Source organism: Poecile atricapillus, chromosome 1 (genome assembly GCF_030490865.1).
Source record: "Poecile atricapillus isolate bPoeAtr1 chromosome 1, bPoeAtr1.hap1, whole genome shotgun sequence".
Lineage (NCBI taxonomy): Eukaryota > Metazoa > Chordata > Aves > Passeriformes > Paridae > Poecile > Poecile atricapillus.
Window position 1 is genome coordinate 45,643,251 of NC_081249.1, and position 72,089 is coordinate 45,715,339.

The following is a 72,089-nucleotide window of genomic DNA, read 5'->3' on the forward strand; positions in this document are numbered from 1 at the left end:
GTGCCACATGAGAATTGTATGAACTCTTGATTGTTTGCTACTGCAATGGAACTAGAAATATCAACTAAGGCTCAACAGGCACAGTAATCAAAGGACAAGGAAAGCAGAGAATATTATGTAGATTTATATAATATGATTGCATTATTTTTTTCTGTGTTTTAGGCTGAATATCCTAAATTTTTAATAGGAAAGCAAAAACTCTGGAACAAGTGCATTAATAAAAGATTTCAGATAAAGCTATTAGCAAAGTTGATTTGAAATAACTTTTTGTATCAACAAATAAAAAGGAATAAATAGCTTTGAAATGCATTAAAATGGAAGATATACAATTTGATTGAATATTCCTTAAAGTCAACAATTTTATCACATTGCATAATTAAGACTTTTGTAGAATCAAAGAATCATTAAATGGTTTGGGTTGGAAGGAGACCTTAATAATAACTTAGCTCCCTGTGGGCAGGGACACCTTCAATTAAATTAGGCTGTTCAGAGCCCCATCCAGCCTGGCCTTGAACACTCCCAGGGATGGGGCACTCACAGGTTCTCTGGGCAACCTGCTCCAATGCCCCACCACCAAGAATTCTCTCCTAATATCTAACCTAAACTCACTCTATTTCAGTTTGAACCCATTCCCCCTTGTACTGCCACTACATGCTCTTGTAAATAGTCCACTTGTCACCGCTGTCCATCAGGACTCTCAGCCACTGACCACTACTCTCTGGATGTGACCATCCAAATAATTCCTAATCCACCTAACAGTCCACCCATCAAATCCACCACTCTCCAGTTTGGAGAGAAGGATGTTGTGGAGGACTGTGTCAAAGGTTTACAGAAGTCTGGATGAAAGACATTTGTAGCTTTAACTACTGCATGTAGTTACTCCATCATAGAGCGCCACTAGGTTGGACAAACAGGGTTTTCCCTTCATGATTCTGTGCTGGCTGCCGCAAATTACTTTCCAATTTTCCATGTGCCTTAGCATAGTTTCTAGGAGGATCTATACAAGGATGCTGATAGAAGAAAACAATGATTCTAAACAGAAAGGAAAAAAGGATTAATTAAAGATTTTAACATGTACATAAAGGCAATATTTCACTGTGAATTTTAGGCCAAAGATCAGCACAATTCATTATTCTTGGATTTCAGTATAACAGAACTAATTGTTTTGCCTGTTTTTCATTCACATGGCTTTTTAAAACTAATATTTCTTTTTATAGATCAACTGATCTATACAGATGGGAAGCTCTGTAAGAATCAAGAATAGGTCAAGAATTTTTGTGCTGTGGAAGATTTTACCCCCTCCAGATTTCATGCACATTTCTTCAACATTTTTGTAACAGCATGGGATCATAGATCTCAGTTATTGTGATGCAGCAGATGTGTGAAAACAAGAACAAGAAAGGACTTAATACACAAAGGAGGACCAGAAAATAAAATAAATGTTGTACATCTGTTTGTCGATGTTCACAGAACCATAAAACAGCCCATACTGGAAGGCATTTTGAAAGAATGCCTGGTCCAAACTTCCACAGTAGAGATGAGATTAAAAAAACCCAGATGGGATTATCTACCTCCACCATGTCCAGTTATCTCAGCAGCTACAAACACCTAGCGTTAATGTACTTAGATGCCAGAAGGGATCATGGTACATGCTACAATGCCTTTTGTATGAAGAGAAAAAATTGTCCCTATGCATATGGAAGTCAAACTTTAAATTTTTATTTTTTTTCTTTTCCATCAGTGCAGCAGAGTAGTAAATAGCATATTCTCAGTTGGGTACAAGAAATAGGGCACCTTGCTTATGTGGTTGATTAATCTTAATCTGCCAATCTGTAGCTAAATATTGCCAATGCAGTATCTAAATAACACTTCTGTCATGGATTGGTGGATTATTGTGTCATCAGGTCTTGTTCCCTGCTGTTGAATCATGAATTTCAGTGAGAACCTCTTGCTTTCTAAATATCTCAGAGAGGTCTAGGTGCAACTTGGTCTACTTAGTCTCAGATGTGGTCAACAGTTTATGTCTAAAGGGTAATAAAATAAATATTTTACCTACTTATTGACCTACTTTTCGGAAGTCATATCCATTTTCCACTGAAGAAAAAGTCTTTGTAGGAGCAGAAGTGTCTCAATTGATTCACAAATACATTTCTTTCTTCAATGAACTGCAGGATCTTTTTGTTACTTTTGCATTTGGAATGGTTTTATGACCAAGGAGAATTTCTAAATATGGGAATATTATAAATGGCAGACACAAAAAATACTGGCATATATGACACAAGACATTTAAGCTATTACGTTCACTGCTGCATTTTCAATTTCTCTCTTCAAGGGAAATCCTTCTTGTTTTACTGCTTGAAACTCCAGTTGTAGAGCTCCATCCTATTTATGATGACAAATAATTTTGCTCAGGAAAACACATTAACTAAATTAATACTTTTGAATGCATATTTTTAATACTATCTAAATGCTTTTATAATTTTCTTAATCAAATAGGTGATAGCTAATTTGATCTGCCCATAGGTATCATGTAGTAATGTATAATGTAATGAATCTTGGAAAAACTTCTGTTCACTGGATATTTGCTGCCATCTGCAGCCAAAATGTGAAAAATTATTTTCTAGAAATAAAGTTCTGACATTTAATATTCAGTGTCCTCCACACCCTGAGATCTTGTGTCTTATGATCTTGTTAATTGAAAGATACAAGTGGCTACAACTAGAATAAATTACTAGGAAATCTGTTGAGCATTTAATATTCATTTTGAGTAACTTTTTTTCTACTGGAATTTTTTTTAAGTAAATATTGCATAGATTCTTATAGCTTTTCATTTGATTGCAAAACTTTTTTTTTTTTAACATAACGACATTTTATCTAAAAAGGTTTCTGTGACAGAAATTAGTGCATTTTGAAGTGTAAGCTTTGAATTTGTCTGAGCCTGCAAATTTTTGTAGTACAGGTTTCTCACAGCTTCCCATTGCAAAAAACCTGCCTTGCTGCTTTGCACAGTTTTCCTGGACAAGGACTATTGCGTTTCTTTTTTTCTCCTATGGCTCTTAAAACCACAACCAGCTTGTAACTCTGAACAGCTGGTTTCAAATAATCTATTGATATCTTATTTCTAATTCATCAATAAATGCTTAGCTGTTGCATCTTTTATCTAAAATTCTTCTTAAAAATAAATTTTTATTTGTAGGGAAACAACAGAATTTTTCCTGCTAGAAAATGAACAGGAATTTTATACAATTTTTATTCATAGTATTTGAAGTAAGTAATGGAAGTTCTTAAAAAAAAAAAAATCACATAATACTCCAAAGGGGATGATTTGGAACAAAATTGTGTACAGGATCTGTAAATAAAAATTACAGAGGGATGTAAAGGTAGGCAAATGATCAGCTGTATGCACATCTGGTTCCATTCAAACACATTTAAATAATTATACAAAGCTCTTTTTTTCTCTTAGGTTGTTCTACGGAGCTCAGTACTTTGCTGCAGTGTGTCACTGTAGATCTTCCCAGCATGGACAGAAGTAAAGAGCAAATAGTTTTAATATTTTGATCACGTTTCGTTTGTAAATTACTACAGAGGCATTCATTTTTGCCCAAAAAAAAGCAAAAAAAAAAACAAAAAACCCAATGAGGCAAATATCTAATGAAAACATAAATCAGAGAAACTTTTAATTATTCAGTCATTGTCACAAAACTTCATATAGTATTTCATCTGTTCTTCAATATATTTTTCAGATTATATGCACTCTATTTCACTTTCAGAAATAGCCATTATTTGTGAAGATGAGTTTTTAGGTTGCATTGATTGAAATTCTCCATCTTATATTGAGCCTTTCATAATAACAGAATAAATGGTTTATATCAATACAACAAATCATGAGGGTCACATTTATAATCCATGTTATTTTATTCCTTTTTTTTCCTTCTGTTTTTTCCCATGAGAGGATAAGGGTCATGGAATGGTTTGTTTTGGAAAGCAGCTTTAGAGGTCATCTAGTTCCAAATCCCCTGCTGTAAGCAGGGACACCTTCCACTAAACCAGTTTCCTGTTATCAAAGTTCCATCAATCTGTTCTTGAGCACCTCCAGAGATGGGACTTCTGTCCAAAGCTTCTCTGGGAAACATGTCCCAGTGTCTCACCACCCTAATTGTAAAAAAAATTTCTTCCTTATGTTCCTCTTATAGTCTCTTAATTATTGAAAGGGTGCAGTAATGTCTGAAAAGCAAGGGTGGAGATGGAAGCAAGAATATATATATATATATATATATTTTAATTTTAGCATAATTTCGAGGCAATTCTGTGTTAAGTTGATGCAAGTGAGAAATAATTCTACTGAAGTCAGTAAGATTATTTTTTCATAAAGTTGGCATGCAGTTAAGGGTCTCACACCATGTCTTTAAGAGGATTTCATATCTAAATCATTTCAGTTTATTTACTCAGAAAAATCCTCTGGTGACAGAGTCATCTTTGGAACCAGACTTGAGAAAATGCAAAGATGACTAAAATTTCTGTATTTAATCCTTCTACCCTCCCCCTTTCTCTTCCCAAACCATACCCCTGAAAAAAAAAAAAAAAACCCAAACAAAAACAAACAAAAAATCAAACCAAAACAAAAAACCCACCCAATGAAAGGAAGGTTTTCCAGACTGGGATCTTTGTGATTGTTTTGAATTGCTGCACAACTGAGCTGAACAGTTTAATAATTCAGTTGGGTTTTCATCTCTCAGAAACATGTGATGCTACTTATTATGCCAAAATGTATTTTTAAAGTTGAAATTATATTTGGATGTGCAGTGAGCTCCTTTCAATTAACTCAGCTGCAGTGTGTGCCTTGCCTTCTGTCATCTGCATTACAATAGTAGTGACTTCCTTGCCTCTGTGGGCAGTCTGCCAGAAAGACAGAGTAACCCCAGTGTCTCCCTGTGCTTTCACTGCCACTTCAATGGACTATTGCTGTCAGCAGTAAAAATACAATAAATCGAGGCTCTTTCTTCAGCAGAAATCCTAAAACAGAATTAAGGCATACTTCAATATTTTACAGGAGACCGAAACCATCTGTTAAGGTCCAGCTGGATGGCTCTTGGTCTAATAGAGGGGAAATGGATCTTGTGACTATCTATTTAGGTGGTTTCTTCAGCTGTCTTTCCCATTGTTAATCTTTCAGTAAACACATTCTGTGTCACTGAGCGGTCAGAGCAATTTCCTCCCTCAGGTCAGACCTCAGGGATTATGCTTTAAATTTATTTAATTAATTTCCAGCTTGCTGAGTCCTGTTAAGCTTTACACAGGGGGAAGGAAAATGGGGAAGGAAAAGAGGAGGAATATATGAATGGAGAAAGCATTTCCATTTTAGAAGGCAAATTTAGGAATCAGATGCCATACCCGCTAAGGGGGAAACAGAAGTTTTAGGAGATATGGAGAATTAATCTTTCCAAGATATTCTGTGAGCCCAAAAGATGGACTGTCTATTCACTAAGCTGTAAAGAGGTGTTTTACAGTATCCATAAATCTTGAACACAGGCTTCATTAAGGTTCATCATCCCACTTTTGTTTTTATTTTTTTTTTTTTTTTTTTTCACATCAGAAGCGTTGCCAAAGGTAGCAGGAAATATCTGTCCACCTTCAGGTCAATGGATTTGATATCCTGGTAGGCATTTATCTTCTCATAAATTCTCAGGGAATTAAGGACTGAACCACATTCTGCTTTGTACTAAGAGACTTAGTATGTATGAACACTCCAGTCTTTTCCAGCTTCCAACTGCACATCCTCTGACTTTAGTTTTCACTTTAAAATATCACAGCAACTGCAGTTGTTGAACAGCACCCTGAACTGTGTGGAAGAGTGCATATGAAGGCAGGCTGAGAGAGCTGGATTTGTTCAGCCTGGAGACGAAGGCTCTGGGGAATCCTGATTGGGGCCTTTTGGCGCACAAAGGAGGCTTATGAACAAGCTCCTGAGACACTTTCTACCAAGGCCTGTAGTGACCGGACAGGGCACAGTGGTTTGAAACTGAAAGAGGATAGATTTAGACTGGAGGTAAAGACATCTTTTAGGGTGGTGAGACATTAGAACAGGTTGTCCAAAGAGGTGGAAGGTGTTCCATTCCTGGAAGTTGGAAAGGGCCCTGAAAAATCTGGTTGAGTGGAAGATGTGTCTGTCCATGTACTAGATGATGTTTAAGGTCCCTTCCAAATCAAACTGTTCTGTGATTCTAGCATGCAGAATGCATTTAGAGAAGAGTTAGAGGCAGAAACAGAGAAGTAGAAACAAACTTTTTTCTTTTATTTTTTCTTGAAAAGACCCCAAAGCATGCAGCCCCTATACTTTGTATAACTTTTCTTGCTGATACATTTTAATCAAAACTTTAAAAAGGTATGTTAATAGAATGCATTAGTAACTAATTTTTCACATTTGGAAGAAAATATAAAATTGAGGATCAATCTTTCTTTAAAGAAAGGATATGAAAACTGACAGAATTGAAGTAAGACATAGAACAATATTTATACCACTTATTGTAACATAACGCAATGCAACAATATTGTACTTAGTATATCATTAACTCTTATTTCAGGTGACACAAAAGTGTAGTCTAATCATTTGAGTTTTTATACTTTGAATGAGCAAACTCTTCATTTTGAGAAAAATTGCAGTTTAAAAAGACAAATTGTTTGCAATTTCATCAAATTTTCAAGTTTTAATATTTTTTTTTTACTTTCAGTAAATCGTCTAAGACAGAAAAAATAAAAATAGTTTGCAATTTTTTTTCCTATTTAAATTCTATTCTATTTTGTTCTATTGGAACAGAACAGCATAGCTTTTGAAAAATCTACAGGTAAATGTAATGTCTCAGACAAAACATTTTGTGCAAAACAAACGATACAAAAGACAATGTTAAAATGGTCATCTCAAGGAGCACTTAGGAGGATGGGTAAGTAATGCCTCACTCAATCATTCTGTGTCCTTCTAAGAAAGATAATAATGTCATAGACTCCAAGGGATTTTGTGTCCTCACACTCACATCACCTAGACTCTATATACTCTTTCAGTATTTGGGAGGTTGTTTTGGCTTGAGGGGATGATGAGGATGAAGATGATGATGATGATTTGAAAGTTTTTGTTTGGTTGTTATTTGTTTTTCTTTGTTTTTTGGTTTTTTTAAATTTTTCTGTTTATACCTTGTTAATTTAGTGGACACAAAATGCCAAATCCACACAAACTTTCTGTAGGCAGGTTAATTAAGTTAAATCTAATTTAATCAATCTAATTAAAATCCAGTTTAAGACCAGGTCTACTTATTTTAGTTGGGATGGACCTAATGTATCCTATTGGAATTAAAAGCAGAATTCAGCTACTACATATTTAGAATTTCATAATCACGACACAAAAATCAGTAAATCTGTGACTTAAATTTGAATTTGAAATTTGCTAGTAGAAACTAACTCACAGAACTAGCAGACTATCTTATTTTAAAAATCCGTGTTTTATTAGTGCTATTTAAATACTTAGCAATTAGTTGTATATGTAAGGAAGATATTTTAAAGGATTGTGGTAAGTCTCTAGATAAAACTATCAGGCCAAAATTTGTGTATTATAGGGGACAGTTCCTGTCCAAGAAAGTTAAATAAATCAAAGGAATTTATACATTTAGTGAGAAGAATTACAGAACCCAAACAGTTTACAGACAGTCAGGTGAAAAATGAAAAATGGATATGAGTGACTTGACTTTAGGGCTAGTGCTCTAACCTGCTCTACTTGCCTTAGAGATATTTCAAAATCACTCAGCTTGTGTCCATTACATCCCAGGAGTAGTTTGAAAAGTTAATGTCAAAGACTACTTCATAAAAAAGAAGTTTGATTAAATGTAATGCTTTTTTCAAGTGACTGTTATGAAATTAAATTCCCCATTATCTCTTCTAATGACTTTTAATATTTCATGTGGATTAACTGGATAATGAAATCACTAAATGATTAGTTTATGTTTCTTAAATTATATGTCAAAGATTACAGAAAAAAAATGACATTGTCTCTGAACTCTATTGGAGGGCAAAATAGTTTTAGAATAATGTATGTTCTAAATGAAGACTAAAAGAAATCATTTTCCTGCCAGTATATTTCTTCCAGTTACAACCAATTCTATTCTTCTCTTTAAAGCATTTTTTGGGAATAAGAATATGGTTGTTTTAATATTCATATTTTCAGAGGATCTTTCTGTGATCATATTTCCATTTTTTTTTCATGCTACATGACATTGCTTTCTCATCAATACACTCAAAATTAAACAGTATTTAAAACTAAGTAAATTTCTAACAAAATATTGATTCAGTGAGGAATTAATAATAATAGTAATAAACTAATAAATTAATGTTCATATTTTAATATGAAATCAGTGATTTTATTGGCTCTGAATAGAAAAGAACTTAAACACCAATCTATGTGGAGTCGCAGCTTGCTCTGTTTAACTGGTCAGAATAAAACATGCTCATCCTTGACTTTTTCCATATCAGTTAAAGTTCTTGTTAAACTTTTAACTGTGTTCAGAGATTGTTTATTGTGTCCCATGGTACAATACAAGTCTCAGAAATCCCTGAACTTATTCCTGCAACAGATCCAGTTGTGACTTTTTAAGTTTTTGTCCACAAACACATGATAAATACACTATCTGATTTCAAAAATAATTTCAATTCTGCTAAAATTCTAGTTATAATAAATGATAACTTGTGGGAGCCAAGGATTTGCTTTGAATCCCTGAGTTGATAAATTCTTCGGGCTGAAAGCTCAGGATGTGCAATGCAACACAGATTCATTAAAACCATCAGAAGTAAGTAAATTTACGTAGACTTGGGACCTATCCCTTCATATTTAATCTACTTTCCATACTGTTTTTTCTGATTGCTCTCTATGTTCAGCTTTAGGGGTATCTGGCAGTCACAATGGGATGTTTATCAAATATTTAATTAAAATGTGAAGTCACAGCTATATTTTATTTCAAAATATTTCCTAATGTTTTAAACCAATTTGTCCAGTATTGAAATTTTAAACACTAGTGGGCCCAGCTTCTTGACATATATCAATTACTATCATTCTGTGAAAGTGAGTTTTATTCCTTCCAAGCCCACTCCTGAATCTTGAACAAATAATTTCTAACAGTTCTTCCTACAGTCGTCGATTCTTTATAAATGTTTTTATTGTTTCCAGATGACTTCAGAGGCAAAATCCATCTTTTGTGAGAATTTTCGAAATTGCTATTTTGTAATCGGTGGTGCTTTGCTCATTTTGTCTCCACCAAGGAAAAAAATTTAGAGACAATTATGATTGTTCTAATTGGGCCTGAGAATAGAACTGAAGAGTCTATATCATTTCAGCAAAACTCTGGAGGCAGAGCTGTTCTAATACAAACAAAAAAGCACACTAATAAAAAATCCTGTTAGTGCATTACTCCATAATGAGAAAATTTTGTGTATTTGAATACAAAACTGGTAAAATGATTCAACACTATGTTTCAATGTTACCACAGGCTTTTATTGTGTGTAAGTTTAACCTGAAGAAGGAATTTTTTTTTTTTTTACTGGAAGAAAATCTCAGATAAAATCAGGTCTTTGAGAGCAGTTAGAAAGCCACTAATTAATAGCAAAGAAGAATACATGATAATTATTAGTTAAACTTTCAATACACAGTCTGGCATTCTTGGATGAAGTTTAAATAGATTGTCTAGTCTTGGTGATGATGAAGTTCAATAAAATAACAGATTAAATCAATAGAAATAAAATGAAGTGATGCTTGCTGTGGTTTAATTGAGAGATGAGCTAAGCCCCACACAGCCACTTAACTTGTTGCCACGTGGGAAAAAGGGGATGATAAAGACAATTTAATAAGTGCAAGAAAAAGATGAAGGAGAAGAAATTAAAAAAAAAAAATTAAAAAAAAAAATCTAATGCAAATAAAGTAGTTCACCACTAGCAAACTCCTCCCTAGCCACTTCCTGAGCAATGGTAACCATAGGAAAGCTCTCCCCCAGCTTTTACTTCTGAGCACATCGTATGGTGTATCTCTTTGGTCAGCTGGGATCGTCTGTCCTGTCTGTGTCCCTTCCCACCGTCTTCTGCACTCCCAGTCTGCTGCTCTTTGGTGGGAGGGACAGCAGCATGAAAAACAAGAAAGGCCTTGAGGTTGTAGAAATATTGCTCTGCAGCTCCAAAATATTGGTGTCTTATCAAAACTGTTCTGATTGAAACAGATTCAGTTTAGGAAAACTTTTTTTTTTTTTTTTTTCAAAAGGCACTTTTAGAAGATATTTATTCATTTATTTTTTCTCTCATGGTTATTCTAGTCTGTGCCCAGAGTCAGAATATCAAACAATCTGAAATATCTTAGTTTCTGTGTGGATATATTAATCTCTGGTTGATGTTTCTTTTTCGATCTAGGAAATACTCAATGGTTTATACAAATTAAAACACCATTAGCAGGATATGAGTGAGGACTTTTTTCAAGGCGAAGCTGTCTAGTTGATGAATTCACCTGACCTGGGAACACACTGCTCTAAATCCTTAATTTAACTTGCGGATTAACGCTGAGTTCTATCAGACATGCATTTTCACCGATACTTGAGGCAGATTATTTTTCTTCCTAATGAGTGCATTTCATCAACATTGTGCTACAGGATTCAACAACTATTTGAATTGAATATAATTAATTTTTTTAAAATGAAAATAACTGATAAAAGAAGTTGTGAGAGAGCACTTCAGGAACAGAAATCCTGAAATTTTGAAAGCACTCTCCTGAGTGTCAATTAGGTCAACTTTTTTATAATTTTTTTTCAGTTGATTATTGTTTGAAAACAAATTCTTAATTTCCTTGTAACTGACCTTCATTGAATAAAGCAAAATACCAAAATAATGAGATGAGTTCATCTAGACCAAGAAGGTTTTATTCCATGTAATCTTTACTAAAAACTGCAACAAAAAAAGAGGCTTCAAAGTGTCTCTGTTGTCCAGGGGTAAACCTCTAAAACTTTTCAGCAGCCACATTTATTAGTTGAGTCTGGTACAGCCTAAGGAAATATTGTATGCGATCACTATGTACACTACCAGTAATTCACATGGATCAAAAAGAAATATTCCTGAAATATGCAGGTAAGATTGTCACATGGGGGAGAAAGGATTCTTTCATTCAAATCTTTTTCACAATAAAAATATTTTCATTTTTGGTTTTTGTTCTGTGGAGGGTTTTTGTGGGGGTTTTTGAGGGTTTTTTAGCTTCTATATCTCCACATAGTTCTCCTAAATCATTAATCAGTCTGTAATACCTGCAGCATATGTACCAACTGTGTCTGACTCTGAACAAAGTCATTGATTCTTAGGAACTAGCAATCTGTTTTCAGGTTCTTTTGTTTTTCCTTTGTGTTCTATAGTGTTTTATCAGGTTATTTGCTTAGATATTTGTGAAACTTTTCCTGCCATATTGGTATTGTCAGCATGATAGAAAGCCTGAAATCTGCTATTCATGAATTCTTTCCAGATATTGTATACTTTCCCATACCCCAGCAAGAGATAACTCTTACTCATATAAGATATTTGTTTAGTGATTCAGCTGAACTTTTAGGAGGGACATTACAAACAACAAAATACTGTCGCATACAGAATAATATGTGTTGACAAATAGGATGTGAAACAAGCATGCTATTCATTTTATGTTTGATAATAAAACCTTACTTTTTCATTCTACAGAGTAAAATTAGTTAGTTAATAATTCTTTTCCTAATCTGTGAAACGTTACAAAAAATAAGAATGAGTTTTCTAAATCTGAATATTTTTCTCCCACAGAATCTACTGAAAAGAATCTGTTACCATGATTTCTTGTCACTGACAGTCATGTAAAATTTAATTTTCTGGTTTTTTTGGAGAGGGGAAACAACAATATATTTCTCCTATTTGATAATCCTATATCTAACCTTTCCAGCTTAACAAAGAGGCATAATAAACTCAAAAAAAATATTAAAAATTCATTTAGTCACAGAGTTTACAAGAGGGTTAGTTTTCAGATAAGGTCAAATACAAATGAACTGATGAGTAGGAAATCGTACACAGCTGTTATGGTTAATTTCTTTCCTTCACAGGGAATCAAATGTTGTTTGGCAGTCAACAGTGAACTTACAGTTCATTTGAAAATTTTTTTCTGGCACAAAGGTGGTGAAGCATGTGCAGCTGTTTCCCACCAAAAGAGCTACAGTTCCTTTCCTTCAACACAGCACAAGGAGAGCATCCTGAAACAGACTTACACCATTAACATTTATGTGTTGATAAAAGGCTGGGTTTGAAAGGCTGAAACCAGTGGTATATCCTAGATTCCACAGACAGAAAGATTTCCACCCTCTCCTTTTTACCAAGACAAAAGGTATGTTTAAAAAAGCAGAAAGATCACTAACAGAATATGCTTTCTTCCTTTTTGCTGATATATTTACAAACCTCTAATCCAATAATCTCATTAATCCTTAAAAACAGGTAAAGACTATTGAAGCTGTGAGTTTCAAACTTATAGTCTGTATTTTTCACATCACTGTTACTTCAGTAAGTGAAAGTAGATACTAAGGACGTATTGTTTTGACTTCTTGGGAAAGCTGATGATTTTCAGAATAATATCCCTTAAAAAACTGTGTTTATGAACCTATCTAGTAAGACATCATATTTTTTTCAAAAAGTGCTATAATCTCTTTTCAAAGAAGCAGTTCCACATGTTCTGATTAACTTTGGAAATCTAACTCCTCTTTTGCACCTAAGGCAATATCATTATTAAATAAACACACCATAGTCCTTGTAGTTATGTACACAGAGAAATTTTATCTGTGTATTTTATCTTCTGAAGCGAACTAGCTATGGAAAAAATGGTTGTTAAAACTTTCTTCAGAAAAGAAAACAATCATTAGTCATCTTTTGTATCCTGTATATGATAAAATTGGCTGTTCCCACAAAAATAATTTACAAGGAAACAAAAAAAAAAAAAAGAAGGAATGAGAAAGAATAATATGATTTAGGTGTGTTTTGATAAATTTCGTTCTTACTGCCTATTTTAACATATTTCAGCAAGAATATATTTCACTTAGAGGTAATATCAATCATGTACGGAAAGGTAAAAAGGAGAGAAATGTGCTGAAGAATGCTGATGAACATTTTTTTCTCACAGAAGAAAGCATGAACTCACCCTGCACCAATCACCTCTTTTAATATTTTAAAATAGGAAGTAGCAGTGAGTCTTACCATTCTAGAAAATGAAAATGAAAACAGGGCTTCCAGCTGCTAGCGGCTTTGGCTTTTTGTGGCTCTTTCTTTGAGTTTTAATTTAAGCATGAAAGTGACAGTCACCAATTACCCAGGACAAAAGAAATAGCAATTATATAATGGTGTTTTTATTATTTAAGGGAAAGCTGGCAGAACAATAATAGCAACTGATTACATGGTTTTCATTATTAAGTTTCTCTTTCCTTAGATTTTATGACTAGTTTTGAAATCTCTGTGTGTGTGTGCACATGATATAATTTTAAAAACATATACTTTCTCTATAGGTCACTGTTACTTTCTTTAAAAGGCTACTGTATATTTTAAATAAATTTCTGCCACTTCTGAGTAATTTAATACATTTTCATTAAAGTAATATTTACTTATACACACATTCATACTTCACATTACAGTTTAAAACAAAGTATTATGAGATGTGCTGGTGAGAATAGCTATTTATAAATAAAACACATCTCCTGTAACTTACAAGGTTTATAAAATAAAATGAAAAGGTTTATAATATAAAATGAAAAAATGGTTATTGTTGAAAGGGGACCTTAAAAATCATCTAATTCCAACCCCTCTGCCATGGGCAGGGAACTTTCTACTAGACTATGTTGCTTAGAGCCCCGTCCAAACTTGTTTTGAAGGCCTCCAGGAATGGGGAAACCACACTTTTTTCAGCAACCTGTTCTAGTACCTCACCAACCTCACAGTAAAGAATTTCTTCCTAATATCTAACCTAAGCCTATCCTCCTTCATCTTAAGGCCATTATCCTGGTCCTATCACTACATGTCCTTGCAAAAAGTCCCTCTCCAGCCCTCTTGAAGGTGCCCTTTAGGAATTCGAAGGCTGCTGTGTGGTTTCCCTGAAGGTTTGTCTTCCCCCTGCTGAACAGACTCATCCTGTTTTCCTAGAAGAGGGGTTCCAGCCCTGTGGTCAGCTTAGTGACTCTCCCCTGGACTCGATCCAACAGGTGCACCTCTGTCTCGTGTCAGGGCCCCCGGAGCTGGATGCAGCACTCCAGGTGGTTTCACACCTCGCTTGATGCAGCCCAGACTGCAGCTGGCCTTTTGGGCTGCAAGCACACATCGCTGAGCCCTGCTGAACTTCTGTTCACAAACACTCCCAAGTCTTTCTTCCTAGGGCTAGTATCCATACACAACCTGTACTTCTTCTTGGGATTGCCCCAGTCCAGGTGCAGAATCTGAACGCTGCCATCAGGGCTCATACTGCCTCACAGAGTTTGTTAACTCAGGCATCCTTGTGGTTGAACGTAGTCACATGCCACAACCTTAAATATCCTTTACATGCCCTCAGTTTTGTGCTGCAAAATCACTACTGCAACAGTTCTGATTTTATTTAATATACTTTAGGTTTAAAACAGCCCCAAAATACATGAGATTATTTAAATAACACGTATTTTCTCATTGCATCTCAATGTTTACAAAAAGTACATATTGCAGAAACAGGAATAAGTCAAACTGATTTAGTGCCCCAGTAAGCAGATCTTGGTCTGCAGGAACTTCATGCTTATGGAAAAACAGTGAAATAGGAAGACATAGATAGTGTTAGCATTCTCTTTTTCCCATCTCTCTTTTTTTCTTTTATTTTGTTGTTCTCTATATCTTTTTTTTTTTTTAAAAAAAAAAAAGGAATGTAGTTGTTTGAAGTGCTTCCATCATCACTGGGGGTAAGAAGTTAGAAACTGTGACTTGGGTAAGAAGTAAGAAGCAATATGAATTTAAATTTCAAGTGTAAATATGGGGTATGTAACCCCATAAAGAATGTTATTTTACTCTCTGGAATAATTCACCTCTAAAAATAGAAATCTCATGTATCTTCCTTCTCACACTCTTCCATATTTGCCAGAGAAAGTAAAGTAGCAGAGATTAATGAGGAGAAAGAGAGCAGAGGCAGCATAGAAAAAGGCATTGGCACAAACACATAACCTTGCAAAGTACAAGGGGGAAGAAGACAAAATTGTAGTGTCAATGCCATTCATAATGACCCTTGGCTTTGCAAGCAGCCTCGCAGACGCTCTGCTAGCACATGCATGCAAGCATATTAAGGTGAATGTGTTTTGTGAACATGGTGAAAACCCCAAGGCATGTAGAAGCCCACATATTTTAGGAATGACCTTCCTCTGTACCTGCAGGCTGCTGACTGGACAAACTGAATGTGCTCTCAAGGGCAGTCAAACACAGACAGATAAAATGTCTCTCGCTGTATTGCTACAGCTGAGTGAGTTTATAAAGCACGTCCTTGCTCAGGGTCATATCTACTAGAATAGATATGATAGAATAATAGAATAGATCTATAGTAGATCTACTAGAATCTACTAGTAATAATTTACGCTATCTAAAAGTATAGTTTAAATGATTAGGCAGGCTGGTCTCTAATGAAAGGATTAACATTGCATTTCAGACTGTTTTACACTGGACCATTTTATCATAGCTTCTGACTACATCTTCACAACACTAAAATAAACTGAAGTTAAAATGATCTCTTTATGCTTGAAAATTATCTCTTTTCTGGTTGAAAATTTTCCAAGAAAAATAAAAGGCTTGAAGCTTTGATTAGGAACTGAAAAAGTACAGTCAGGTGTGAATTTCAGATGGCTTTGAAAATCTGAATAACGTACTACTTTTCAATGTTTTGGAAACTTTAAAAGAAGTTTTCCACTTCCCATTCTCTGATGTACTTTTTGGATCTGTTCTAGCCCTTAACATATTCAGTAAAGCCTTGAGCAAATCTTGTGGTTTCAAATAGAATCAGTATGAGTAGGAGAATCTCTGGTGCTAGATCACAGATGGGCAGAAACATACTAAAAAAAAAAGTTAAAACTTTTAAGAAAAGAAATATTATAAAAAAACAACACAAATTTTGTGTTTCAGTAATAAAAAAAAAATTCATAAAGGGACATAGTATGCAAAGCAACAAAGTTAAGTCTAAGTTTATTTTCTTTATGTTCCAATACCATTAATTATTTAAACATTTTGTATTTTGCTTAAATACAAATGTTTGGGTTTTTTTATAATAGTATTTAATTTTTATTGTTGAAAATTTGTGCATTTATCAGTCTTTTTTATCACTGGTTAATTTTCAATATATACTCATGTCATTCCAAATTAACAACAAATACATTCTATTGATTTACATTTGGGAAATCATGGGAATAAAATTTTGTAGAAGTAACAGCAATGGAACCAGTCAGATATTACACCTCTGGAGGATAATAATTTGGGAATCAATTTAGAATTCAGTATCATTGGAAGGATGCATGTATGTGAGTCTGTGTCATACAGAAGTCCTGTCTATTCTTTTGTAGTCTCTGCAGAACTATTTTGTGAGTGTTGATGGAAACACATAGCAGCATCATTTTCACTCAGTCATAGAATGGAGTCACTTTAATATTTATATGAACTAGTTAGAACTTATGCTGATAATTTTCTTTTGAGTTCATTGAGAGAGTGTGTGATTTCACAGCAATTTAAAGGCAAGGACATCAGGGAGTATTGCTTGAGCTGATGATGCATGGCACCATCTGAGATGCAGTATTATAATACAATCTGATATTTGCCGCATCTCCTGGCTATAAATTGGTTCAGTAGATCCTTCAAAAGATCCCTCACTTCTTTGAAATCTGTTTGAAGTGCCATCTCCTCTTTTTACATCTACCTGGCATCTGTAACAGAGTTTTATAAGCACCAGCCTCAGCCATTGCCTTATTCAGGGTAAAGACAATAGGAAAGTAGATGGCTTTGTGCCGTTTAAATTTTCTCTGGTGGTGATGACATCAGTTAATTTAAACTGTCTTTATCTATTATATATATGAGTGCATATGAGTCCATGCATAACTAAAAAGCTAACCAAGAGATTTTGAAAGAAAAATCTGATTGTAATCTACACATCAAAAAATGATTGGAAATAATATCCAAATGGAGGACAGAGAGAAAGTGGAGATCTGCCAACTACAGCTATTTGTGGAAACATGATGAAAGAGAATTTTAATATAAAACATTTCTTTCCATAGACTACAGTATCTTACTTGAAGCATTTTCCCAGAAGTCATTAGAAGATTGAAAGCAGAGTTCAGAAAATCTCTGACTGGGTTCAGGGTGCTGCTGTGCATCATGATTTTTCTTCAATACACAGATTTGAGGCAGTGAACAATGCCACAGGTCCTGGACTGCCTAACACAGGCTGCACAGCTTGTGGGTCTCAGGCTTCTTCTGTGGTTTTTTTCATACCGAGAACCCAGAAACAATCTTCTTAGTATAATTTTAGATTACCTAATACAGAGTCAGTCAGGGAGCATAACACTCTAGAGAAGAAATGTAGTTCTAGTCCAAGAGAACACTTACTTAAATAAAGGTAGTTGACATAATCATCAAAACATTTTACAAGATATAGTCTTTCTAGAATAAGGTGTAGTCTGAGGTAAAACTTTGGTTAAGAAGACTGCCTCCTTTCATTCTGTCTCTGTAGAGCACATCAGCTCTTCAGTATCAGTTTTCAAATCTGTAATCCAAAGCAGGCAAACATATTTGGATGTTCAGGGTTTGTCTCCACATCGGAGTGAATGGAAATAGAAATTTGGTTATTTAGTTGTCAGTTCTATAGGCTCAATTTAGATACAAGTAGTACTTTTCAAATGCATGTTAAAACGTAAGATCTGTGTTTAATTGCTATTAAAATACTCAGACTTTGCTCAGGCCAATATTCAGATTATAGAGAGAAAGGTGTCATAGTTATATTTCTTCTTAGATGATTCTTAATGCAAAATTTTTGTTGTATTCATATGTTATGGCTAATATCAAGCACGTGAATTTACTTAGGAGTAATATGTTACACTATGTATATAAACTGCAATAACTCATTAATATATGAAGCCACTGAAATCATCAAAGTTAAATTAGGAACAGATTTTTTCATATTTACTATTAGAATAGTATATTCAGAATACAAAAGGAATTGCACAAAATATTCTAAGTTTTCTGGGAAAATAGAAAAAAAAGAAGTAACATGAATCCAAAAAACATGTGCAACTCAAATACAATGTATTGTGTTACATATAATAATTCAGTAATTCAGTTAAATCATAAAATATGATTTTAAATAATCACAATACTGTATTATAAAGACAATCAACCAACTGAAACATAACAATTTTTTTTTTATAAATGTCAGTCATTAGTATTTGGCCTAGTTTATTTAAACATTAGATGGGCCTCTAAAATAGGTCATTCGGCATTCAAGTATAAGTCTATCTAATCAGGGCAATTAAATGTGTATTATTAGGGTTTATTCAGTTCTTTTAATCATTACACAATTTATAAGTTAGTTTCTTTTATCTGTAACTTGGATCCTTGAACACAGAGCACTTGAGGGATCGAGCATCATTTTCATTAACTGTACTTTCTTTGAAGTAAAATCTTCCGTCTTTTGCAATATAATTCCATGTTAATTTAAACACTGTTCTGCTTTCCTGCAATGAGCTTTATTTTTACAGCACTTGACTGTCACTGTGAGGTACAGACCAAACAGGCCCTGAAGACATGAATTGGCACAGGTGTAGTTGGCACAGCAAGGGCTGACTGGTTTTAATTTTTTTTTTTTTTTTTTTTTTTTTCTGCTTTAGCTTGCTTTATGAAGAAGTGCTGCTGGTACCTGCTCGTGTTATAAAATGATTCATTCTTTTCCTAGGCTAGAGCTCCCCCTGGTGGTCAATAGGACAACATGTAAGATTGTAATTAACCTCATTTAAAAAAGAATTGCAAGTATACTTAATGATATTTTCATAATACAAAGTAATAATAAAAAAATAACCCCAACCCTAAGTAATGTGTACCTTGATTTTACTATAAGCTAATAAGCATACTTTAATTTTTTCAAGATGGAAATACACTGTTCCTTAATGCAAATGCTGATAAAACTTAATTCTCACTGATTTATCTCACTGATTTTCAAACCGTACAGCAAAATAATCTTATTTGTGTTTGACAGGTATAGCGCAGATGACACAGAAACTGAAAACATTTCACACAGTGATAAAGAGAAGTGATTTTGACTTCATTCTGGGATTCTTAAAGCTTTTGGGTAGGGAAGAAAAGTAAAAGAAAATTATTTATGTTTTATATCTAATGTGCAGTTAATTTATTAAAAGTCTATGTTTTTTGTGTCAGATAGCTAAAGAGTATGTCAATGTTTCCCCATCTAATGAAATCTGCACTTGATAAAATTTTCAGATTATGATATTTATAAGTATAAACAAATAAAGTAATATTTACTTCTCTGTTTTACAAAAAAAGTTTGCTCACTGTGAAATTATCAATGGGAAAATATTCTTTCTCATTAAATTCAATGGTTTTTGGTATCAATTAACTCCTTCCAGCTCATCATAAACTTTCATGACAGAAAGTTGGAACAAAATAATCACACCCTTAATAGCATGTCCCCTGATACTCTCCAGTAACTTCCAAGTCTGGTTATCTTCTAAATGAAGATACATAGACAAATCACGTTCATAGTTCTTTATTTGTATTTATAAATTGTCAGTGGGCACAAACTGAAACACGGGGGGAAAATCTTTCTTGTTCTGTGGGTGACCAAGCTTTTGTACACATTGCCCAGAGAAGGTGTGGAGTTTCTGTCTTTGAAGATTTTCAAAAGCCTTCTGGACTTAATCCTGAGCAAGTAAGATTTAAAGAAATCTACTTCTGCAGGATTATTGGACCAGATGTTCTCCAGAGGTGTCTCCCAAACCAACAATTCTGTGATTATGTGTTTCTGTGATTTTGCTTAAAGGAGAATCTGTAAAAACCTGCATTTATGAGGATAAAAGATATCCTAAACTGTGAATCCCTGTTGCTTCTATTGCTGATCTTAATTTTTCTTCATATTATATTTCATGGTCAGGCAAAATTTGACTGTTACTTTCTTTTGGACATTTACTGGGTTTTTTAATGAGATTTTCATTGCAGTTTTTAGAAAACTAGAGTTTGGAAAAGTCAGGTAAAAATATTTTCTATAAATTCTCTCAATCATGTTTATTCTATATAAGATTATTCAAAATTCCTGACCAATGGGTGTTAAGAGTTTTAGTATGAGTCAGTGGAGAATTTTAAAATGGATAACTCAGAAAGAAAACAAACAAACCCCCAAGTAAATCTGTTTAATGGCCAAACTTTAGCATAACTGTGTATTTTTTCACCCATCTACTGAAATTCCTACAGCCCCTAAATTTACTATTACTTGGTCTGTTAAAATGTTTTTGATTAGATGTACTGCTATCTAATGCACTATCTTTTCCTGTTGAAAAGGAAAACATATAAGCTTTATTTAATGTTTTAATAATTACAGTACTTTTATGAGGCTTTGTAATCATGTAAGATTTCTTCTACCTAACTTTAGTCACCTAAAAATCATATACATGTGACCTATCCTTATTGTCAATGGGGGAAAACAGGCTGGTTTTGAAGCAGATTGAATGAACCAGTCCTGTGCATCTACCTAAGAAGAAGGTGAATAGTCTTAGGGAGACACCTGTTTATCTCTGAACGAGAGCACAAAACTCCATCCAGATCAGTGAGACTATGACTGTCCTCTGGCCCTGAGACTGAGTGACAGAGAGAGCCACCTCCAAAAAGACTTTAGGGAACAATGTTTTGCACGTTCTCACTCCTGAACTGTTCTGAGATAGTCTTTGGAAAAGGCCGAGTTACCTTAGAATGAAGCCGTACCAGGGACTGTGACATGAACAGTAGAAATAGTTATTTGTGCCCAGGAAAGTATTGTGGCACTAATAATTTACTGAAATGGGTGTAGTAATGAGTTTTTACTTTCAACTCAGATACTTTTCATGCAGCTCCACTAACTTTCACACAGAACTGCTACTTCTGATGTGATAACACAGTGTTTCTGAGTGACAAATTTCCTCTCTTATAAATGTATTAGCCTCCTGATAAACTCAACTTATATGATAAATCCAAAAAAGTCATTAAAAATTGAAAGGCACTGGGTTTTGCTAGAAAACCTCGATGGAACTTTATGGCACAGAATTACAGGGGAGCCTAAATGTCTCAAATGGCCTTCGTTTAAAATACCACCTTTATAATTCTTGCCTGAGGACCATATAATCCTGAGCACTCTTGAAGTGAGATGTCAGTAAAGATTTGCTCTCTTCTCCACACATAGTTATTACACTAGAGAATTAAAAGGTAAAACAATAAAAGGATACATCTTAGGTATCAGCTGAGGGATAAAAGATCACCAGGGTTTATGTGTGAATTGGAAAAATCATTGAAATTACAAACTAGTAAACCAGCAGGATTATATATGCACTAACAGTATCTCAAAAGGAGATTGTATTTTTCTAATATATTAGAATTTTTTATCATATCTTTTATATTCAGTTCAGAATAAAGGAGTAGATAAAAGAGAAATGAATGGTATAAGGCTTTCAAAAGACTATTGATAGAGTAATTCAGGAAAAAGATCCCTTAAAGCTAGATCATGTAGCGAAAGGCTAATAATAGAGATTGTAATCTAGCTGAAATATGGGAAAGAGGAAAAAACAAGTTAATTTTCTGTACATCAAAATGCTAATCCAGAATGAAGAATATTGCAATTATTTTTACATTACTTAATTATTAAAAAGTTTTCTCATCGTAGGCATTTCCATAAGTATTTCTGCAAACTATGTAGTTTAAATAAAAAATCAAGATACAGATGTTTGAAAAATAGCCATTGCATTTTTTCATTAATATTTTCATGTAGGTTGTTCATCATCTTCCCTTAGTTTCTGACTAATATCAGTTTTTCCATGTGAGAATAAGGAAAAGAAAACCAGATTCACGGAGAGTTAAATTAGAATGCTAGCAACTAGATTATAAATAGATTTTACCAGAAGTTTAAGTTATCTTTTACTTCATGTGAAAATAAATAAGAAAGATATATAAAAAATCATAAATCATATAGGGAATACAGATACCTGTTTTATTTCATAGCCTATAAAAAATTAAAGCAATATTTACTATATTACAATAGAAATTAATTCATTACTGGCAAAAGGGACATTGTTCATTTGCGCAGCTACTGGAGCACAGAAATCAGAGGCATAAATTATTAACTATAGAAGATAATATGGAATAGTTGATATTTCATAAATATTTATTTACTGTTTTTATTTCTCTAAGTCATGTAATACTCGTTTTATAACTTTTATTTCTGGGCCAAACCAATGAAATCTCTCATATTTCAGAGTCAAAAAACCACTACAGATGCACACTGAATCTTAGCTGTCTTGTGAGTGATTTTGTACTAATTTTTGTCACAAGGAGATAATTCTCTTCATGGCATGCCTTGAGCTTCTTCTGCTTCTCTATAAAATTTTAGACTTTATTATTTTATTTTTTTTTCCCCTGGAGATTGGATTAGTGCATGTTTCACATGTTGCTAGACTCATGTTTTAAGCCATTTGGTATTGAAAAAGAGTGTAGCAACAGTCATACTGCAAAATGGTTCATTTTTTCACTCTGAAAAGGGCCAAATGGAAGGTTATAAACCAAATCCACCCACAGGACTTTGTTCTTTGCTTCACAATCTTTCCTGCTGTGCCATTACCTGAGGTCAAATCTGAAGCAGAACAGACATAACCAGGAATCTGGAAGGCCCAGTGCCTCTGTGTAGTTCAGTCTGTGAGTGTGTGCATGTTCATGCCTCAGAAAGAACCACCAGACACAGAGAGTTGTGAAGCACCACAAAAATATGTTTCACTAAAATTTAAAATTACTGTTTGGTTTCTTGTTTGGTTTGGTTTTTGGCTTTTGTTTTGTTTTTTTTTTTTTTTTTTTTTTTCCTTTTTGCATTTAGAGAAAGCCTAAAGGGATTACTTAGCACTAAGGTAAGGAACTTACTATCAAGTCTCCCCCTCTCCTCTTTGACCTCTGTTTCTCAGTTTCTGCTAGCATGGTCTCTTGGGATTGTGTGGTTTTGTTTTGTTTCTATTGTGGTTGCAGAAATCTGAGCTTTGTTGTCTCCAGTATCTGAGATGTTCTTCCTTACAGTCCTCATGGCCAGGCAATTTGTTGTCTCCCCTCTGTCCTCCAATGCTCACACAACCTTGTCTTGAGAAACAGACTGTCCCCGCACAGTAACTCTCTTCATTTTCTTGGTTTTATGCCCTGAAGTCTTCTCATCGTTTCCTCTGGAGCATCCTCCCTTGCATTGCAAGGTGAGGCATAATCCTCCAGATCATAGACTCAATAAATCACAAAACATTATCAAACAGGCTGGATGGGACCTTTAAAAATCTTCTGGTCCAAAAATTTTATGGAAAAGGGAAATTAAATGAGATTATCTAGAACAAAGACCAGTCTTGTCTTGAAAACCTCCAGGGATAAGCACCCCATCATGTCCTTGAGGAGATAGCTGTAGTAACAGATTTTCCTCACGGTGTGGTTTTGGGTTTTTTTCCCATCATTATGAACCTCTGCTAGCATAACTTGCATCCATTGCTTCATAACCTTCTTATGTGGCTCCTTAAAGGAGAGAAATTGTTCTCTCCATAGCCACTCGTAAAGTACTGGAAAACTGTGATGAGATATCCCTGAGCTTTCTCTCCTGCAGTGTCAAAAGAACTTGTTTCTCTGATCTTTCCACATAGGGCATGTTCTTAAGCCCTTTGACCACCCTTGTGGACTTCTTTTGAATGCTGCCTGTATCTCGGTTAAATTTTGGGGGCCAGAAACAGACACAGTACTCCAAGTATGGCCTTACAAGTGCATAGTGGGATGATCATGTCTCTATCTCTGTTAGTAATAATGTCATGGATGCAGCTGAGGATCTAAATTTGTTCTTTTGTTTTTGCTGCAGATGTTCACTATTGACTCATGGTCTGCTTGTTGTCCACCAGCACTCCCAAGTCCCTTCCCATAAGGATGCTCTATGGCCACACAGATCCTATCCTGTACTGGTCTCTGTGATTATCATCCAGGGGCAGGAGATGGCACTTCATTAAACTTCACACTGTTTTTGCTAACCCACCTTTTCATCAAGTCCAGGTCTCTCTGTGAGATGACTCTCGCTTCTGACATGTCCACCTCACGACTCAGTTTGTTTGCATCAGCAGATCAGATGAGAGTACTTTCAGTCCCATTCTCCAGATAATTTTTGGAGAAGTTGAACAGTGTCAGGCCCAGTATCAGCCCTTTGGGCATCTCCCCTGTAAAAGCCATAGATTGGCACCCTTTCTCTGTGGTCTGTTAACCAATACTCTGTCTATCTCACAGACCAGCTATCCAACTCTGGCCAGTTTGTTTAGGAGGAGGTGGTGGGCACCAGTGTCCAGTTCCTGAGACCAGCTAAACAGAATGCACTCCTTGCCCCATACCCACAGAAAACCCTACTTTGTTGTAGAGGGTAATCAGGTTGGTCAGGCTGCCAGATGTTTCCATGGGGCACATTGCTTGCTAAGAGGGAGTCACTGGGCACATGTCTAGCTGCATTTGTTCAAACTCTTGAGCTTCTCATTGTAAGGGTGTACACTGGTAGCATCCTGGACATCACTAAGATATGAAAAGTCCAGTCAGTCCAGTCCAGGATCTATCTCCATTTAACAGACTAGAAAAATTGGAAAATAGAGCAGAAACAAGCTCCACAGAATGGGATCCAGGGCACACTGTGAGTGAGCCCCAGAAAAGAAGCTAGCTGACATGCTTTTCTGTAAAACACTGAACAGTAATGAACTTTCTTTCACAATACAGCTGTGAAAATTGAGGTCATTAGCTGCATGAATAGGCACTGAGTTTATAAGATAGAAGTAGGCTGACATACTTTCCAGCAGAAAGGTTTGTGGAAGAGTACCAAACATGATCATGAACCAACAGTACTTAAAAGTTTGTAGAATTGGTTCTGGAGAAAAGAAAAAGTGAAGAAGAAGGCTTTATGATAGAAAATATTTTGTTTTGATCTGTTTCAGTTTTGGTTTTGCTAGTTTGGGTTTTGGGTTTTTTTGCTTCCCCCCCCCCCACCCCCCACCCCCAGTTGTTCCCAACAAAGATTTTTATCAAAATGCCAATGAATGTATTATGGCTATTTTATTGACAGAGGCTTTGAAGGCTGAAAAGAGAGGCAGTTATGTCAGAGACCATTAGACAAAACTAGAAGAGGTGGCAAGGTGAGTGCACCTTAAGGTTTTCAATTTTATTTTTTTTTTTCAGAGAAACAATTAAGGATGAAATTTTAAGTATCAATTTTTTATTCTTAAAAAAACCCAAACCAGCCAAACAAACAAAAAACAACAACAAAAACCCCACATAAAATATAATCCTTCTCAAAAAAATAAATAAATAAAAAATAATCCTATCACAGTTTAGAAAAACATTGTGACAGGCGAACATCATTTCAACACCATTTACCCAGATTATACTTTCTATCTGAAGTTTATTACACCCGTCTTTCCAAACCGGCACAGCTGTATTTTTAGACAGCTCCTTAATCCTTCAAAGGAGCTGTCACTCCGTCATTACCTTGTCACCTCTGGTGAGAGCGATGCGCTCCCGCTGCCAGGCTTTGCTCGGGATGAAGCCGGAGCGCAGCGCGGCCGGTGCGGGGCTGCCTGCCTTCCCCTGGGCGGCACTGCTGGACCGGCTCTGCAGCCCGGGGGACACCGGGCACGGCCGTGCCCTGACACTGCTGGGCGGCCACAAGGACACCGCTGGCAGCACGTTTAGAGACGGGCATCCCCCCGGGCCGAACGTGGGAAACAGCTCTGCGTGCCTAGAGAGGAGATCGTGCAGGACCAATAGGAACGTGTTGGTAGGAATGTGGCTTAAATAAACTGCAAAGACTGGAGGATTTGATTCAGCTGCAGCAATGATGATACAAGCACAACAGGCTTAAATACTGTTTTGACAGTTTTCATGATACTCTTAATGGTGTTGCCTGTAGAACTTATTCTGTGTCTAGACTGAGCAGAGTTGCAGTATTTAAAGTAGAAGGACTGAGTTTCAGGAGTAGCAATCATAATACAGAGTCTCTAATGTCTTAGACAATGATATTCTTTGGAAGAGGAACAGACATCTATGGCATTCACAAAATAAAGCCCATGCAAAGACTATATAGACATCAGAAAATATTTACAGAGAAAGTGTGAGTGCCACTTTTTCAGTACTCTGGATTTTCTCTTGTCAGAAACAGAAAGAGCTCTGTGGCCAGCAAAGCATTTAGAGTGGTGAAGACTTTCAGTGTTGACTTCCAAAAACAATGGGCTTTGGCTGCTTCTGATGATTTTAATGAAGCCTGCTGTTCCTCCATAAGTTCCATGAAGCATTTTCGTACACTGTTGGCCCAAAAGGCTCAAAAGATGTAGTACATTAACACATAATCCAGATTAAAAAAACAAGCAGGCGAACAACAACTCACACACACACACACACAGTGTAAAGTACACTTCGGGTAAAATGAATAATCTATTTGCTTTGGTTGGGAACAATCAACATAGCATTTCTGATGTGATATGAGGATAGATGTCACCATTAACTATATTTTCCTTCAAAGCAATCCTAATATTTTTTGCTGCAGTTGCTCCTCTTTTGTACATTATTCTCTTGAAATACAATTGTATGTCATAGCAGAACTGTGAAAGAGGAGTGATGTTTGATTGAGAACATATTTTTAAAAAAGCATGCCACTGTGGCCAAAAGATCAGGTGCTAAAGTACATGCCAGTATCAGCTCCTCAGGAAATATTCCAGGCTGGCAGCTGTGCCCTGCCCTTCTGTTTCAAACTCCCATGTATTCTGGTAACATGTTGTAAATCCATTATCTATTTTGCAGAAGATATTTTAAAAAATTATACCTTCATTAACTCGCAACCTGAGTTCATTATAGCTAACAATTGATACAAGGAAGTCTAGATTTAAAAAAATAAATAAATAAAATTAAAAATGTTGATTTTCTTAGTACTTAAACTTATGCTCCCACCAGTTATTTCTTATGTGACATCTAGCCTACTGAATATTTTTAGAGGATGAGGAGTAATTGGACTAAAATCATTGTAATTCAGGCCAAAATATGAATAATTGTACTGCAGCTGACAAGATTTACATCATTTACAATGACTTCTCTTGCTGCTCTTAAACAGGTTGTGATCTAAAATAAAACCCCTAATTAAATTAAAATATAGATATAAATTTTTTAAAAAATTAAAAAAACCCTCTACAGTTTACTTGTAAAAACAGTACTTTTAATTTACCCATTATTTGTCACACCCACTACTACCTAGGGAGGGGAATTAGGCTGCTCTTTTTACTTTTGGTTTATATATTGTCTCGTGTCATGCATGCTCCTAATACTATCTCTAGCTTCTATAAAATATAGCACTACAAAATATTTGCATCTGCTTCCATAAGAAACATACTCTTGGCAATGACAGGATTCTGTAAGGAGGGGCTGACAATATATTCTGTAAAAAATCCACATATTAGGGGAAAAAAAGTGTAGTCCTACTTTTGTAAATGCCTTATTTCCTTAGGAAGAAACAAAGGATGGATGGCACATTAAGGATTTAAAAGAAAGGCTGTAAAGAGAGTAAGGGAAAATGCTTTTATCAGGAGCTTAGAATCTCATAATAAGTGACAGTTGTTGCCAGAAACAAACTAATTAATGATGGTCTGATGAGAGAAAGTGTCCCCTGGAGAAGAAACAAAACAGAGCAGTGACAGAATTAAAGAGAAAAAACTAAGGGTAAGAAGAAGAAAATGTTATGGTATTAAAGCTCTGTATTTAAGTAAAAACAAAACTCTAGTTCATTAAACAGTAATGCTTATGCATCTTGCAATAACTTCTACTGCTTCCACACTACCTGTCACATTCTGGGGAGAAGAACTGTACCTTTGGGAAACATGAAGTTATGTGCTTCTGTGTGGCAATAATTAGTGAATTTTGGCTTTGTTTGTAAAAATAGGAGGAAAAATGTTCATAGGAAATCAAAACTCAGATATAGCAGATAAAATTATTAACATAATTGTTGTGATTACTTGAACTGAGCAGAGTTTATGGAACTGCAGAATCAGTTGGGGAAAGATTTCTGGAATCATCAAGTCCAATCTTTGACCAAACACCACCCTGTCAACTAGACCATGGCACTGAGTGCTGCATCCACTCTTTTCTTAAACATCTCATCTTAAATAGCCCCAGGGACAGTGACTACACCCTGGGAAGCCCATTGCAATATCTAATCACCCTTTGTGAAGAAATTCTTCCTAAAGTCCAACCTAAACCTCCCCTGGTGCAGCTTGAGACTGTGTCCTCTTATCCTGTTGCTGGTTGCCTGGAGGAAAAGACCAACCCCCTACCTGGCTACAACCATTGTCCCTATTTATGGATCATTTACGTACATAAATGGTCCAGTAGACTATTTTTTTTCTGAGATGCTGCAGAGAAATGCCTAATGTTTTCCAGCTCTCCCTCCATATCCTTGGACATGAGCCTTGGAAGCAGATTTCTATTTTTCCTGTGTCCTGCTCACCCAAAATTCGCTATAGGTGTTTTGCAATCCTGCTCCACCATTTTATTATGCTTTGAAATATGTCACTCCTCACTGGCATGCCCTATCTACACTGACAGCATGGGGAAAGTTCTTAAATGTGAAGTCATTGAGTGGACTCAGGTTCAGACCTTTCACATGTCAGTCTTTTTCTGCTCTTTCTGTAAGCTTTAACTCTGACTCCAGAGCACACAGGAGCAGAGTTGTAGACATTATTTTTTTTCAGTGAGGTCACCTGTTGTGAAATGTTGCTGCATAGAGCAGGAATGTGTTCTGTCCTCCTCAGAATTCAGGAGAGAGACATGAGGCATGTCCTACAGCCCTTATCCCTCATGGCCCAGGCACTAAATGCCCTTTCTTTCTGCAAGGTCCAGAAGGACCAAAGTGATTATTGTGCAAGGGAAGATGATTTTCCTTTTTTCAGGAAACAAAGCACATGGTAAAATCTGACATATTTTACTCATGATTTGAAGATCTTAACTTTAGAGGTGGTTTTTCTTTATTATTTTATTTATTTGTTTTTGGTTTGGTTTTTTCCGTTTTTTTCCAGGAAAGCAAAAGCAAACAGTAATCTTTCAAAGACCTGGAAAAGAAAAACAGGTTCTTTTCTATGTGGTAATTTGGTTTCTACTGAAGAAATTTACTGGAGAGACCATGTCCCTTGGTCTAGTTTCCAACACACAGAAAATGGTCACTTGTCAGGGGTCTGGGCTTCTCTTGAATGGGGTGCAACTGGAAGAGTTTGATGGTAGATGAATACAGGAAACCTTTCCACTTTTTCTGGCTTTCCAGAAACACTCCAAAGATTAATGTTGCCTGTGACAACAGCAGCCAGTGTTAAGTTACCATCAGACTGAACAAATCATAGGCATTTACATTTGGTGGTGCAGGCGAAGGTCTGCCTACCTGTGCCTTCAGGCATCTGGCTTGAAAAATGTAGACTGAGAAGTCAATCTTTAAGGAAAAGTAGCTCAGATAACAGCACTGTGTTTATGCCCTCCATCATCCCTATAAAACTGAAGCCTTAAAAGGTTTTTTAAACCCCTAATCATCAGCACAGACTGTCTCTTTTAGACTATCGGTTGTCAAAATCAGCAGCTCTGTCTCAAGAATCTAATCTGTTGTGGAAAGGAAAATTAAAGACTCCAATGAATTAATAAATGGTTATCCAGTCTAACTCCTAACCTGCTAGGTTTGGCACCTAAACCAGTGAGTGATGTTAGATAAAGCAACAAAGGTCTCTGAGTAAGCAAACTTAACTGTTCTGCAGAAATTTAGCTCAAATGCCTCTGCAGCATTCTGCAATATCAACATATGTCAAAACTAGTGATTTTTTACAGAAGTCTGTAAGAAAAGAACAAAAGAACAACTGTCTCTTCAAGAAGTTTCCTCTTAAACAACAGTATATTGCTATCCCTTATAATATCAGAAAGAATGTGAAGATATTTCATTTCTAGATTTCTAAATGCTGAGAATTCATCTTAGACAACACAGCCAAAGAATTTGCTTGATTTTAGGCTATGGCATTTGTCTTTCTTTTATTTAGCCTTTAAGTTTTTTCCCTTTTCTCCATGCCACACAGTTGGTAAGATATTTATAAGGATAAGCAGTAAAACTGATCAACTCATAATTATACAGTACATATATATATATGTATATATATATATGTGTGTGTGTGTATATATATATATATCATTATGGGTGCACACAGTTATGTGCATGCAATTTGTACTTTGAATATTTTGTTAGAAGGAAAAACAGGGTTAAGGAAGAAACCTGCCTAGTTGTCTTTTGATGACTGTTGGGGTTGGGAGAAATTACACTCCACTATGATTAAAACAACATGCTCAACTGTGAGAATTTTTTGTATTAAACGTTAGAACGGGGACTTCACTAGCGGCTTGCAGGTTTCTGTGAAGAAAAAAAATATTTTAATACCAGGGAGGGGATCTTGAGTCACCTTTAGAAGTAAAACAGAAGAATTTTCCCAGGGAGAAAAAAGATCCCATCTGGAATTTATTACAATACACGAAGCAAATAAAGTTGTTTAAAAAAAAAAGATGAGCAGGGAAAAGGAAGTAACAGTCAGAAAACTTTTAATACCAAATCTATGTCATCCTGCAGGCACAAATTGCTGTTTTTAAAGGTTTAATATGGTACAATCTCATAATTTACAAAAATTTACAAATGGGGATTAAGGCTCTGAATAATTCATCAACCTATTTCTGACAAATATGGTACTTAGTGAAGTGTTCTCTCATGTTGGCTTCACCAATGAATGTAGAAACCAGAGAAAATTATTACAATGATGCACCCTTTTTAAAAAAACATCTAAACAAGCAGATAAATGTGGGTTTACAGAATTCAGTTAAAAATTAAAAACATTCTGATGCATGCACCTGACACTAATTCATCTACTTCATCTGCAGTTTACATAACATGCTAACCCTTCTAATTAGAAATTACAGTTTTCCTGACATGCCTTCATTGTAGCTTTCACATCTGTCATGGTTTAGGAACGGTGCTGATCAATTCAGCTCTCCCACTGAAGCTCTCCAAATCATGGGCTGCTCAGTTGCTCCCCCTTCCCCTACAGGTGGCTGGAGAGAAGAATTGGATGCACAAAAGATAAAACTCATGGGGTGAGAAAAGAACAATTTACTGGAAACAGTGATGAGATGAGAACGCAATGAGTAGCATCAACAACATTAATAACAAAGTGCACAAGCTAGTCAAACAGTTCACATGTGGTTGTTCTGAACCAGCATTACCTTACCAGAAGGAGCCCCTTCACCCTGTTCCCAGCAAAGCTGTGGTTTGGTACAGAAAAATCTTTGTGTCCTGAGCATAGCCCATCCTGGCTGCTACAAAAATTAACCCAGTCCTACCTGGAACCAAGACAACATCTCAACATTCAAATGCTTACCATTCCCTCTTTCTCTGAGGTGCAGTAGGAAAACATTTACTGCCCAAGAAACAGCCAGCAATCTTTGCTATTTCCTGACATTCCATTTGGATTTTTTTGTTTTTGTTTAAAGGCACAGGAAGGCTGAGTTGCTGTTCCTAAATATTTTGTTAATTCGAAGCTGACAAACAGATCCAAGCAGATTACTACATACTTACTCAATCCCTTATATAATAACATTTCAGATTTTCATTTTTCCAGCAGTATTTATCTCTTTTGCTATTCAACAGCAAAATAAATAAATCTCTGTAGAATGATAATCCACAAGGAATTTGCTATGTGAAAATGTGACAAAGTATCACTGTAGTTAAAAAAAATGTGTCTGCAAATGTCAGTGGTGTGTAAATATTTAGATTAACTCCAGAGAGGTTCATGTCCCTTCTCGGAACTTAAGAACAAATGCTAGTTTCTGGATGTGAACATAAATACTTTTAAGCTAATCTTCAAAATTACTAAATTCAGTAATTTTACATTCTTTAAATTCACCTTACCAAAAAAAGAAGTAGTAGTCTTTAATATTTTTTTTTGTTTATTTTCTTTTTTTCATTTAAGTAGAAACCCATGATTGATTGTTGAAGTTTCTATATAATTGGAATTAGGAAAAATATCGTATAATCTTGTTACCACTTACACCGAGCTTGTTTCCCCATGATACCTCAGTGCAATACCTCATTGTGAAACAGGAAGATTAAATGTAGAGCAGGAAGGGGGAGGGATTTTTTTAATTGTCTCTGAAATAGCCAGAAGAACCATCAATGCTGAGAATGACTATTCTTTGAAGGAAATATGACTTTAATTATGAATATAATTATTTTACTTGCTCCATAAGAATAAAACCAAAAGCAAAATTTCATTTAATCAAGTCAGTCTTTTAAAAGTGAGGATCCAGAAATACTTTGAATCACTTCTCCGGTTTTGAGAATCATGAGTCATGCATAACAACAGAATATTTTCTTCTTTTTCTCCTTACCTCACAAAACAATAGAGATTTAGAGGACTACTTAAAACATTGTGTTTTTTTCCAGATGTGATCAGATTAGTTATTTCTCTAAACTGTTTTTCTGGTGTATTGGAGTCATGCAGATTTTGGTTGTGAGGGAAGGAGAAACATGAAAGGCACTTTATCACTATTTCCCCATCCAAAGTAGCATTTAACTTAAAGCATTAAAGATTTTTCTCCTCTTTATTTCTCTGGTAGTTTGCCTATTGATTTCATAGAAGTGAAATTTAAGTTACTAACATAGGTGCTTTCAGTGTGTTTCAGTAATACATTTTGTCAGTTTTATTATCTCCTGTATCTTGTATTGTCACTTTAAATCCAAGTAATCTGTATCAAAAGTGACATAAAACTTTGCTATATGAAGTCTGCCATTTTGAATTTGTCATATAAACTGGTAATTCAGCTGGAACTGCTGCAGGGAAATTAAGCACATTTTGTGACCTTTGCTTTTTACCTTGGCCACTGCCCTGCATGCCAGCCCCACATCCCAATACCCTGTCCAGCTAGAGCAGTTTCTCTTCTTTTGGGAGAAACTAAAATACCACAAGGAGCCTTTCTCTGGGTATATTCAGTGCTACTGCTGAGCCTCTGTTTTGTTCAGGCAAAGATGGAATGGCCACAGCTATCCTGTTTTGTCTGCATATGGATAGTTCTACATTTTACCCTAACAGAAATATATCCCATCAGAAAATAACCTCCAAGGAATGTCACGTAGACACTGCAGCTAGATAGACTAAGCGAATTTTTATTTTGTATATTTATATATATATAAAGTACTTTGCAAACTTTGATGGGTACTTAAGGGAAAGATACCTACCTGAAAAGTATCTCTGTATGGATGAGAAGGTAATATCTTCACTTTTTCTATGTGTCTTACGAAAAGTAAAAAGATAAATGTACTGTAGACTTGCAGGATTCAAGGATGCAATAGGATAATCTAGGACCACTTTACAAACCAATACTACAAAACTCAGAAAAATACCTGAACATACATATTTTTTTATAGCTCTAAATTTTGGTACCTTATATTTTTTAAACTTATGGGGTTTTTTTCTTATTTTTAGAAATAAGGATCTTAATTACCTTGGAAAAGTATGTCTTTCTTGTGGTTTGGTTATTACAGTCTTTCTGAGAGAGTAAGCAAGGGTTAATACAATGTCAATTCACTTTTGCTTTGTCCTGAATGTTTCAGGGGCAAGGAAGTAAACTGCACTCAAAGTAACAATGGGGATTTTAATTTCTTTGAACTATTCTGCAGTGATCATGTGTCATGAAAACATATCCTATTCTGAACTATGAAGGAGAAGGCTGAAATAGAGAGATACAGTCTTTAGTCTAGAAAGCAAAGGACAAGGAAGTAGATGAAGGCAGAGTCTCTGGAAAGGAGATGCTGAAGCTCAATTTCACTCCCTCCTGTTCCCCCCTTAAATTTATGCATTTGGCTATGCACTGAAGTGAAGAGTCATTTTCACAAGAGATTGAGAGATGTTCCCATCTGCACTGGTTCTTAATCTGAATGTAGCATTTTTAGTTTGTTATTTGAAAGAAATGGACACGATTTCATTAATTTTCATTTACAGAGCAAACACAAAATTGAAGCATTCCCACTGGTTAACAGTATTCAGTCTGTGTTTAAGATGACATTTCTAACACACACTAGATGAGTTTAGTCTTGCTGAGAAATAAATTAAAAAATTCCATTTAAGGACTGATATATACACTGTAGGAATAGAACAAGAACAGTGAAATAAAATAATAGATTGAAAAACAGCAGAAATCTATCCTTAGAATAATCAGTAGTTCTTGCATCCTAGGTCCGTACTGTGTTCTCTTTTATTTCAGTACCATTTTATTTGTATTAAGTTATTATTCATTACGTTGCCCAAAGCAACAGAAACCGTATTTCATTGGTAGTACACAGTGAGGAAGAGAATCCCTTCTATAATCTCCAGCAAGGGATAATACAAAGGGGAATCAAAAAAGTGTACTCCAAGATATAGATTTTTAAAAAAAAGAGACTTCCTCATTATCCCATTTCTTTATCTCTTCCCGTCCCCTTCCCCTTAAGCTTTTTATTCGGTTTGGACTTTTTTTGTGAATACAGAGAAAGTCTGAAGTGAAAAAAATCCATGCTATTTCAAAACATTTGTTGACTTAAGTACTTAGAAGTCACCAAGACTTCTGTGGCACAGATAAATCCTTATTGCTGAGGCACTGTTTAGGGACTGATGCATTTTATTCAGAAGGCTCAGTCAGAACCTGCTCCTCTGACAATGTATGTATTAGGGGCAAATCCATATACAAGAGAAATTTATATATTCTAAACCAATATATGGCTACAATTTTAACAGAATTGATGAGAATTATCTGCTACTTTACAGTTGGGTTTCTCTTGCTTTTCACTTAAAAAAAAAATCCTTCTTTAAGAAGAAGCAGGGAAAGAAAACCTTAGTACATTGTGAAAAGATATTCTAAAATAAAGCTTGGAAAAATATAATAGCTATTACAGGTACCTAATAGCCTGAAATCTTCTCTATGATCTGCAAACACATTACACTATCATTTTAAGGTGTTTACTGTTTTTCACTGAGATCTGTGGGAATTTTACTAAACACTTTTAACAGTTTAGCATTGCAACAGTGTTTTAAAAATGCTTACAGAAAAAGCTTTTTTTTAAAATTACATTAATATTTCTCTCTGAGGACAGCGTAAAATAAAATGAAAGTCCAGGTATTTTACAGCAACCTGGCAGATTTTTGGTTCCCCGTACAAAGGACTGGTATAATCCAATGGCCCTTTACTGGCACTACCACGAATGACAATGGAAATTACATTTTTAAGAGATTATTGAATCTCTTAAAAATTATTGAAGAGATTTGTGAATGTTTATTACATTTTATGTGGTACTGGCTTTTTTGTTTACTTTTGTGTTTAATATCTGTGATGACAATATCAGAAATACTGTGATAGAGATCAGGTTCAGGTGGGAATCCCCAGGTACCTCCCCCAGGGCATGGAGTTTCACACTGCATGATGTAAGGATGTGGATCACAGGATGCTTCAGGAATCTTTGATGATTTAAGACTTTACAGCTGCCTCTCATGTCATGGCAGTTGAGACAATTATGGCCCATGAGAAGAGGTGAATAGGCTATGGCAAATGCCGCAGTGTTTTCCCGGAGGGGAGTTTTCCCGCTGAGACATTTGTGCAAGGATTTAGGAATGATAAAAAACATTACCTCATCTCCCAGCATATGCCTCTTTCCTTATCTTATTCAGCACCAAGCTGCAGCTTGAGGTGGTAGCACCACCTCCACAGCATCTGAACCTGGAGCAGAGCACATCATCAGCTTGCTTTTTGATTGTTTTGAGCCATCAGCATCATCAGCATTCCAGTCTCACAGGTCTCTCATCAGTCCTCCCTATACTTCCATAGCTTGCTCTGGGACCAAAACTGGCATCACTACAATAGTAATGAAAGGAGGTGAAGAGTTTACTATTGTTTATCACTGTAACAAAAAGGCTTAGGTTTATATTAATCTCTTGCTCCTAGAACAAGCAGCATGATAGCAAGAACTGGTGATTTGTGTGGCTCTGAATTGGTCTGTTTGCCTTGTTGATCTTTTTGAATTGAAGTTTTACAGAACTCCGCTGTTTGCCTTGTAAAAACTTGCAGAGATCTATCACCTTTATGTATTACTGTCTATTTTTGGATAATTATAATTGTGTGACCAAGTCACAGAAAATATATTGCAGAAGCAAAGGCTTTAATAATCTGAATGCTAAGGAGGTTTTGAAATACAGTGACAAACATTCTAAACTTAAAGTTTTGAATATTTTGCTTTCACTTCATTTTAACATCTACATTGTCATGATAATATGGGTTGGCTTGAAAACAAAAATTCCATTTCCAAAAAAAAATAAAAATTATCGCATTAAAAATTTTGGAATTGTGCTACAAGCAAAATACACTTTGTAAAACAAAATCATGGACTGTTAAAAGAACAAAAGTTTCAGCACTTAGCTGGCATATGGAAGATAATGAATTCTGTCTCTTTTTTTGCATGACTAGGAATAGGCATTTTAGACTGAATGAGGAGGAGTTCCAAGAGCTTTTTGACTTCCTTAACCTAAACCCTAAGCAGATTCTTTCCTCCCAGTTTTGCGGTTTCTCTACTTTCTCAAGGTGCTTCTATCCCAGGTGCTTCTGGCCAGCCTGCTAAGAAAGTAAATCTGGTGGATGGGTTCCTAAAGCAAGAGAGACACTGACGCAGAAACTGCGGTGCCTGCACTGAGCTGCAGGTGCAAACTCCTGCATTTGCATTGGCCTTGTCCTTGCCGTGTGCTATAGCTCAAACCATAACGATACAGATGGTGGCTGCCCCTGATTCAGCATCACTCCCATGAAGCTGGAATTGACAGCACAAAACTTACCCAGCTGGTGTGAAACACAACTTGCCTCTGAATCAGAAAGGTTTTCCTTGACTTTTGGATTCCTTCCTATCCTAGGTGTGGATATTAATGGATAAACTGCTCTCCAGTCAAATTATTGGTTCTCTCTGGGAAGCTTCTATGAAATACAAAAGAGAAATGACATTTCATGATGAAATCATGAAAATATTTGTCTTCTGTTATCAAACACTGGGCTGAAGGATCAAAAAAAAAAAAAAGGCTTTTTTTTTATGCTATATTTTTTAAATTTACTTAAAGCATGCAAAACAAGGCTGTGCCTGTGCATTATTTTTGACATTTTTTTTTTTTTAAGAAGCCTTTATATTATATGTGACAATTGCAAAATTTGTTCCTTTTTCTTGATTTGTATTTCATTGGTTTGTGATCAAAAAGAAATAACTTCTATACAAATGAAATACAAAACTTAAAGATTGTACTTTCACTAGGGGGCAGAAAATGCCTGAGCTTTTCAGCTACAGAATCGTATTTGAGTTTATTTGACATAAAGTTTCTAAAACAGCTGTACTCTGAGCTGTCTAACCTCTGAATCATCATACACTAAGCAAATCAATAATATTCTATGGTAGTCACTCTTCAAGGAGAGAACACTGTGATGGAAATGCCTTCACTAAGACAGTCATGTACTGAAGCTGTACACCAGTGAGTAATAATGCTTTCCAAGGAAGTCACCATGAAAAAATGAATCATTTCTCTTCTGCTCTACCAAGAGTGAGACAAAAAAGGGAGAGAGAGAAGGAGAAAGATGAAAATTCAAACCTTCACCTTCAAAAATGACTTTAAAATGTTATTTGCATTTTAATATGTGTTATCAAATCTTCAAACTTATTTGCATTTATAGATAAATAGTTTTGATGCAGTTCTACACTTCATGAACATTACTGGCAAAATTTACATACACTTTTATTATTTCTGAAATAGCTGTTTCCATTAAAACCTTTCACAAAGTTTATATTAGCTAAAATATTTATAACCCTCTGTATCAATCAGAAAAAGTATCAATATTTGCATATTAATTTCACTGCATGATAAAATGAAATACTGTGTATATGAAGATAGTAATATTATACAACAATCTAATGAAATACACAAAACCCAAGATGCTACGTAGTGAATTTTTTTTCTGGATTATAGCATCTTTTATAATTTTACTGAAACCTTTCCTTGTACTGGAGGCTTTCATTTTTAAACCTGGAAAACACAGAAAAATAAATCATGCAGTGTTTTAATTTATGTTTACATGCCTCGATTTCCAACTGAAATGGTAAATCAGCTGAGAATCTTCAAAGCCAGCAACTCTTAGTAAATTCATTTGTGTCTTGTGGAATCAGAATAACCCCATGCAGAATGATCTTCACTTTGGAATCATTGTGGGTTTTCTGTGACATCTTGTTGAAATGCATTGATCTGCTTAAAAAATTCATGAGGCACACATATTCATTTCTTGGTCCAGAACTTCAAAAAATATTTGAAAAGTCCCTAAATAACTGTATATGAATCAGTACAAATAGTGCACACAGTCCCAGGCTACAGAGCTGAAGGAAAAACTATTCTTTTGACTACAAAATTTAAAATTTTTCCCTGTAGCTCTTCTTGAGGAAATAAGCAAATCCCATCTACTAGCACAAGCCCCTACACAAACCTTTAAATAAGCATTTGTTTAGCCTTGCAGAGAGCTTCATAGTGGGAAAGTAAATTATAATTTTGCTCAACTTGGCATGTCTGTCAGTCTTCAATGGCAAATTAACTGCTACATGAATAAATTAAAGAATCCATGGAATTTGCAACAAGTGAGAATACAATTGAATTCTTATATGTGTCACAGTCAGGTCTGAAAATGAGGCCTGTAGTACATGTAATAGCTGTTCATTGAAGCCCCCAAAATGAGAAATGACACATTAATCCTTCTGACTTTAAAAGTATATGATGTAAATCATTTCACATAACTTATATCTCCAAGATTTAGATGTCTGTATTTAATTTAGTCAACATAGCTCCCTTTTGAGGCAACAGAGCTGTGCTGATTTGCAAGTGACAAGTATATTATTATCTTTGATCAATTTTGATATTTCAGTTAACTAAGAATTTGCATATGAATTTCTATATGAAGTAGGATGAGCTATAACTTATGTAAACACCTATCACCAATCAGTTCCAAGTTGTAGTCTAAGTCACTCTGCCTGGAGAAGAGCAAAGAACAATTACTATCTGCGTCTTCAGGGAGAGGTTCATTTGATACATCCTGTAGTATGCAACTAAGATTAGATGAGTTGCCCTCAGGAAGTGTCTATTTCGCTCTGTAAAAGGTAATTTGATTTGGTTTTGATTATCTGACTTAAATGCTATGTTAAATTGATATCACCTACTGATTCTGTAGTTACTTGTGTGAAAAAGCAGTGGTGCAATGACAATAATGTCTTGAAGGTCCTTCTAAGTGTAGCTTTGTCAATAATCCTTGTAATATCCAGACACATATTTGCTTTAGAAAGCAAACAGATGGCTTGAAAAATGTAATTAAGTAAAAAATTCTCATCTGGTCCTGTCTAAAGCAAACTATGCAGAAAATCAACAACTTGCTTCTTGGAACACACAAACTAAGCATTGTTGTTTGTTTTTTTTTAGTTTTTTTTTTTCCTTCTGTGCTTTGTTTCATGAGACCAATAATCATTGCTATATTTCCCATGCCCTGAATAAATATTTTACCTCACTTTTTATAGATTTCTGTAACACTGCTTCTATTAACTGCCTGTTATCAGCCAATCTCACCAGTATTCCTCCATTTTATTTTATTTTTATGTGATGTCAAGCTGCTGCCATTGTGTTAGTCAACATGAGCCTTTGTACTGGGTATTGCTTTGTGACAATAAATTTTATTCATAGCAGCCATATGCATCTCTGGCTCAGATTTGTGACTACATCAGTGTTGATAAGAGATCAGTCTTTTAGTTATTGCTGAACACTGCACAACATCAAAGACTTCCTCACTCTACCTGCCAAGAAGGAGGCCAGGGGTGGGCAAGTTACTGGGAGGGAAGATGGCCAAAAGAGCTGACCCAGCTGACCAAAGGGATATTCTCTACTGTATAGTGTCATGCTCAGCAATAAAAATGTGGAAGGGCTGGCCCAGAGCATTTCCCAGTCAGGCTTTATTCCAAGACTGGCCTAGCAATGGTCTGTTCATAAAAGGTGGTGACAGACTGATTTTGTTTCACCTCTTTGGGGTTTTTTTTGCTGGTTTTTTGGGGTGTTTTTCCCCTTCTTCCATTTATTAAATCGAATTTATCTTGACCTACAAGAGTTTTTTTTGTTTTCATTGTTCCCATTCTGTCCAGCATCCTCTTAAGAGGAATGTGACAAAATGAGCAGCTGGTGGGCACTTAATTGCTAGCTAGGGTCAACCCACCTCAGCATTTCTAGAGAATAAAAAAAAAAAAATCAGGAAGGATAAACATTGCATGAAAGGAATTTGCATCTCCTTTTCCTCATGTATTTCTCTCTCTCTTTCTGCCTCTCAGTCCACCCCTCCCCCCAAAATGTTTTCCACTTTTAGTAATTGTCCTGAAGAAAATTGTTCAATAGTTTATCAACTTTTATCAACAGCAAATAAACAAAATAACAAAGCTTGGTATAAAATTTATGGATAGAAGCAGTTGCCTTGTTAATTTTAGTGTTCTAGTTTCAACACTGCATAAAAGTCTACTTAAAATGTTCAGTTTCAAAGCTTGTACATTTCACTCTATTCAGCAGCAATTTAATCAATTTAGAGATAATAACAATAAGAAAATAATATGCTGCCTCTTTTCTGGTATCGATAAAGTCCTCAAAATTTGTACTAGAAAAAAAGTAACTCGCTCCTCAAAGTGAATTGTTTGCTTCACTGTTTTAAGTCAGCACCTTCTTCTTTAAATAATTATGATAAATATACATTTCTAGAAGCTCTGCTACATCATTTCAAACTAAAATATGATAGTGAAAAAAAAAATTGATCTCTATTGTGCATTTTTTCTGTGCACATTTGTATAAAAATATAGTTCAATCATATGTAATAGTATGCATGTATATTTTGGCAGGAACCTACCTTTGAGGTGAATCTTCCTCTAATGTACAACCTCTCAAATTCAAAAAGTCGTTAAACTCAGTATATTATGGAAGGGTTGAATTAAAGCTGTGGCATTTCTTTCTCTTTAGAAAAACTGAATGTGATAGGAAAGCATAAAACATAAACCAAAATAACAATAAAAACTATAATAAATAATAATAGCAATAGTAATAAAAACATCATCATCATCATCTAGAGGAATTTAACTGTTAAAAACTTTAAATTACATTGTCAGTTTAATACTATAATTACAATTTAGCAACTACACAGTAAAATTTTGGTTTAATTTTATCTTTTGACAGGTCATATTTCAACTTATAATTACAGCTCTACTCAGATAAGTTTAGTTCATTTATAAAATATCAGAGTGAGATTTTTATTTGAGCAATATATTCAAGCATGCTGTAATAAAAGCCTCAAATACCTGTTGTTTTCAGGTGCCATGAGTTGAGGTGTATCTAAGATGAGCACTCTGGCTTGGCAACAATTATTTTCTTTTTTTCCTGGCAGTTTCCACTATTCAATGAAATATAATAAATAAATGAGGTTCTCTGTGCTAGTCTTTAGCTTTCCACCATTCTTTATCTCTTATCAGAGATCACTGACTTGTGGTCTCAACAAGTATCTAAGATCTGGTTTTCCATTTGCTAAGGCCTACTCTCCTTCTTCAGTCTATGCATTAATCCAACCAATTTAGAACCATGCAAACCCATTTGCCCTTGGGTAAAACTTTTAGAGATGGCAACTATACATGCTCTTCTATCAGCTCCTGTTTTGTTCTAAATCTGACGTTAAAAACTACTTTCACAGAAGGTTGAGAAAATTGTGCAGTTAAAGAAGAGATGGCCTAAATTAATTTATATTTTGCCTCTCTCTAGAATAGTCATGGCATCTCCTGAAAATAAGGACAAAAATGGTCAGAAATTTATGTGTTTAAATTGAGATAATCAGTGCCTAAATATCTACTTATAAAGCAGGCTAAAACAAGACTAGCTCAGCAATTAAGGTTGAAAATTCAACAGACATTATCTAATTATCAACTGAAATTATCTTCCCATTGAATAGACAGAAAGCCCTAAGAAAATTCAGTATTTGTGCTAGTAAAATTTTAATGTCTTCAATTTTAGCGAAAGCAACTCTAAACTCTGATAATGAGCTAAATAAATCTCAAATTTTTAACAACTGGAGCAGAGAAATAATAGGATTAGCATTAAAGGCTTTATAGCCAACATACTGAGCAATTTTATACTTCATTTCACTTATTACTCTACCTCCTACAATATTCTTTACTTTTTTGCCCTAAAAAGGGCCATAGCTGCGACACAGAACAGGCCAGGTATTTACACCAGAAAATGTAATTTTCTCACAGAGGACTCCCATGTTTATCCTCCACTGTCACCAGTTCACTGAGCAGATTTGAGAGACAAATGACACTGTTTTGTTTGTATGTGTGTTAATTTGGTTGCATGTGTATTTTTTCCCTGCAGTATGAATAAAACCACTGACTGCATTTGAGAATGAAGCCATCAGGTCATTGAAAACCCTTACAAATGCAATTCTCAGCAGTGGATGGTATTACATATACATCAAATATAATGTTCTATGTTCAATTAACAGATCAAACAGTACTCAAAATAGCAAGCTAAGTGTCTCAATAGATAATCAGAGCAGTCAGCATTGCTTCTTGAGTCAACAGAATTTTTTTTTTATCCAGAAGGGTAATTCTTTGTGCAGATGATGAGAGAGAGCCTCTGCAGGGAGTCAGAAAGCTGCCAGAAACCTCAGCAGATATGAAGATCCCTGTTTTGGCATCCTTTCATAAAGATAACCTTTTTATGCAGATAGAAAACTGCACATATTGAAAAAAATTAATCTGCAGAGCAATTTTTCTTTCTTACACGGAACAAAGAACGGTTTGTTAGTTTTTTTTATATATCCTACTTAACAAACAACTTGAAAAATATTCAGACAATGCAGTGGTAAGATATATTATAAGAACTTTTTGTTTCTAGGAAATAAAAATGTCTTGAATACTTTCTTGAACATTTCTAAATTTTTAGACGATATCTTTTTCTCTGTGTTTATACAAAAAACTTTTGATATCTATTTTACACCATAAAGCTGGGAGTTTATGATAATGAAATGATAATAAGAAAGACACTTAGACTTTGTAAAATCTCACTTCAAATGGTATTTATTAGAGCTATCATTATAAAGGAAGAGAGAATAATATAGCAAATCACTTACCTGTTTCAGTGGTGAGAACCTTGAGAAGTGCATCACTGAACATCTCCAATCCACAGGCAGCACACCACGAAGATCCCATTTGTGGAAGGGTTACTTCCTTTTGGTTCTTCAAGCTGTCACAGAATTTTCTTCCAAGAAAATGGTGCTATTTATCATTTTTACTATCAAACAGAAGGGATGTTTGCATGAGAACTTCTTGCTGCATTACGAGGTAAAGGCAAGGCCACAGAGGTAACATAGCTGTGCTGCCTGCAACTCCTCTGTTACTGGCCAGTTTTATTCTGCAGACCAGGCATTAGCTCAGTACAGCAAGGTCCTGAAGGCCAGGCTGTACATCCAGCTCAGCACAGCAAAGGACAGCACACGCCTGTTATGTGGGTCATGAACCCTCAGATGTAAAACAATCTTCCAGTGAGGACCATTCCAACATCTCCTTCGGACACGAGTTTTACCTCCATCTAATGGAAGAAATTCTGGGTGATCTTTGTTTTATTTTGCCTTGGAAAAATTACACTTTTTGAGACGAGCCTTTTTGTTTTCTTTCACTCAGCTGACAGTGTATCCAAATCTCATTATCTGATAGTGTGTTAAAATAAAAGGCATGTAGTCCAGTCTTATTAATCAAAAAGATGAAAGTTCTGTCCTTGCTTTATCTCTAGGGACAGTAAAAAGGGATAGTCACCCCCAGAGTATCCTCAGATGGCTTATGTACAGTAAGTAACCTTTTGAACATTCTTAATTCACATTAATTTATAAGGGATATTAAAATAATTTAGATGATGCATTGAACTTTTAATTAGTTGAAGTTAGATGAGATGAATACCAATTCAATTCTGTAGGCTAGTTATTGCACACAAATTTTTGTGTTTTATTTATTCAAGAATGTAAAGAGTCTTTCTCTACCCTGTAGAAGACTGTATGAAGAAAAGATATTCAGATTACAACAGTTGAATCGAAGAATTCAATGTGGCTGGTAAAGGGTTTTTGTATACCATCATCTTTGCATAATTTTGAGTGTTGAAGTTAGCTGGGACAAGGAAGTATTTATATTGAGGTTTTATTATTCTTTGAATGATGAAATCTACTTTTTCCTGGGGGAGACTGGAACAATGCCAAGTCCACAGAACAATGGGAAGAGAACTTATGAGCAGAGTAGCTGCCTCGCTTTGTGTACCCAATAAGGATATGCTCTTTTGTGGCAAACAAACTGGTGCATTACTCGACAGTATAAGCAAGCGACTATTACTCTAAAAAACACAGAACTAAAATTACTTAGCCTATGGAAATTAATTTGTTCTTATTTAAACATTGTGATATTATAACTAAAACAAACAGCCTTTAAAGCCCTTATTTAGAAAATGCTAAACAAATATAAGCTTTATTAAAATTTTTTTTTGTTTACACAGGCATAGAAAGGAGTGATTAATAACTTTTTGATTAATTGGACTATCTGTTTATATTAGACCAAATAACCCTGTAAACACAGTTTTGAAAAGTTTCTGGGTTTTACACATATATAGCTTACAAAATTACCCATGATATATATTAGAGACTGGTGGTATAACTAATTGATTCTGAAACTAACTCAATTTACAGCAGTTAAGAATGTGACCAAGTAGAAATGTTCTCACTCTGAGATATTAATATTGGGGTTTGTTTCTTTTTTTAATCAGTCAGTGGAGAAGGACATGCTAATTTGTTCCCTTCTGTGTAGAAAAAGCCACTACTGGACTGTACTCATACCAGATAAAAAGCAAGATATGCTTTACAAAAACCAATTTTATGGTAAAGTGTATCTTGATTATCACTAGAGTACATTTCCTAGAGAAAAAAGAAAATTGCATTACTCTTATTGAATCCTTCAACTAAAAGTCTTTAATTAGTTTTTAATTTGGGTTCCATTTAATTTGTAAATGGACTATACTTTTACTGAATTAAAGCTGTCTTCTGCACAAAGTAGTAATGATGTCCTTATGCCTACTTGGATACTGCCTGACGTTTATGGTTTTTTTTAAGTTCAGAAGTTACATAACAATTTAAGTCAACAAGATTACCAAGTTTCAGCAGTATACAAAAATTGATGTCTGGGAGCTATGAGAATCACCGCAGTCCTAGGAAGAAGACGTCCAAAACCTTGTCATGGAATAGAGATGAGAAACACTCATGAAGGTCTTCTTCAGGACAAAAGATCATACATGTTATATATGGGTTAAGAATTTATGTCCTGATAATGTTTCAGAACTCTGAAAATAATGCAAGAAAGAGTTACAGTTAAAATTGCAATAACAGTAAAGCTCACTCAATAAAAGCTAAAATTAAGAGAGGGAGCACTTACTCAACACAAACAGCTAATAAATATTAGCTCCCTATTAAGTTATTCCTGTCTTCTGCTGTAATGTTACCCTTCCATCTCATTTGGTATGAAGGGCAAGAGTAACATTCCTCTTAGTAGGAAGTGGGGGGCTACAACAACCCATCAGTGTCCTGAGCTTTTTGCCAAAAGAAATGTATTGTTAATGGTGAGGAGTTCTTCTACCTTGGGCTTCAGTTTTTCTGTTCTCTACTTTTTTTTATCTGAAGTTAGTTTTAGGTGGCTCACATAGGTACACTCCTGCATTGATCAGCTTTTGACCACTGTGTTCTGTTTTCATAAACTGGAACTTCTGATGTCACCCTATATGCACACTCTTCAACACCACATTTAATGATGGTGGTGCCAGCAATTCCCCTCACACGGAACAGATATTTGTTACTGCTATATAATTTGAAGCAGATTTTAGCAATAATTACCAGATTGTGAGACAATTACTATCACAAGGAAAGCAAGGTAACCTCAGCTCAGGACAAGGCAAGTGCAACTGAATCCTGAGAGACTGCACTGCCAGGTCAATTCAAAGCCTGAGGCTTTTTACAAGTAATGACAAAACATCATATTTCCTGGGCTACAGAAAGGCTACCCTTCGGCAATCCTGCTGTGCTGTGTACTATCTGAGCATGAAATTGGATTCCAGGACAACCAGAAAATTTGGCCTCGTTGACCTTTGTTGCCCTCACTTCCCTCTGCAGCTAAAAGAGTTAACTGCTTTTGTGGTAGCATAACCCAATTACATGACCTAATCCTTCACAGAAACTTAGCAGCAGCTGCAAAAGTTATTGTAATATTTTTAAATAGACAAGACAAATTGCACAAAAATAATAGTTATTCAAATACCACTTTTGCAGACATGCTTAAGTAACAGGGCAACAGTTGTCACTTAGAATATTTATAACTATGAACCTAAAGCATGTCAAAATGAATAATTTCTTTTCAGTTAATCTTAAGTTAAAAGACAAAATGAAAAAATATTGTCAGCATTTGTTTATCAACTGCCAAAAAACACATTTCAGACTGTCTAAAGTAGTATAAGATTCATTGGACAAGCACTGAATATAAAACTCTTTGGGAGTCTTTTCTGTTCTGCTTTGTTAGAAGACAACTTATTGTAAAAGGGAGTTGCACATATTGAATCTATGTGCGAAATTAATCTATGATTAATTTTGGGTTTTAATAATTTTGATACCAAACATATTTAATTTTGATGCCATATAAAGTATTTATTTTAGCAAAATACGTTTATTGAATCATTGAATGGTTTATGCTTTTACTATGACTCACAGTTTTCTCAATCCAAAATTTACAAATACTTAAGTACAGGCTACATAATTTTAATTCTGGGCCTAGATATAAGTACTTTTTTATACATCTGGCCACAGCTTTACAATCCAATCTTTCACACATGAAAAACAACAAATATTTCAGTGACCATGGACATTCCGTTTATTGTTTCTCTTTCTTTCGTTCAGTTTGGTTTAATTTGGTTTAAACCAACTTTCCATATTATAAGTTAATTGTTTTTCAGTCGCTTTTGGAAGAAATGTATTTTCTATGATCAGATATCCCAGTCAGCTCCTGGCATACATTGGAGTATTTCTCAAACATTCTTGAGGATGTTTGGAACTACTGAAAGTAACAGTGAAGAGTCAGCAATTAGCAGCTACTTTGTACTTTATTTCAGTCATGGTGCCACACAGGCCAACAGCTTTATTGCTTCAGAAATACAAATTTTTTTTCACAGTTTTCTCTGAATAGTATTACTGTAAAACTGAAAAAAATAATGAAGAATTAATAGCTAATGTGCAGTGTGTATGAGCAAACATATAATCCATTACAAATATATTTGAGATTGCTGTTCTTAAGATTTCCCAACTAATCTACCATCTTCTGATCTGCTCTATTTTAGAAATATCTCTAGGGATTTAATGACTAACATTGGCAAAGGGATTTCATTGGCAATAAACTATATTGTCCTGAAGTTAATTATTCAGGAAAAAGTACTCACCTAGATCTGCTAAGGACAAGAATAACTATGCTCTAAAGATTGGGAGGAAAAATAACAAAAGAAAAAGGCTAAAAGAGAAGGTTTTGAAAATTTGGTTCAGAAATTGCATTGTTCTAGTAAGACACAGTAAGATACTTCTAGCTAGTTTTTTAAAAAAAATATTTAAAAAAGAGAGTAATTTTTTTAATCTCTGCAAAATATCTAATTTTGAATTTTTACTGTTTTGAGTAGTACTAGAGGATCACACACATACTTCCTGAATTGACAAGGAAAGTGTAAGAATCAATTAGTTGATCATTCATATATCAGTAAACCAGTAAAATGAGTCATAAGTGAGATATAGGCACATAAAAATCTATATTCTTCAAATATACTGTGAACATGTTTAATTTAATTCTTATGTTTTTTCAATGCCTTCTTCTAACAGCTGCAGTAAGTTTTCTCACACACTGTAAAAAGTTTGATACAGAGATTATGTTGTATTTTACTTAAAATACTGTAATAATGAAGTGATATTTAAACTGCAGCAATCCTGTAATACAACTAGTGACAATCACCTTTCTATCCACCCTCCATAGTTTTTAAAATTTAGTTATTTTTGTATTTGAACATTTTATCTCTAGTATCTTCAATATTCAATGGAACTTATAGCTGTGGAAACATTTTTCAACATTGATGAAACTGTCATTATTTTGCTATGCAAGAGGTTGTTGAATAAAAAAAAAGTCCAATTCATCCTAATATTAAAAGTTATTTTCAGAATTCATTTAGAAATAAAGATATGAATAGTGGTTTGTGATATAAAAAGCAGATGCAATGTAGCCTTCATTCCATCTGAGGAAAGACCTATGTCTGTGTGTTTGCACATGCATGCATGTATCATCTTTTCTGACATAAACAACTACTTTTCTGCAAAATGAGTATAAGAATGGTTTTAAATTGGATGTGAGGACTGACAATATGTGCCTTCTGATGTAAATTTCCTTTCAGAGCTAGAGGTGGAATGCATTATTCAAAATACTCTTATCAGTTTAGCAAAGATATTTTGAGAAAGATGTTGTTAATAAGAATCTGTTTAAACATATTAGCTATTTGGAATCTTTTTCCAATGGAAAGAATTATATTCGTGTTCAGTATTTAAGCTACATTTTTATCTAGAGTATTATTGATATGTATTATATGTTTATGTATTTAAATTACTAACTGGATTGACTGATTTAGAAATCCCCAAAACTTCACTATGTATTTTTCAGTATTTAAAAATATATTTAATAAATAAGAATGCTGCTGCTGTACTTTCTGATCATATTTCTGTTTTTAGAAATGTCTTACAACAATTTGAACATAAAATAATTTTGACATATTTCTTTGCCAATATATGATGTATTTTATTTCTTGAACCACTTTAGTGACATTTACCAAAAGACTCTTGAAGTTTTAGATCTTTAAACCAGCATGAGACTATTGTGAAGGAGGATGTTATCTGTATTTGTTTCCTCCCCTTCAAGGACAATTTTGTCTGTCATATTGCCTCTGTCTTCCTTTGTACCTTTGTTTAGGTCTAGGAAGATAATTCCTGCCATGTGAATCACAAGTATTTATAGTATCCATGTATTTATAGTACAGTATTGGCCCATATATATGAAAAAATTCCAAATCCCTTTTATTTTTTTTCATTTAGCTCTCACATTGCCATAAATATTGGGTTAATCAATGAATAAAATTAATTGATGTTACAAAGCAAGTCCAGGAAAATAAATGACATAATTGTTGCAAACACTGTCATCTCCATACAACAATCAAATTGGAATAAAAATCTAAGTCATAATTTTCAGATCACAGAAATAAGTAAAGTTGTTTTTTTTATTATTATTATTATTGGACAGCATAGATCAAGGACCTTACTGTTTGTGTACTTCCCTCTCTCTCTCTCTCAATATATATCTCAAAGTAGGATATAGTGTCATGTTATGGCAAGCCTTCACATAGTTATTTTTTTCTTGGTATTATCTTCCTAATTTGCATGTTCTTTAAAGAATATTTTTTAATTTACTTCTTTGAATTGTGTGTGTTTTAATTTATACTTCAAATAAAACTTCAGATTCTTTTAGATAAATAAGAATTTTCATTTAGACTGTTTCAAATTTTTATAAACTAATTCTCTGATGCTTATATCACCTCATTAGTCTACAATTTTTAGCAACTTTTACTATTTGGTCTGACATATAATCTTCTGAAAAAGCTAGTATTTACCAAACATTTAATTCTACATTTTTGTTTACATTAAATAAATGTCCAGTTTTCATATTTAACAGTAGGATAGTGTCTGTTTAGAAAGCTTTGTACAAACAGCAAAGGAATTCTCACACCTTGTAGGCATTTCTATTCATGGAGAAAAATAACTACTTCAGTACATACTGCAAAGGCAATGTGTCTGAATACAGGCAACCCAGGTGCTTTCTGAAGAATGCAAAAGCCAATTTATTGACTTGCATGCTCAACAAGCCAATAGGATGATGTGTGGCACTAGATTTACTGATCCCAAAGCAGGCCAGAGTTGTGAAGGTTAATGGCAGACCTGGCTGTTGTGAATGCTGGAGAATTGGAGAAGGTGTACCCTGAGGGGAGTGAGAAGTAGAAAGGGAGCAGAATTAGAAGCATTCTTCAAGAGAGCAAATTTTGGCTTGTCAAGGGATCTGTTTGGAAAGGTTCCGTGGGAAATTGCTCTGGAGGGTCAAAGGAGCCCAGGACAGATAATTGATCTTCAGGAAACAAGATTCTCATAGTGCAAAAGCAAGCTGTTCCTTGCAGAAGGTCAGGAAAATACGGCAGAAAGCCAGCAAGGTCTGGACAGTGATTGCCTGACTGAGCTCAAATGCAAAAAAAAGCACACAGAAGGTGGAAGAGAGGATGGTGAAAATAAATGGACATTGCCCAAGTGTGCAGTGTGGAGCTAGGAAAGCCAAAACTCCAATGCAGATGAAATTAACAAGGAAAAATAAACAGTAAAGCACAGGGTTTCTCTAAGCCCACTGTCAAAGAAAAATGTTCAAGAAAAACCTTAACCTGTTTCTCAGTGAGGTAGGGCACCCAGGAACAAAGGACTTGCAGGTGGATGGTGTACTTAAAGTTTTTGTGCCCTGTTTTCAGGGGCCAGAGGGGCTGTGTATGAAACTGCTGAGTGTTTTGAACCAGGCACCACCAGCCCTGATTGTCCTTGTCCAGCCCAGCTCCCCTAAGTCTCCCCCACACTGACCAATGCCCAGAAACCCATTTCAGCCACAGCGTGGGCCACCAGTATCTGCTCCAGCAACACTGCAGTGGGATCAGTCTTCAGATCATCCACAGCACTGTCACTCACATCCCAACTGTCCCTATCCCTACTTGTCTGATGCCTGGACCTATATTCTACTCAACCACCATGCCATTAGAAATATATCTTATTTTAAGTGGTAGTTTAAATATTACAGCATTTTACTCTGTATGCCCATTTCCCACATGTATTCAAAATTGTGTTGAATTATTACAGGCATAAGATTAAAATGCTGATCCTTCAAAGATTTTTACACATACTTAACTGCGATCAGTTCCATTGACTTCACTATTTGACTTCAAAGTGGTGCTTTTCATTTTTGGTAAAGTTAATCGTGTATCCCCATGATTCTTTGAGCTCTATAATATTTTACTTTTTTTTCAATACTTGAACTGTATGTGGATCTGCTAAAATTAATATTAATTTAGGCTATCAATATATTTGAAATACATATATACTTGGAAACAATTGCAAAATATTATCTTTATTACTTTTTATTCATATAATAAAACCAACAAACTTCCATATTAGTAAACACTATACCTATTCTGCAAGTGTAAAAGACAAAATGTGGGTTTTCACATAGTTGATTGAGTTTTCTGGCCCAAGACTTTTATATGTAAACAAATTGTGAGAGGTAAAGAAATGACTAAGGATATCCACCAGAAAGTCTTCCAGAGTAAGGTCAAACAGCACTATTAAATCATCAATCTTAGCCCTTTCCAATTATAAAACTCTAAACTTTACCCAGTTTTATTGAGCTCTTCTGAGCTCAATAACTTTTATTTGAGTAGACAATAACTTGTGTTTGACTGAAGTATATCTCTTAGAAAGGCAACCATTCTTTATTTAAAGGTTTCCACAGACAGAGAAAACTACTTCATCCCTTGGTAGCTTGTTTCTGTGATTAATTGCCCTTGCAGTTAAAAAGATGTGCCTAAATTCTAATTGGAATTTATCTGGCTTCAGCTTCCAGGCATAAGTCCTTGATAGCCCTTTTTCTGCCAGATTGAAGCCCGTTAGCAATGGGCATTTTGCCCCCATATAAGTACTTATGAGTGCAATCAAATCACTTAATCTTTTTGAACAACCAAACAGACTGTGCTCTAAATCTTCCACCATGAGCCATTTTTTACAGCTCTTGGAAATGTCTCTTCTCTGTACCTTTTACAATTTTCCATCTTTTAAATATATGGATGCAAACTTTGTATATTGGTCTCACTGAGCTGAGCAGAGATAATATCACCCCTTTTACTCTTATGATCCTCTTTTTCATGTCTTTCAGTATTCTTTTCCACCAACATTGCAATGGATACTCTCAGCAAATTGCAATAATCTTTATATCTTTTTCAGAATCATTACTTTCCAATTTTGCCTTTTTTATTCCTATTGAATGCATTTCTTTGAATTTCAGCACTTTTATTGGAGTGTGATCCTTTACATTGAAATTACCAAGTGATCCAGACTAATTTTTCTGACCCTTCTCTTTACATCTATTTTTTACTATTAGTATAATTAGCACCATTTATGATCCATAAGTCTTTGTTTTATCCATTGTTAGATTTGGTTGACTCTCTCAATTACTATATAATATCCAAAGCTGGTTATTCCTGAATTATTAAAAAAATACAAGACAAAATAAAACAATGATTTTCCACCACTGGCAACTGTTCCAGGTTTGTCACTTGGTAATTTTTTTAAACTACTGATCTTGCATAATTCCAGAATTTTACTAAACTTTTTAATATTCTTCATTTAAGAACAGCTAATACAAATTTAAATTAGAGGATGTAGGCATCTGAAGCAGGGAATTTTTACATGCTCTTTATATACATCTAAGGAAACAGCGGTTTTCTCTCCTCTATGGGCTGTCCTTGTGGCTGCCATTGTTGGTTTTATACTACTCAGGATAAATAATCAAAAAGAACAAAGCAAGGAAAAAAAAGAAAGGCATATAAGAATCAAATTGAGAAGTATATTTTGTGTTGCAAAATGCAGACTGGCATAGTGTACTGTTTACAGCCAGTATACAGAGTGAGCATTTTCTTCATTATTGAGTAACTAATTTGTTCCTTGATGGACAGTGACCTAGCTTCTTTTTTCAACCAATTGCTTCACATTAAAATACAAAGCATTATACAATTCTCTGATTGTTCCATGTTTCCATGACAAAGATTATTCATGTTTAAAATTTTCATTTGATACTTTCAGAATAGAAATACTATTTAATTTATTTATAATATGATGAATTTCTTGAGCTTTTTTACCGAAGATTCATTTCAAATTTCTCTCAGAAAATCATACTTCTATCTCTCAAAAATTTTTGCTACTTTTTGATCATAAAAGTGTCACTACTTTGGCAATATGTGCCATGACATCATATTCCACTTTCACAAGGGTAAAAATGAGAAATGTGTGTAGGCAGTTCCAAAACCGACTCTGGAACACATGAGCACTTGCAAATTTAATGGAAGTCAAGAGCTGTAGATAAACGTTATGTGGGGATAATGTTAGGATTACCATTAGTGAACAAATGCGTTCACAATGACAACTTCTTAGAATTGACAGATTGGGTTTAGCTTCCATGTACACCTACAAAATCCTTAGATTCATCTGCAGTTTGAAATTTGACCACCAAAGTTCCTCCTCTGCTATGGGCAGAAAAGCAGTTTAAAAATTTATGGATTTTAAAGAAGCTAAACAATTGGCATACAAGACAGCTTCCCATTGATCTGTGTGCTTAATAAAGCTAAATGTTAGGAAGACTAATGTACCATACTGATGTTTTAGGAATTTCATTAGCGTATTTGAACGACTATCATAACTCACTCACCTCTGCTGAGTTTATGAGCCATGGGTTTTCTCCAGCTCATAAAATCATCTTGCTTAGCACAATACAGTGACTGATAGCATCAGATATGACACTTCATGAAGCAAGGTGACTTTATTCCCCTTCTTTTTTTTCATGAGTTTTGTAGGACAATGCAGAGATACCGAAAAGACTGCTGGATAAGAGTCTGATTAAATATTATCCTGACTTAATGGTAAGATAAATACAAATATCCCAGGTTTACTGGTCTTTGTAATGTTGAATGTAAACAATGTTAACTTCTGAACTACTGAGAAATTATTTCCATTTTTTTCACTTTTTAAAGTGTAGTACACATGACATGAAAAATCACTGCTGGAAATAGTAAAGTGGCTTTCTGTCAATGGGTCTTTAAGCTGAACTTTCATCTAAGCATTTTGAAATTAAGAACATTTGAAATTTACCATTATGTAGATTGAAAGAAGGTTCCTTGACATTTGTACACATTTTCTCAAAACAAGCATCTCATTACAAGCATCAAACCCATTAATTTTTAAACAGTATTCTTATCTCTTTCTAGTCATCTTATAATGCAGATATCATCTTAAGTAATCATCCAAGTCTCCCTTTGTCTGTGGATCAATAAAGGGATTCAAAATATGTGATTTCTGAAGTATTGTCTTCCAATCACTGCAAAGGAGACCTTAAAGGAACAGCCCAAATGTAGATCTTTATCATGAGCTACATTAGATATATTTAGACCTAGCTGTTCTCATGCTTATCCCTGAAGTAGAATCTACATCTTTAACTGTCACCTACAAAGTATCATAAAAGATATTTCAGAACTTCTTCAAAACAGTTTGCTATGACTTTATGTGGGTCCTGGGTAAAATGAGGTTTTTGAAATAAACCTTTGGATTTTATCAATGTTCAAATTTAGTTCCAGTTCAGATGCCTAAGTTAAAATTTAACTTGTGAATATGTGCCAAGTAAATGGGTTTCATGTCCAGAGTGCATGTCATTTTTGAATGAATGTTACATTATTTCTTGACTCTTTCATCCATTAAAGAGCCCCTGTGAAAATTTCTTTTCTGTCACTCTTTTATAACATATTACCAGAATGAATTTATTTTCATTTTCAGTTATGTAGTTACCTAATTTAGCCCTGTAAAAATGATCACTTTCTTTGAAATATAATTTAAATGTAGCATAAGTGTCCTTATATTCTATTCTATTCTTGAGTATAGTTGGTGTTTTAGTGTGTTTGTCACCACATGACAAGAAGCAAGTAAACTTAGTTTTATAGCCATCCCTAAGACAGAGTTTATTTACAAAGATAATTTTTATATTGCTTTCATAATTACCTTTTTATCAACTTATTCTCCAAGTTTCCTCACTGCTAAACATGTTTCCCTATTTTTTTCTGTTGCCTCTGATCAGGACATCTAAATTTATGCTATTTTGAGTAAGGGTGCATATATAGTTACAATTGCAGTTATGGGATTAAATTTAACTTTTCCTCCTTTTCTTTAAGATTAAAAGTAGAGAAAAATTTACTAACATCTGCTAAAGATCTAGATCCAGCTTGCCAAATGAAATGCTATGCCTCCTCTGCATATGTCATAAAATTTCAGATACTGACACCTTTATCAGACCAAAGCATTCACATTTTGCAAGAATATTTTAGTTTGTTGAGAACTACATTTTTTTTACTGAGAAAATGTGATTATCTTGTATCTGTTGTTGACTGAGTTCATGTTGCATTCTTTATTTTCCTTGGATTCAGTTATGAATCTCAGATAAATAGGACTGTAGTTTCTATCTTATATTCTAAGCTATTAATTCTGAATTAGTCTAATAGTAATTATTAATCCCCAAATCTGTAAAATACTTGTGTGTCACAAGAGAATGCATATTATAGTTAAGGAAATAGAGATCTAGGATAATATTAGGATACAGAGCAGATCAATAAGTTTTTAATTTTTAATATTTTGTAAATGTTTAGTTAAAAAAATCCTGTATATTAGATGTTTTTTCTTACACTTAATGAATATTTCTTACCCTTAATGCAGGTTATTTTACTTTTCAGAAGTGTTTTCTGTTAGTCTAAACCTTACTAGGTTCTTTTGAACTTAAACTTTCAGAAGATCTCTTTTTCTTGGAGGGGTAATTGCATCTCTATGAAATAATTATAAACAAGTATAAAGCCTTCATGAGAATATATAGTCTTAGATAGAATTTTTTGTTATTTTTGATCAGTTTTGACCCCTATGTATTAACATTACAGTACAGGAGTTTTATTGCATTTTAGAATAGAATCACAGAATGATTTGGGTTGGAAGGTACCCTTAATATCCTTTAGATCCAAACCCCCTGCTGTGGGCAGGGACACTTTTCACTACATCATGTTGCTCAGAGTTCCACCCAGCCTAGTCTGAAACACTTCCAGGGATGGGACATCAGTAACTTTTCTAAGCAAGCTCTTCCACATTAAGGCTCCCTTGCCTTAATGTCCTCACAATGAAGAATTCCTTCCCAATATCTAATCTAAATCGACTCTCTCTTAGTTTAAACCCATTTCCCCTTGTCCTATTACTACAGGCTCTTGTAGATAGTATTTTTCCACATGTTTTGCATCTGTCATGGATGTGAAAGAATCTGATGGGTATTAAAAATTCTCTTTTGCACAAAGAGCTGCAGGCATAAAGAATGACTGGAATTGATAACACCACAAGGAGGGCTTAGCAGCACTGTTGGTATTACAGACTAGTGTTTCAAGTGACACGATTGCCTAGCAAAAACTCAGACAAATTACCCAAGGAATGGGAAAGCCAAAGATCAGCAACTCTAAGGTATCACCTGAACCAAGGTTTTCATGTAGTGCAGAGAAAATTTGGAAGTATTTTTAGCTGAGAGGTTTTCAATATCTGTATTACTAACCAAGGCTTAACTGATAGGAAAAGAGACAGCTAGGTACACATTGTGTATCACTATGGTAACAGACACCCTAAAAACAATGTAATGGCAGGAGATATAGAGTGACTGAAGAATAAAAGAGTAAAATATAATGAACAGTAAATGAGTAATACTATTCATACAGTGACCACAGCAAATTGTCTGTTCTGCCTGAGGACAGAACGTAGCTTTGCTTTGCAATTTAGGGTGAGAAATTGCTGAGTTACTACATCTACACCAAAGATTTTGTAAAGATTTGAAACTTTTGGGAAAATTCAGAAATTAAAGAATCATAGAATCACCAAGGTTGGAAGAGACCATTATGATCACCAAGTCCAACCATCAACCCAGCACTACCATGTTAACCCTTAAACTACTAAACTATTTCACCTCCCTGGGTAACCTATTCAAATGCCTGACCAAGCTAACAGTGAATTTTTATTTTTATTTTTTTTTCTGATATCTAATCTGAATCTCCCCTGTCTGAGTTTAAGGCCATTTCTTCTATTCTTCCATTTCACTGCAGACACAGCAGGAGAGACTTCACTACACCCTCCTGTCAGGTAGTTACAGAGAGAGATGAGGTCACCCCTGAGCCTCCTCTTCCTGAGCCTAAACAAACCAAGCTCCTTCAGCCATTCCTCTTAAGACATGCTTTCTAGACCTTTCACAAGCCTTGTTGCCCCTCTTTGGTCATACTCCAGCACCTCAAGGCCCTTTTTAAAGTGAGGGATCCAGAACTGAAGACAGCACTCAAGGTAGGCCTCACCAGTGGCAAGTACAGGGGAGAGATCACTTCCATATTCCTAGTGGCCACACTATTCTTGATACAGGCCAAGACACCATTTGACATTTTGGCCACCTGGGCACACTGCTGGCTCATATTCAGCTGTCAGCCAGCATTCTCAAAACCCTTTCTTCTGAACAGCTCTCAAACCACTCTGTCCCCAGCCTGCAGAGCTTCAAGGGGTTGTTGTGACCCAAAGGCAGGACCTGGTATTAGGCCTTGTTGAATCTCATGGAGGTGTCCATTGATCAGGTCTTTCCATATTCCTCTATAGTGCCTTCCTACCCTTGAGCAGACTGACACTCCCACCTAGCGTGGCTGATTCCTCCTACTGTAAAGAAGACATCTAAAATATGTCAGAGGCCCATTCTTGCTACGTTGACCATTTGCCTGGAATAGCTATAAAGGGAGCCTTGACTATTCCTGGAATGTGTGTGTCCAGAGTATAATAACTGTGAATGGTACAAACCTCTTCTAAAGTAACTGCTCATAACTATGTATGATGCTTTAAGCATGAAATGAAACATGTTCTCTCTAATTTGCTGAATAGATTTTTTTGTTGTTTTGTGGTTTTATTGGTGTGGCTTTTTGTTTGTTTCTTTCATGTGTTTTTGAGTTTTTTCCTTGTTTTTGATTGGTTGGCCGGTTGTGTGGGGGCTTTTTGTTTGGGGTTTTTTTTTTTTATTTTGGTGATGGTTGTTTTGTATTAACTAATGACCTATTCCAGAAAAACTCTATTAATTACTGATTTTCCTTATCCATCTCTTTTTCTGTTAGATTTTAACCTTTGACTTCTTTATATTTCAACATTTTTTAATAAAAGAGATTGCAGACGCTATGTAGGAAATATAATTCTGCTAACTAACTTGTTAGATACCCTTTTGAGGCTCCTTAAAACATCTTATGAATTGGAAGAAGTGCCCTACCAGCAAACTGGAATTTTAGACTGAGAGGAATAAATGTTTTGGCCAAAGAGCATGCAATACTAAGAGGAAAAAGCAAAAAACAAAATAAGAAAAACAAACAAACAAACAAACAAACAGCAACAACAACAAAAATCAACAAAGAAAAAACAACAAAGAAAAGAAAATCCTTGTTTTTCAGAAATGAAGAAACTTCAGAAATTTTATTTGTTTTGTGAAGACTGTAGTTATTGTAATAAACTTATAGGCAAAAAATAAGCCCGGGAAACAAACTCTTGGAGCCTCTAAAGGCAGTCAGTAGAGGGAGCCATGTTCATACGCAGTTCATTACATGCCACTGCAAAGCTTTCTACAATAACCCAGCTGATGAACAAATGAGATTTTTCTTTGGTTTTTTTTTTTATTTGCTGCAGTATTGTTACATAGGAAGAAAATGTAATGTGGGAAACACCAGACTCTTTCCCGACTGAATATGTTAGTCAAGTGAAGGATCATAGTAATAACAACATTAAGGTGCAGCTGCAACCTTAGATTTGCTGTATTCTGTGATTTTTAGATTTATCAAGAGATTTAAGTACTTAATAATAACCTCCTGGGTATTTTAGCGTGCAGATTCCAAAAATCATAAGGGGAGGAAAAACCTGCTGTACTGATGCTTATCCCTGTCAATAGATTTGCAGTTGCTTTCATGTTCAGCTTCAAAGTTTCTGAGTAGTTTTATATTAAGAACTGAATGTTTTAGGGAATGCCTTCTCAGTAATCAGTGACTGGTGTTATTTTTTTTTCTGAAAATATAACTAGAGAACCTTTAGGTATTCTCACTGCTGAAATATTTAAACCACAGGAAGATTGAATTCCCAGTGAAATGCTGTTGCAGCCATTTTCTCTGAAAGCACAGCTGGAGCCCTTTCATGGGGATAATGAAGGTGAGTTCTTCACACTGAGAGGAGCATTGAAATGGGGGTTTGAGATCTCACACAATGGGTGAAGAAGGGGGAAGGGAACACAGCAGATATAGTACATGTAGTAATAAATATTGTTCTTGCAGAAAACCTTCTCCATTTTGACAGAGAGAAGTAAGCCACTGCTCATTAGCTATTACTGTGTGAAAGGACTCAGCCCACTACCAAGAACCCCTGCTATGCCGCTATACTGTGAGGCATACTGCATGAATTACAGCTTTCAGGTTTTCTACACTGACTCAGGTATGATTTATGATGTTGAATTGCTCTTCAACACTAAGGAAATTGTGTATAAAAGGGTAGTGGAATTTTAAGATCTGTTGATGCTGTCACTAATACAGATGTATGAGGAAAGTGCAGTGATGTTTAGGAGTTAGAAGAAAAGTGATTCAGAAGCAAAATTTTTCCTGAACTTTATTCCTAGGGCATTGCAGTGAACTTGTGTTTTAACCATGTACATATATACAAGTAGAGATATATTTATCTGTGGGAACTATTCCATGGTTGGTTTTCTGCTCAGATCTGTCAAGATAAGTCTTCCCAATTTTAAAGCTTTATGGGACTAATTAAGAAAAAAAAAAAAAACAAAACCCCTAAACAACAACAAGACTGCTCTCCCCTCTCTGCTGTAAAAGCTATGGATATTACAGCTTTAGTAAAAAACATTGGTCACATGAAAATACCTAATATCCTAGGTTAAACAGAAGTTAAAACTATATATATTTAAATTCTATATCACAGTTTTTTTCTATTTTTGCTCCAGTATTTTTCTTCTTACAGTCACCACTATATGTCAAATCATATAACTGCAGCTCAGATTTTTTCAAAAAGATCTACCTATCCCATTTTTTTTAAGATTCTTTTTCTTCTGTGGTTTTTAGCAGTTATATTGTTTTGACCCTATTTTATTGAAACTCTTAATCTAATATTTCTATGGCATAAACATGAACCTATTTAATATTTAACAATAAGGTACTTAAAGTGAAAAAAAAAGTAGATTTCATGTGCTCTTGTTCTTTTGTGAGGGAATTTATGGATCTAGACCTGTCAATTTCTGATTCAGCATGGATGTAAACATTACAGTTTCAAACAAAACAGCAAATTTCCTGTGGCTCACGATGTCATTGTAGGAGTGGATATTGTATCTGTAACTCAGAACACTCATATAATCAGCTAGCAGTATGAAGTGATTTGTTCTAAGACAGTATATTTATGAGTTAAAAAATGTCTTGCATAAAATGGATTTTTTAAAAAATATGAAGTGTAATTGAGGAAGGATTTTTCAAATTATATGGTAATCTCTTGCAGGAAATAATCTGCTTGTTTATTTTTCATACTACATAATATATGTAGTATATATTCCTCTTCTAGGAACCTTACAGTAAACTTGCATTTATTTACCCACTCTGTAATAGAGTGGTGCATTAGATTTTCATTTTAATAAAGTTACTTTTGATATTTGGAAGGTATAAAAATCTTCCTATCTGTGATGCAAACATAAGGGCTATGACTAATAAGAATATAATTTTTTTAGACTAGGCTGGACAGGAATGCTTTGATTATAGACACATTTTTACATTTTTTCTTAGACTCGTGTATCATAACTGCAGAATCTTCCCATTTTGAATTCTGGGACTGGAGCAGATGGCAGAGATGTATTTCAAATAATGGTACTTGACATATAATTTCTATAAATAGCTACACAGCTACAAGGTGTTATTTGTAATTTTTCTCTCTTGGGAAGAAACTAGAAATTCTCTGTCACTTCATGATAATTGTTCTTGAAATTCTTCACAAATGGATAATTTTTTGAAATTTTTACTTTAAAGTAAAAAGACAGATATCAAAGCAGATGTTCTTTTCATGTTACTGGATTCCCAAATGTCTCCACAGCCTAGTCATAGAATAAATTCCTGCCACATATTATGCACACATATATAGATAGACAGTCATAGAGGAAAAAATATGAAAGACATACATTCTCCACTTTTATAAAAACATTTATTAAGTTTTTTTTTTCATGATGAAGGGGTCTACTAGAAAAATAATTTTTTCTTCTACCCAAGTAAAATTACATAGATGATAAAATATATCATGTATTTTACTAAGAGTGAGTTTATGTGTTAAATTGTTTTCCCTTCAGCTCATTGTTGCAATGATTTAAAAAACCAAAACTGATACTGAAATTATACTGAAATGTCAGCTATGGAGGGGAGAGAGTTGTACACCATACAAAAAGAAAAAAGTTTTGGTGTTATGTCACTGGTGGTGTTCCTTGGGAGAACAGTTAGTTTTTGTTTCAGGAAGAAGAAAAATGAAAAATGGTCTTAGACATCTTAGAGTTTATGGTAATATAAAATAAAAACTAATGTTTCAGAATCTTAAACCAATTTCCATATGTTGTATTCTGTTCCAGTACTGGTATTGTCATGTTTTCAATCAAGGTTAATGCAAACAAAACAAAAACCTCAGAAAATCAGGTACAACTGATGTAAAAACTCTTGCCAAAAACAAGTTAGAATGAACAGACTGTGTGATTTAAATGTTCTTTTAAATTTTTGGCAGCTTGAGATTTACTTTATATCCCATTTGCTCCTTATTCTTTTAGTTATAGTAAGCAGATAATGCTTCCTTTGCTGTGAAAAATGCTGTTGTTGCCAACTTTGTCATCTAAGCTTCATTTTTACAGTTCTAGTAACATCAGTTTTGTCAACATAAAAGCTAAAATATTCTGAACTCAATCAGCTTTCTCAGGCTTGTCTCCAGAGATGGCATTAAAGGGTTTGGGTAACCTTATCTGTTCAATACTGAGGATGTTTGTAGCTTGTGCTATGTGCTCTCTAGTGATTCCTTTCAAAACTTTTAATGGACAGCCATATGTCTGTCTGATCATACACATACTCCTTACCACATCATCCTAGAGACTTTTTTAAAACAGCCTGATAGTAGTGCTACCCTTTCAGTCAGTTTTATATGGACTGATAACAGTAGGATAACAAAGAAAAAAACTCAGATATCTAATGTTACTCTTTATTTTGGTATGGTTATTATCGGACATTTTAGGAAGTATAGGAAAATTGTGGACTGCCTCCAGAAAAAAAAACAACAAAACAAACAAAACCAAGAAGCATATCATGCAAGAAAACTCCTTCATATTCAGAAAGCTAAAAAATGTTTCATTAATAAAGAAATATGGTGTAGAACAAAAGTCACATTTGAACATCTCTTACCTTGCACAGCTTTGAAGAATACAATGTAAAATTTTATGAGATTGTGTAGATTTGCATTGGGAAGGTTACTTGTATTAGGAAATACTGTTTCTATTGTTGGATGCATATTGAATTATTTCGGTGAAGTGGAACAGCTCTGATTGTGTTATTAAAAAATACCCCAAACAATTTTTAAATGCAAATTTCAGTTACAATACACCTTTTTTTTTTTTTTTTTTCATTCTGCCAACAGCAGCATATTATCCTTTAGGATTTTAAATCAGTGTACAGAGAGACTTGAGGTTAAACTTAATGCAAACACCGTTCCATTTTCTGTTTTTCAAATCAAATTATAAGTTTCGCCAGTGTTACAATTGTATTTTCTGTGATTGCACTGGCGGGACTCTCTTAGACATTTAAATTAGAATGCTTTATCATCTTTTTCTTCAGCAAAATCATACACTAACATTTTGATATACCTCTTCGGGAATCAAAAAGGAAGGAAAAATCTTTTCCTAGTAATTTAATTTTATAATGGTGCCCTCTGCATAGAACAAGGATCTTTATTTTCACTTGAGGTTATATAGAATTCTTTACACAGATAACACAACAGAAGAGTTGGCCTGCTGGGATAGAACTATAGCTACTCTTAGCTGATCCAATGCCTCTGGTAGTGGCCTACGCTCTATAAAGGAAAATGTGTATTTCTGACCTTAGCTCATTTGTAAGGTTAAAACCTTGGATGAAAATTTACACTCAAACGAATATAACTCCAGAACTTTCTTAGAGGGGTAAAAAATACCACCTTTGAGCTTTAAAATTACAATGTTGGGTTCAATCTCTGTCAGGAATGAGCACCATGCATACTACAAATTGCAGCTTTTGATTAATATGATGCTTTTTGATGGTGCAGCACAGAAAGTGTAGCAATCTTTCCTTGGAAAGAAAATACACAAGGAAAAATTGATTTATTTACATAGGGGGAAAAAAAGTAAAATGGTTCTGTGCACAACTACAGAACTAGTTTTGATTTTGTTCCCAGGCATTGCCAAATGCAAAAATGCATAAACAATGTAAGTAGAGCCTTAACTGGGGCTTTATTAAGTTATACAAAGTAGAATTTATTTTCCCATTTATTTTTCTACTTAAACATTCAAGGATTGCAAGGAGATTGATGCAGATGTTAGCTTAGAGGCATTTTGTTGGGATAAAATGAAATGTGCAATGAAAACTATGAAGATCTTGAATATGCTGATCCCACACACAGCTCATCCTAGAAACCAAATGCACTGGCCCATCTAATATTTTATGACTCAAGCTGCTATTCAAGCATTTCTATGGAACTAGTTGGAAGATATTATTCTTGCATCAACTGACTCAAAGTTCTCATATTGGCCTGGTGAGAATATATCTTAACTAAGCTAAAAAAAGAAGTAAAAACATCTTAAAAATAAAATAGCAATAACAAAACCAAAAGAAAAACAACAAATAAACACTAAATCCACAAACCAAAAATTAAACCAAAGTGTATTTTTTGAACATGCTCTGAAAAAAAACCAAACCAAAAAACCTTGTAAATATCCTTTCATTTATGATAGAACTGTTTTTAAATAGAATGGGAAGCAATCTTAAGGCATCAGCTAGTCTGATAGACATAGACAGAGCTAGTCTGTCTTTCAATGAAAGCAGAATCAAGTAAGTTTAAATAAGTAATCTTTTTCTTGCAGGTATTTTTCTATCCATTCCTTAAAATTTTTCTTTGCTACAGTTGGAACATCCAAAACTATTAAAAAACTGATTTTGTGTTTTAATCATATGATTAATTAAAAATTTTCACAACTATTATCCACAGTAACAGGTCTTTGTCTCACTTCAATGATTTACTTTTCTGTTCTGAGTGAAGGAGAAAGCTTACCTCTTCGTGGCCATCTTTTTTCTTGTAACATTTTTTCATCCTGTCTATGTCTCAGTTTGCTTTTTTCCAGACAAACCCACATATTCTAAGCTCTTCTTTGAAATATGGACAAGTATAAGAAAGCATGGGCCTCACAGTGTCATGCTGAACTCCCTAGCCTTTAGCTGTAGTGAAAGCTGTTTCAGAGAGAACAGTCACTGTCTTTCACTAAATGTTGACCCATTGGCACATCTTACCTTCACACTCAGTGCACAAAAGGGATAAGAATAATTTCCTCTTCACTGTACAAATGCTCTCTGGCAAAAGTTATTCCATAATACTAATCTTTTCTTCTTCATTAAGTCAAAATGTTATATGATGTAGAGACTGACCCAGATGAAAATTTATAAAAAAATCATAAGAATTTTTTTCCATAAAGCTGATTTTGCCACATACAAAAAAATTGCTTCATGGAGTTGAGTATTAAAATCTAAGGAGAGTTTGATATAAACACAGATCAATTTTTCCTTGTTCGTGTATGTGCAACTATAAAATATACTTCTTCATTCTTTTCTGTGGCTTAAACAGCTCCAAGACATTTATCTTTGCTTCTTCATTAAAAGAGTAGTGAAAATGGTTTTGTGAAACCCAACTACAACAGATCAGTCAACACAAAACTTTCACTTTTAGACTTAAGGAAATTAACTGCAAGACAAGATTTCTGAACAAAATGTGTTATGGACGTTACCAAAATTTAATCTCCACAATAGAAACCTTAGAGACCTTTCTTCTTCAAAGCATCATGGATGAAGTGAGAAACACTTATATGGACAAGAACATTGAGGTTATGAAAGAGAAAACTAGAAGAAATTGTTTATGGGAAGAATATGGGAAAAGAAATGAGCAATTTATGCTGGCAGCTTAATAGGCCTCCATTAACTGAGATACTCACCCATGAATAGATAACCCAGGACAGTATGGTCCTATTTTATAATTCATGTTTCACATAAAAGGAGGAAATTATCTGTGGAGAAAGAGTAGAATTATAATGTAACCAAACTACTACAAATATAGAAAATATAGAAAAAGCTACAAATAGAATTACAAATATAGACAAAGATGAAGCTGATTACCCATCCATATTGTCTGAATAAGCAGTATCTATGCTACTTCCAGGGAACTTCCTCTATACTTGGATTGTAGGAGACCTATTGCAATTACATGGGTTTTACTATAAAAAGGAAGAAAATATGAGAATTTTAGTTGTCTCCACAAGTGTGTGAGCATTAAATATTTTTCACCTGTGACACCCCTTGAGATAATGGAATCCATAGAATTAAAACATCTGTCTGTACTACTGTATTGAATGATGTCAAAACATCATGCTTTGCAGCATTACTCTCTCTGCTGTTCAGTTGTTCTGCAATATCCAATCAGTGGGTCATGGTCCTAAGCATATTTTATAGTTGCACATTCACTCCCTCCTCACTGCAAGAGTTTGCTGGTATAGTGCAGTTAGGATCAGGCTACTCAGGAAGAGCAGGCTGAGAAGGGTCTTTCTTCTCTGCTGGGGAACTCAAACTCTTTCCTAGCTTGCCTGAGCTGCTTTACAGCGTGCTAAGCAATGTTGCTCACCTTCTTGAAACCAGCCTTGATTTTCCAGCTTGAATTTTGGCCTACCTGGACACTGTGGACTTGTCTGACAATTTCTAGGTTCCTGACTGGCACCTATCACCATCCACATGCTGGACTTGGTTTCCTGGCTGGGTACTGTGGGGATTGTGCCTACAGGATCCAGGAGATTACCCAGAATTGTTAGGGTTTGAAAGGACCTCTGCAGATTCTCTAGTTCAACACTCCTGCAAAGGCAGGGCCGCCCTAGAGCAGGTTGCACATGTAGGTTTTGTATGTCTCCAGAAAGGGAGACTCCATGAACTCTGTGGGCAGCCTTTTCCAGTGCACTGCCATGTTCAATATAAAGAAGTTCTTCCTCGTGTTGAGGTGGAACTGCTGTTTTAGTTTATGGCCATTGCTCCTTGTCCTGTCACTGGGCGCCACTGAAAGGAATCTGGCACCATCATCTTGACACCATTATTTGAGATATTTACATGCTTTAATGAAACCCCCTCTCAGTCTTCACTTCTCTAGATTTAAGGGATTCATTGAATTGTTGCCCACTCATCCTCCCACAGCCTTGACTTCTGGCTCTGTACTCTGCCTAAACTCCCTAGTCCCTGACACAGAATGTGAGAGCTAACAGGAGTCAGCTACCACTACCAACATGGCATGTAAATTAGACAGCCTTAATCTGGGGTCTTATGAATGTGATAACACAGATGAGGCCAATCACCTGTTGTGAATTTAACCAGTGTTAAATTTATAAATGTACATATCTATATAGTGGGTCTTAGAGAGACCAGGTGATTTACATCCTACATTATTGGAAATTGGGACAGGTGAAAGTCTTAGCATGTTGTCAGGGCACACAGATTTGGGTCAGAAGGGAGATTTAATTGCTGTAGTTTGTCAAACAACTCTCCCAGGGAACATGGAGCAAGGGCAGGAAGAACAAACTGGGAACATAATGTGACTGGGGCACTTGGTGTTGAAACTGAAAGTGATTGTGTCAGGTTGCTCATGATGAGTTCAAGAGAGCTGGTGGGCTCACTCAGCAGTCAGCCATGGGGTGGAGGAAGCACTATGAGACATAAGGAGTGGTAATGGGATGGGAAAGACAGACCCTGACAGAAGGGTCAGTCCATCACTCTCATCTTCCAGACAGCCAGGGGCAGTGGGGCAGCTCCAGGCAGCAGATGTATCTCTGAGGATAGTGACAGGTTGAGCCTGCACCAGGATATAAGGGTGGGCCTGGCTCTCCAGGGGCATGGCTGGACAGGACAAGGCAGAGGGAACCAGAGACCAGCTGTGTTGGACACCAGTTCACTGGGGCAGGGGATGATGGCACTGGGGCGTGCCATGGGATCCTGGGATGTGGGCAGGAGTAGCCCCGATGAGTCTGGATAGAGACAGCCAGTTCTCAGGGCCCTGTCACGTATGTATAACCTCTACAAAGTCATTCATTTTTATAATATATTGTAGCTGATCCTCGAGAAGACCATTTAAGAAAAAAAACCCACTAATTTTTGTTTTTATTAGGGAGACAAGATTTCAGAGTAATATGTGGATTTCTAAATTCTGTATTTATGGTGGTGATACACTGGTTATCTTTTATTGATAATCCTGAGCACCCAGTCTCAAAAATGTTTCTTAGCACTAGTACAAATGTTGAGTTGCTGTTGGAAAGAGAATGAGCAGAAATTCATCAGGAAGCAAGTGGTTGCAGTGCTAAGAGGAATGTCATCATGACAGAGAAAAATAGGAATGGACAACTGACACTGCAGATTAGCTCATAACACCATAGAATCAATCACTGAGGTGTGAAAAGTATCTTAGACGGGCACAGCCATCAATACCAGATTAACACTTCTCTTAGCTGCTGCTGATTTTCTTTCATAAAATAATATGAATGCTAGTGGTAAAATAAACCCTTACTTATTCAAATATCACAGCTCTTAAATATTCTAGTTTCACTTCTTTTTTATAGGCAGTAGGTGTGCCTTTATTTAAATTATGTGTTCTAATTTTTCCATTTCCTTTCAAATTGATATATGGCTTATTATAGATTTTTAGGTATTCTATGCTTTTATTTAGATTTTTTAGGTGTTTCTTTTTGCCACCTTGTTTTTTCTGATGGAAAAATAAACAGAAACAGCACAGTTTCACACCTCAGCAAATAATCTGCAATTAAATCATCTGGACAAATGAAATGAGTTTATACTCTTCATGAAGAAAGTGGCTGAACTTCTCTCTAATTTGCAGGTCATTTATCATTTCCCTTTTTAATTTCAGGATTTGACAAGTTAGAATTTTCCACTTTCTGCTTCACAAAAATTATATAATTATGTTAGACATGCTCAAGATCACTTACACTTTTGAGAATCAATATGAGAACAACTACAAACTACAGCCAATTCTTTTCCTTTTAAAAGTTGGATTTTCCCCATTTCCCCTCCTTTTGTAGAAAGGAGGAAGTGGTGGGTATTTAAAAAAGAAAAGCCTAAAAGCCATTGAGGTTTTATATTAACAGTTCTTGTGCATTATTTGAAATCTCTCACCTGCTTGACATTAGTGTCTATTATTCACTTAGTGTATTTTTACAGTTCAGAAAAAATGCTCTTGTTATTGTGCATACGTAAGAAAATGATACAATGGTGATTTAGTAGCAATTTATGAACTCTATTCTAAGCTTCCTGAAGTGGACCAAAACCTTTGGTCCACTTCATTTCCACTGAATATGAAAGATACAGCACTTAAACATTTATTTTTTCTTAATTTAAACAGCCTTGAGTGTCACAATTAGAATGACAATGATTTTCAGTTAACTGGCTTTCATTAATGCAGTGCAAACACAATGGGACAGTTCCACAAATTACAGCAATATCGTGTGAATACTTCAGACACACCAAACTCTGTCTTCCCCTTCCCTACATTTTTACCCCTTTTCCTGCATTCAGTATGCATCTATTATCTTGTTCTGTCACTTTAAAGGGTCTCAGTCTAAAATACTGTCATGGATCCTGAGTTTTCCTGCAACTTCATGGGATTAGTTTTTACGTGCTTCTATTCAAACTGTGGCTACATCTGAAATTTTAAGGTCTTTGATGTTTTTTGAAGATATGTGAACACCGCTTTCTTTTAAATTCATACCTACACTTTCTGCCAAAGAGCTAAAAATGGCACATATAAAGTATTTAATTGACAGAAGCAGGTCTGAGAATTCTTCTTGCCTGTTATAAAATAATAATGCATAAAAGCCATTCAGCCATCTGTCAGACAACATCTTTATCTGTTCAGATAAAGACCAGAGCTATTATTTCAGAAGACCATCGGTCATTGCCACCAAAGGTACTGTCCAAATTACTACAAGACAGCTTTACATTAAACAGGATAAATGACATGCAAAGACATGATACTGAAATCAAAAGTAATCTCCAGTTTTATTTCCACAAAGCTAATCTCTTGATTGGCATAATGAAGTATTTTGAGTTATTACATTCAAATATTGTAATTATATTCTAACATTAAAAGTTGAAACTAAAAAAAAACCCAAACTTTCATAGACGTTTCATAGAAGCTAATGTGCTTTACTTGCAATTTCACGGAGTAATACGATGGTAATAGGAGTGAAGATTAAAAATAATGGAAGTTTCTTTTGATTGCTCATTGCAAATCCTTTTCCTTTAAAGTTTTACATGTAAGTTCAAACAGGCCACCTGCAGAAGAAACTGAAGACTTCTAGTTGTTTTAAATAAATTACAAGGTAATGATACAATTTACTTTGTCTCACTGAGTAACTGGAATTATCGTGGATTTCTAAATTGCTATGTATAAATCTTCACTGCAGTGTATGTTCATTAAATTAGGAAACTACGGGAGAAATTTTAGTTGTGAAATGTCTGGAAAAAGGAAACTTCTCACTCAGGAATGCAAAAAATGGAAACAAACAGTATTTACCTTGATTTAATTAAGCATTTTATGGAATTATAAATAAATGCTTCAGATTTGCTATGTTTACATTCACTTTCTCAATTTTTGATAGCAGTCTTTTAAGACTGGGAAGATTATTAGGTGTTTTGACATAGCCTCCAAGTCCACTGTGGTTTCAGCCAGACCCTCTTGAATTCTCATAATCACATTCTCCAAAACTTTGTCCTTATAGAGGACAAATATTCAATAAAACAACTCAGTGAAGTACTATGTAGATTTTATGATGGTGCCATTTTTTCCCAATCTGCATGTCCAGCCTTGTTATCTAGTGCAGGAAAAAAAGCAAAGTAATTCAGTTTTCTCCATTTTATATTATTCCATCCCATTTAACTGTAGAGACATCTTCACCTAAAGGATTGATCATCAGACAAAGAGAGACTATACCTATTTGGCTTGGTTAGAGTATGCTTCGCATCTCAAGACCAAGCTGCTCAGATCATGTGTGAAATTCTGTCTCCCTGAAAGTCAGTAAGAAATCTCTCACTGATCTTATAGCAGTTAGGATTTCATGAGAGGATTCAGGCTAGCACTCGCCAGACTTATAGCAGGCTATAGCCCTAAACACTTCCCTTGCTAGAGTTGGCAAGGAGTTAGGGAGTTACCCCAGAAAATCTCACTGTCCCCTCTAGAGCATGAAAGGTGTGCAAAATATTTTCAGTAGTAATATTAGATGATCCTATCCTTTACCCATAACAGGACCAACACAGCTGTCTCACCCTTTCTACTTCTAACTTATTTCTTTCGTGTAGCAGAAAAACTGACCTCTGACTTCCACTTTCCAGAGGAACCTCCCCCTGACCCTTCTATTTGGCCTAGACGAACATTCAGTGCAACAGATCTTTTCAGAGACTAATCAAAACAAATCCATCTGACCAAAGAACATAGGACACCTGTTTCCATTTCAGACTTTTGCTGGACTTCAATCTAATATTTTGTTCCAAGATGGATGAAAGCAAGCTGTTGTGTGACTTTAGGGCTTTCATGTGCAGTACATGGAGCATGATGTCTTACTGAAATGTACTTGCAAATTTTTCTTCAGCTCTCATTTCTTTGGATTTTAAAATATTTTGAAATAAAACAGTGTCATTTTATGTTTTTACCATGCCTATGCATCAGGAATTGTAAATAGTCCAACTGTCAGTAAAAAGAAAGTTTCCTTACTTTACAGATGTGCTTATTTTTTCAACAATTGGAATGACACAGAATGGAAACTGCACTTGGAAAAACTTGTCTCAGTCACAAGATTAATTTGCTGCAGCCTGTGACTCCTTAACCTCTAAAAATGACTGGTTTGAACCTTACACATAAGCACATTTAAATGTCATAACCTACTCATTAGTGGGAAGAAAAGAAAGATTTAAAAAAATTCAAAGAAACCCTAAGTGAAGATTGATTTTGTGTGCACTTGTTCACACATATCTTAGAGTTACAATGCCACAGCTAAGAATAATTACTGAGCAAAAGGACAGAGAGCTGAGATGAACTATGTGAAGTTTAAATTTGCAAACCCTCTCTGTTCCAGAAGTGAAGTGACATTCTTTGACTTGGGTGGGAATTTGCATAATGTGCAAAAGCTTGTTTCTTATCTTCTCATAGTTGTGCTAGCTCTGGAATTATCAATTTTCAAGGAGCATTTCAAA